General features: G+C 32.4%; 4 protein-coding genes, 1 long non-coding RNA gene and 1 pseudogene across 5 annotated transcripts; 5 read left to right on the top strand and 1 right to left on the bottom strand.

Annotated features, from left to right (window-relative positions):
• LOC133032673 (aspartate--tRNA ligase, chloroplastic/mitochondrial-like) overlaps positions 1 to 1,374 on the top strand; it is a 4,545-nt pseudogene extending 3,171 nt beyond the window's left edge.
• A 20,175-nt stretch (positions 1,375 to 21,549) lies between these two features.
• On the bottom strand, positions 21,550 to 24,544 carry LOC133032479 (uncharacterized). Its single transcript, XM_061106439.1, has 6 exons — positions 24,385 to 24,544; positions 23,049 to 23,316; positions 22,745 to 22,963; positions 22,560 to 22,652; positions 22,379 to 22,480; positions 21,550 to 22,289 (listed from the first exon to the last, which is right to left on the bottom strand). The coding sequence occupies exons 2-6, from the start codon at positions 23,313 to 23,315 to the stop codon at positions 21,786 to 21,788; spliced, it is 1,185 nt and encodes a 394-aa protein (XP_060962422.1). The 5' UTR covers position 23,316; positions 24,385 to 24,544; the 3' UTR covers positions 21,550 to 21,785.
• A 3,471-nt stretch (positions 24,545 to 28,015) lies between these two features.
• LOC133032055 (uncharacterized) lies at positions 28,016 to 29,507 on the top strand. The gene is made up of 3 exons (XR_009684982.1): positions 28,016 to 28,419; positions 28,593 to 28,666; positions 28,773 to 29,507. It is a non-coding gene; the product is annotated as an uncharacterized LOC133032055 (long non-coding RNA).
• A 1,863-nt stretch (positions 29,508 to 31,370) lies between these two features.
• On the top strand, positions 31,371 to 32,741 carry LOC115715566 (agamous-like MADS-box protein AGL90). Its single transcript, XM_030644208.1, has 2 exons — positions 31,371 to 32,423; positions 32,562 to 32,741. The coding sequence occupies exons 1-2, from the start codon at positions 31,371 to 31,373 to the stop codon at positions 32,739 to 32,741; spliced, it is 1,233 nt and encodes a 410-aa protein (XP_030500068.1).
• A 20,574-nt stretch (positions 32,742 to 53,315) lies between these two features.
• LOC133032016 (agamous-like MADS-box protein AGL65) lies at positions 53,316 to 55,506 on the top strand. Its single transcript, XM_061105826.1, has one exon. It carries the CDS (start codon positions 53,316 to 53,318, stop codon positions 54,891 to 54,893), a length of 1,578 nt encoding a protein of 525 aa, XP_060961809.1. The 3' UTR covers positions 54,894 to 55,506.
• Positions 55,507 to 56,889: 1,383 nt separating this feature from the next.
• Positions 56,890 to 58,013, top strand: LOC133032015 (uncharacterized). Its single transcript, XM_061105825.1, has 2 exons — positions 56,890 to 57,381; positions 57,522 to 58,013. Exons 1-2 carry the CDS (start codon positions 56,890 to 56,892, stop codon positions 58,011 to 58,013), a joined length of 984 nt encoding a protein of 327 aa, XP_060961808.1.
• The last annotated feature ends 14,076 nt before the right edge of the window (positions 58,014 to 72,089 follow it).

The following is a 72,089-nucleotide window of genomic DNA, read 5'->3' as shown; positions in this document are numbered from 1 at the left end:
CTTGATTTGATTGACAGTGTAAGTTCTGCAACCATTTGTTTAAGTGTCAGTTACATATTGTACTCCTAGTTTCCTGAAATTTGACTGTCACCATCTGTTGCTTTCGGATCTGATTCAGTCCAAGCATTCGATTCTATGGGTGACTGATTTTCCAATGTTTGAGTGGAATGACACGGAGCAAAGGCTTGAGGTCTGTCTTCTTGATTTAGTTTTGCATCCACTTTTACAACAGCCTGGTTGTTCCTTTTTGTGGTGGCTAAAGCTCTACCTATATGCCTAAAATGGTCATTTGCAGGCTTTGCATCATCCCTTCACAGCCCCAAACCCCGAAGACATGGAAGATCTTTCATCTGCTCGCGCTTTAGCTTATGACATGGTTTACAATGGAGTAGAGGTAAGTGAGTTATATTATTATTTGATCTTGACCCCATTTTAGCTGTGTAAATTTTATTAACCTTTAGCTCAGAAGCGCAATGTCATCATTCCTCACAATGATTGATATTTGTTAGATTGGTGGAGGAAGTTTAAGAATTTACAAACGGGAGGTTCAGCAAAAAGTTTTGGAAATTATTGGCATATCTGCTGAAGAGGTAAATATGGTTAGGCCTTGACACTACTAGCGTTTGGCTTAAAAGTTTCTTTTAGTTATCTCACTCTATACAAGTACTTGCATCTTTTGACCCTTAAGGCATAAAATTTTATGTTCTTCTAAACAAAAAATAATTATTGGGGGTGGTAATATGCTGTTTTATCTACAGGCTGAAGCTAAATTTGGCTATCTTCTTGAAGCATTGGACATGGGTGCTCCTCCTCATGGTATGGAAACCTCTCACTCTCTCTCTCTCTCTCTCTTTCTCTGGTCATTGGCTGATGATCACAGCAAATATGGTATAGTAATTGTACAATGTTCTGGTACAGGGGGCATAGCTTATGGATTGGATAGACTAGTGATGTTGTTGGCTGGTGCTAATTCCATCAGGGATGTTATAGCCTTCCCAAAGACGACAACTGCACAATGTGCTCTCACTCGTGCACCTTCGGAGGTGGATCCCCAGCAGCTTAGGGATCTTTTGTTGGTTCCACATTCTACGACAGAGGTGGATCCATTGGATCCACCTTCTGTGGAGGTCGATCCATTGTCGGAGTAGGAAGTGGGTTCTTAGAGCTTAGAGGTCTTCTTCTTGAGCTGGTTTATTTATCTTGGTTCTTAGTTGAGTTTGACCACATTGGAATTTGATGTTCCATTTCAAGATGATTATACCACAATTCTTATGCGGCTTGGAGTCTAGCAGCAGTGAAATTTGAGTTATTATTTTGATATTATACGCTAAACTTCTCATTCACAAGAAAATTTAACACTTGCGTTTAGGGCACCGTCTTGCGTTTGCAAATTCCTCACATTAATTAGCATACTTTGAAAGGCATGAGTAAATTGTTAAGAAATAATCAACTATGATTGGTAATGTAAATTATAAGCATTTTTGGCCCGCATTTGGTAAAAGGATTTACGTGAATTCGACAAGGGTATAATTATGGTAAGAGAGATGTTAAAGGTTACTTATGGTGTTTACTGCCTAGTACACTTTGAGAAACTTATTTTACTTTTAATAAAAATTATAGGGAATCGGTAGTTAATTACCTCAGTGGTGTTAGATCAAGAGCGGTGCCATATTATATGATTGGCTCTGGCTCCCTTAATTTTATCTATACAATGATTCTTTCATTATATAATATATATAATATTTTTTTTCATTAATGGCCTAGCATCTATGTTGCTTTTCAAAATCTAATCTATATATAGGAGGATTCTATAGTAGGATTTTTTTGTTTTGTCCACATAAGAAAATAAAATAGACCAATAAAAAATTAAAGTAGATTAATTGTAAATGAATTTTTGTTGATCAACTTGTAGAAGATTATATCATGCAAGTGGAGAGGCGCTGGAGACAAATGCTGCATCCGTGGGTCCTGCAGTGGGACAGGAAAAGGGACTCGCCACGTGGCTGCTGGAGACTTTGTGGACTGGTATGAGTTGCAGAAATACCAAATTTAATTCTCTTTGTTTGGTGTTTGGGTTGGCAGACAGGGCTTTTTGGGCTTAGGCCTATTTTTGGGCTTTTGATAGTAAATACAAATTTATTTCATTTTATAATTTGAGAAAAGTTGAGAAATATTTTTTTTATACTATATTTCATTAAAATATACTTTTGTGAGTAGATTGTTTAATATACCCTCACCCTCTACTTAAGTCTATCACATTAACTTTAGGGATATACTAGAAACATTATCTATATTAAGTTTCTCTAAAATAATATAAAAATAAATGTAAAAATTAACATGTAAAATAAAGTAGGTATACAATGCAATTTCCTTTATAATGACAAAAAATAGTTTTTTGTTTTTTGTTTTCAAAAAATTGTTTTTAGAAATGAGAACAAAAAATAGTTTTTGAAGTTTTTAAAAACAAATCATGTTTGGTTAGTATTTTTTAAAAACAATATTGACCAAAAGTGAATTGGTTTTTAAAACAGAAAACAACATTTTGTTGTTTTCAAAATTCTTGTTTTTTGTAACTTTGTTTTCTAAAAACTGTTTTAAAAAAACAAGGCCAAATAAGCCAAATTGTTTTTAAAAAAACAATTTTCTGTTTTTAAAAACAAAAAATAATTTTTTAGTTATGATGCCAAACATGCACTTAGATTTTTTACGCTTTTAGAGTACCTCTGCAATTTTTTATTCTATTATTACCAAAACTTAATGTTTTCTATTTTATCTCAAAATTTTTACATTACACCATATATTACCTTCTTTGAAATACATCACTAAAATTCTATTTTTTTTTTTTTTCAAATTTTAATATATTTTATTCATTTTAAACATATAATATTAATATTTACACATACCCCCATATGAAAAGTAAAACTAAAATCTACAACAATTAATAAAAAAATATTTAGAGCAATGAATAATATTCTATAAATGTAGAGCATGAATAGTAAATTTCAAAGAAGCTTTAAAATAGAGAAGGAGTTTAGAGCATCTAATATAGCGTGTTTTCAGTTTAATTCTTTAAATATTTTAAAAATTCTCTATTTAAAGTATCTATTGTAAGTGTTCTTAGGCCTCGTTTAGTAATTTTTTTTTTTTGTTTAATGGTCTATTTTTAGTAGTTCAATGTTATAAGAAAATTCTACAATACACCCCTAAAAGGGGTGTATCGACGCACTCCTATCTAAAATAATTTTACTACACATTTTTTAAAAATATTTATCACTCTTTTAATTAAAAAATAAATAAACTACTAATATTTGTTGCACAAACACATCCAAAGTTTTATTATTATCATTTTACAAAAATTTTGAATCAAAATTATTTTTATCTGACTGCAAAAAAAATTATTTTTATCATAAAAAATTATAAAGAATATATACATACATAGATCCAATATCTACATCACTGCAAGCATATAAAAGTAACAAATATAATGGGTAATTTTACTGTAAGACCCTTAGTTTGTACCTCATAGCATGGGGTAGTTTTTTGGTCAATAACTGTTATATATTTGTTATTTAACAAATATATAATGAAGATTAAAATGTGGCATATTATATATTAATATGAGATTGATATATATTATGTGTTGGAGGTTATATTATATCATTATAGTATAATAATACACATAAATTGTAACAAATGAGGAGTTACAAATCTGAAATAGATTGTAACCTAAGGATCAAAAATTAATAAATATGTAATTATGTGAGTTGTTATATATGGGAGTTATGGAATTAATGGGAAAAGTTTCTAGCTGTTAGAAACTGTTACAATACTCAATTATATCATTTAAATGGGTATTGGGACGTTGAGAAATGATTTAACTCGGAGAGGAGTTACATTTTGAGTTCTCAGGAAACAGTTGTTTAATAGTAGTTTGTATGTTATTTTATGGTTGTTTTCGAACATCTAGAACCAGATTTTTGAAAACGTTCATAAACGCATACAAATTAATTGAGCATGTTTCCAGCTCTCTTGTCCAACGTTTTCATCCCATCAAACACAAATTAATGTGTTGGTAACAGCCATGTGATGAAGGAATTTGATTTTCAAATGTGATCCTCAAAACACTATAAATAGAGGGCTTTGGTTCACTTGTAGACAACACAATTTTCTATCTTCTAAACACTAAGCTAGAAAATATTGAGAGGCTTGTTTATTTCCAAAAGCATTTCCATTCTATTCCCTAAGTGTATTCTATAGGGGGAAATAAACTTTTTGGACAAAGGTGTTTAAACCTTGTTCAAGCCTTTGGTGATCCCCCTTTACTTACTTGCATTCTTCTTCATCTTCTTTTTCCTATTTGTTTTTGCCTCTTCTTCTCTTTATTATATATATATATTATATCTCTTCTATATTCACTAATATATATATACTATATATCATTCATATATATATATATCTCTTTATTATATATATATATATATTCTCTTTTTGCTTTTACATTTATGTGTATATATTTACTTTGAGTTGTATCTTTGTCCTCATCTTTTCTTTCTCTTTATTTGTATTTTGTGCTTTGGGATTGTAACTTTTATTTAATCTATAGTCCTTGTAATTTTGTTGCATAAAGTTGTAATTTTCTTGGTCTCTTTATTCATCTTATTGTTATTCTTCTATTGATATCTCATATTTTCTTAACAATAACATTAAAGTCAAATAGAGATTACATAGTAGTGTGTACGTACACTTATGATTATATTTTTTTTTGGTTAAAAAAAAGCGGCTGCTGTATAAAAAAATTGTTAAAAAAAGTAGGAAAGATAATTGCTTTATATTTGTCGTGTGTATGTATCATTAATAGGCTTTATTTATTTGGCTTTAAGTTAATGGACTTTGTTATTTTAATTTTTTTTTGTTATTGAAAAAAAATATGTTTTTAAAAAATACATATATAATTTTAAAAATAAAAAAAATATTAGAATGTTTCATAAAAATTATATTATGTTCATAAGAATGTGTTAGCAGGTGCAATTTATGATATTTGGCTAAATTGAAATTTAAGTAAGAAAATAACATTGCTATTGGGCACCAGTGATGCTCAGTACCTGCTATAGGTGGCTCCCCACGATTGATTATCGATGTTCCCTAAAAGCTCTTCTCTAAGTTATATAGAACTTGATACTTAATTATACCAATAGCGCTGCAGCATGACACCGAGGAGGGTGCTAGACACCAATGATGCCTTTAGCAATTCTCATTAGAAAAAGTATATGAATCCGAGTTGTATAGAAGTAGCATTAAAGAGAGCCTCAAAAATAGATTTAATCTTGTATAGAAAAGAAAGTTGTCTAGTATAGATAAATTGTTCTTAAAAATGTGAAGGAGTTGTAAGTTTTTCTTTTGAAGGGGAATCCCTTTGTGGATGTAATGGACTTGGTTTGATTAATAAAAATTATCTTTCTTGATAAAAAATAATAATAAAATAAATTAATTTAAAAGATAATTATGGTCAAATTATGTATGTAAATAAATTAGTGGCGAAAGTATCTAAGTAATCAATTTTATTATAGTTAACTATTAGTATAAAAAAAATTAATAGAAAAATTCGTAAGTAAAATTATTATTTTTTAAAATAAATACCTATATAAAAATAATTCAAGTTAACTTAAAAAAATAATAATAATTCAAATTAAAAATTCATATTTTTTTAATTATAAATATTATTTTTTTTTAAATAAATATATAATTAAATATTATTATAATATGTATAAAGTTTTAATTGTATATAAGCAGTCCTATCGTAAGAGTATATACCTTATATCTTAATAACCACATGATTTAAAATCAATGGTCAAAAAAGTTTCCCTACCAGTAGGGAACTTATGCTAAGTCCTACCATAGTCTTGCCCTATATATATAAAGGAGAGATATGAGGCGGTGAAATGTCACTCTCAAATTACTCTAAATACTTCTATTTAATCTCTCTTTAATTTTCTCAATTTTTTATTTTTTATTTAATTTAATTTAAAAAATATTTATATATAAATACAATTGAAAAGGTAGGTGAATAGTTTGTTCAAAAAAAAAAAACAAAGAAAATCATACGTGACTAGTCATAGTAATGGGATATTTGGTTCCTGAAAACATCTCAGTCACATTGTAAAATAATTTCAATTTGTCACACATCAATTTTGCTAAAATCCAATCTCGATCACTAGGTGCTTGTTTATAGTTTTCTCAGTTTATACTAGGTGATTGATGACATCCTTATACACAGTGACACTCATAAGCATCAAATAAGTATAATTCCACCTAGTTTTACAATCGAGAACTAACTTTCTATTACTTGAAAACTTTAATCCATCGTTAGCCTCCTCAAATTTTTTTCACTCTTAGGTGTTGCGGTCCAATAAACTACACTCTCATGAATAGTTTCTATCCCATCTTGAATTGCACCTAAACCTTGTTGAACAATCAAATTCAAGATATGTGCACAACATTTTATATGAAGTAATTCCCCTTGTAACAGTAAATTATCATTTCTCAATTTTTCTTTCATCTTATCCATCATCGAAATATTAACACTACAGTTATCTAAAGTCAAAGTAAATAACTTTATAATCAATGGACCATGCAACCAAATACTCCATCAACTCTTTTGTTAGTATTTTCACATTATGTGGGGCGGACACATATATAAACCTATAATTATGATAAAAATAACTAATTAGTAATAGTTGTTGTTGAAAGAATTTCACAACACCAAAATAAATAATAACAATAATAATTATAATAATAATATGATGAATAAGTGCGAGTATTCAACCTAGAATGGCGAGTACTCGAACTGGGAACACAAATACTTAATGAAAACTGGAAATACAAAGAACACGAGGGAATATAGTGGTTCAGTCAGATCACGGTTTGCTTAGTCCACTGTTGCAAAGATTCTGTAGGTGTTCCATTTCACGGTGGATCACTCCTTTATATACAAAGCAAGTGTTCGATTATTTACACAACGGTTGCATTCATTGTCAATCCGTTTGTACATTGATTTACAATAATTAAGCTGAAAAACGTAAACATTTAAAAAATAAAGAATATTTTCTATTCACTAAATACAGCAACATATGCGACTTCTAATGTGCGAGTTAGCTGTTCATATTCTTGCATAAGCTCGTGGACTTAGAATACACCTAACACTTAGTTGAGTTTAAGATGTCTGCGTCCTTATATAGTCGCATTTACGAACATTGTATAACGAGCTGATAGAACCAAGACATGCAAGTCTATATTGGTTTATCGAGGTTGTTGGGTCATCGGGACCAGCTCGCTTTATAGAGGATCGATCTCTATGTTTTCGCAGGAGGATTGAGAGGATACTCGCATATATCGTGGTATATGCGAGTTAAATCCGTTCCTTGGTCCTACATAATGCAAGCCTTGCGAATGCGATTAGACTTGGTCATATTCGCATCATCTCGCTGAGTTTAGCTCAAGCGAGGTTTAAACTCGAGGAGTCTCTCATTGACATCTCAGCTTTCCTTGGGGAAATTGAGTACACGTGTCCTTCAAATAGGAGTCTGGTCTTGAGTTTCTAGGTGAGAAATATCTCACTATAACACATGCCCCTAGTTTCGCGACTGGACAGGTGCGGTCATGAGGGAAACTATACGCGAGAGACAGGTGAAAGGTTATCACGAGGTGGTGACCTTTGGTTGTCCCATCGAGGGTTTCGAAAAATGACGGCTGTAATTATTTCATTTTATCCTATTTATGGTGCCACGTCATGAAATTCTTCAGTTTTCATGTAGGTGTGCCCATGGCTGGCCGTTGGATGGGATGACCTTAGGCATTCCTGTTGCCACGTGTCACAATCCCAATTTATGAGGGGTATTGGTATTTAAGTCCTCTGATACGAAACAATTTTCTTACTTTCCCTCTCATTTTCATTTTCTCCATTCACCCGAAGCTTTTCAAAGGCAAGAAACCCCCTTTTTCAAACAAATTTCTGTTCTGCCCCTTTTGAATTGTCACAGCTTCTCAAAACGATCGAGACTATTTACAGAGGAGCATTGAATCCCAAGGTTAGTCTTTCGAATCTTCTTTTGAATTTTGTTTCTGGATTTGAGAAAAAGCCTTACACTTCTGAATGTTTTTGGAAAAAAGGTTGAAAATGCATGCTTAGTTGTAGGAAATACACATAGAGTCTTACCCCTTGTTAGAACTGGGTAATCCCTAGGAGAAAACAGACCTGTAATTGGCATAACCGCCAATTCAGGAAGAATATTTTGAATATTCACACCTTTTTGATTGCTTATCTCTGGAATACTCGCGGGTATTTGGATGAGCATCTTGAATACTCGCATATCTACTTCCTTTAAGAATTCTGAGGATTTTATCGCTTTTACCCTTTGTTTAGAACTTAGGGTTTTCTCTATATTCTCTGTATATTTTGTTGTGGGGATAATGGTTAAGTCTTTCAAATGGTGGGTGTGTCACCGTATTCCAATGCTCATGCGTGCGATCGCATTTTCCTTGAGGTACTGCGATACACCCAGCCATTTGCGACATACGCTAGCGTTCCCTGTTCCCATAGAATCGTATATTTCGACTAGTAGGTTTGCTTGAAACAGTGTGGTGTTTCCGTTAGCCCAAGGTTTATGCGAGAAAGGCATGCCCCTTAAGATATATGAGATTCCTCAGCTGTTTCTTGAGATATACCGCTAGTCGGATATGCGTGATATACTCACAGGTTGTGATTGGTTAGATTTCTCGAAACGGTGGGTGTTTCCCAGTATATAACTTCAGGGTCATGCTCGTAAATGCATGCCCTTTGGGTCACTGGGTAACTCCCAGCCGTTTTTTGAGATATTCTTTTAGTCGCACACTTGCGATTTTATGCCTTGGTGGGCTGATTAGGTTTTCGCGAGAATCCGAATTAGCCTTCCAGAGAAATTTTTTGAATTTCTTATGCGGGTGAGGTCACTTGTATTGTTTTTGCACATTCACCACACTGAAAAGATCTTCTATCTTTTAGATGAGCGACTTGTCGGTAAGCCAGATGTTTGGCTCTGGAGGCAATGCTTTCGATGGTGACCAAGACGAGGAGGATAGCTTCATCCCGACCTCGATCTCAGAAGTGGAGACTCCAGTTGCCGGAGATGCGGAGCTAGGCCCGTTGTCCTCCGTAGATATAGAAAGGATGGTTTAGGAGCTCACTGAACCAAGGACCATCGAGATTCGTGATAGCGAGTCTACGGTGTCAGCTCGTGAACACCTTGTTCATTCCAGGCATGCTCCTAATGCCAAAGTCGAGGAGATGGGCGAGGACTGGGAGGCTCCAGACCGCGAGTCAGAGGAAGAGGAGGACGCAGAAGGGAGCGGGGCTGACTCAGTGGACAACACTCAACTGGACGAGCCCTTCTCATGCGAGGATTCAGTTTTGCAAGTCACCAAGTCTGACCTAACCGCGTATACAAGGTTAAATCTGCTACGCCTCAGTACCATGCGTCCTCGTCCTACCCAGAGACCGCATCTACCTTTCACCAATCCTGCGATAATACCTGTAGAGAATGTGGTTGTTTCTATACCCATTCTCCGCTGTGGGGTATCGCTTCCTTTTCATCCATTCATCGCTGCTATTCTTAAGCGATATGATATATCCCCCTTTCAATTAACCCCAAATAGTTATCGCATAGCCCTCGGGTTTTATGCGATGTACATGGAATACGCACATAAGGAGCCTTCGATGGAGGACTTCAGCTACTTTTATGACATAAAAAGCGTGGGCCTTCACAACGACTTTTATTGCTTCAGTAAATGGGCTACTTCTGAAATCAACAGGATGGAAGACATGGTTTCCAATATGGGAGATTAGAAATCTAAGTAGTTTTACGTGTTTAAAGTACCAGGAATTAGGACTGATTTTAATCATCGACCTAGTACGTCACACACTTTAACACTTAGTTAATTTTCATGTTACCTTATGGTATGATCTAACACGCTCTTCCTTACTGTTTGCAGATAGATCGGCTTGACCCGTACTGGAATTGGTTAGTAGAGAAATTGCTGAAGTTCTCGGTTGCCTCCCTGTTCAAGATCACGACTGGCGATTACTGTGCACGACCTTGAAGCTACGGGAGCACAAGTTAATTCCAGAGAACGCCAGCCTTCATCGGGAGCCTGTATACAAGGAGCCGTCTGGGAAGCAAAAGGAGAAGATAGACAAACGTCTTTATAAACAGACCTCTCGACCAACATCAGGTAACACATCGCATATATGCGGTATATATATATATGAGTCACTGTTTATATTTTAACTTATCTTTTCTTGTCTTCGTAGAAATGACTTTCTTGAAGCAAGCTCCTGTTCTCAATCGCAAGCCGAAGACTGGAACAACGACGACTTCTCCTGTCGTTCCTCAGAAAAGGAAAAGTGACATCGTGATTACTCTAGCTACTGATACGTCGAAGAAGCTGGCGAGGCCCTCACAAGACAAGGGGAAGAAAGTCGTGATCGATCCAGCTGTTCGAGCTCGCGATTTTCTAGTTCTTCAGGAGAAGTTCGTGGGCGAGGAGTTCATGTCAAAGGTTAAGAGGACTCCCTCTGAGGAACTTATGCCTCGCTCTACAGAGTTGGCTTCGTAGTTTATGACTATGTTTTCGAAGGCTTTCGTTGCTGGTTCCAAGGAAGTCGATCTTTTAAAGAAGCAGAATGTCCAGCTTCAGGAGAACGTCAAGAAGTTGAAGCAGGAAGCGACTAACAAGGACAAAGAGCTCGAGGAATTCCGTAAGCAAGTCGAACTTGAAGCCACGAACTCTAAGGCGAAGATTGAGGAGATGTCTCGCGACTTGGAGGCCGAGAAGGAGAATGGGAAGAAACAGTATGACCTGGCGGTCTCTGACTACATATACACAACTCTTTCCAAGATTCCAGACTTCGACTTCTCGATCCTCGGGGCAGAGGCGGCTGAGATGGCTGAGGCTTTTCGAGCTATGTCACCTACGCAGACCCAAGGAGGTGGGGGAAATCTCTTTCCCGAGGACGCTGATGCAGCGAATACTGAAGAGGTTGCTGATGAGGCTGCCAGCAAAGTCACAGATGAATCCGCTACTCCAACTGCCTCTTTCGCTCCCAATGCTTAGTTTACTTACTTTATGAATATTTTGCCAAACTTTTTAAGCGGTACGCGGGTACTCGCGATTTGTACTTAGACAAATTTCTCTTTATGGTTTTTAATATTTCGAACAACATATATCCCTTCGGGGATATTTATTTATGTTATCATATTCGCAATACACGGGTACTCGCGTCTTTTGCTATTTTGATTGTGGTATTATTTAGAGCTTGGTGTAAAAAACGCTAAGGTAAAAATGAATTTTTTAAAACTCGAGAAAAATTTAACTTTTATAAAGAACAAGTTAATCAATAGTACAAAGTGGGCTATATATGTTGGAATTTATTTTACCAGGATCTTAGATCTACTCACAAGTATGTTGTTTAACACCCTAAATATGAACTTTCTAAAACGATAAATTAAACACATATAAAGTTAAGAAAACCTTACATTGATGCAGCGGAATTAATGTCTCCTTCCACTCTGATCTCTAACCCTTGTATCCTTTCTGTAGCAGAGTATAATCAAGACCTGAGCCCGAATGTCCTTCTTCTTCAAGTTTGATCCTTCACAGTCTTCCAATCTATGATTGAGTTACTGCTTGCTGTGTGTGGGCACTTACTCTTTCACTAGGGTCGAAATTTATGAAGAAGAAAAGTGAAAAGAGGTTTCGGCCAGGTATAGAAAGTAGGGAAGGCTCAGTTTTTCTGAAGAGAGAAATTTCTGTCAGAAAGGCTTATTGAAAACTTGTTATTTGACTGAGCCATCACTTTCTATTTATAGGCAACTACTAGGTTTAGGTTAGGAATTATTTGGCATTAAAATAATGAAAATATTTGAAATCCCCCAATAAGTGGCCGGCCATGGTGTAGTTTATGGGCCCCACTTAATTTTGCAGTTTTAACAAATTTTATCTCTATTTTCTCAAAAACGCCAATTTTCCAATTCTAACCTTTTAAATGCCAAAACTAATTATTTAATAACTAAAATAGATTATTAAATAATATTGTCATTTAATTTAATTATTAACTAGACACATAAAGTCCATTAATAAATAAATAAATCTAGAATCTCTTTTCTTTACAATTTCACCCCTGCTTAGTGAAAATTCATAAAATTAGACATAGTCTAACTTTAGAATTATAATTGATCAATCATGAATCAATTAATGAATCTTACAAGCAGAATGTTCTCAACTAGAATGGGGACCATGGATCTATATGCTGAGCTTCCAATAAGTGAACCAAATTTACCAAGTAAATTCCTACTTATTAATTCTTCGTTGAATCCACTCTTAGAACTTAGAATTGCACTCTCAGACTTATATAGAGCATATTATATGTTCCACGATATCAATATGCTATCTCATTTAACCATTGTTATAATCTTATTGTGATTTAAAGATCCTCTATATAGATGATCTACATCGAGATGGGATTTCTTTACCGTTCTCACCCCTCAATGTATTTTGCCCCTTAAAACACTTAGCTACTTGTAAATGGTGTTTAGTGATCTAATAATTAGTCCGTTAAACAAGAGCTCATCCATTTACTTCTATTTGCTAAGCTCGAAGGGAATCATCACTTGACTTCTATACACCAGTAGAAGCTATAGATTCCATATTTATGTTCAGCACTCCCATTCAATCATACTATCCTGTTCCCAAAATATACGTATCACCCTGACCTAAAAGTAGGCTTAACTAATAAATCAAAGAACATGAATAGTACTCCTGAGTTGAGCCTAAGCATATCAGGATTTAGATTCTTTTAATCTTAAGATCAACTACTGATATTGACTTGGAAAGATATATATAACAATAAGTTTGTAATATCTTAACTTAGTTGCAATATCGGTCCAGTCCAATGTATACTCCATACATTCGAAACTAGTATACTTTACTAATGCCCTGGAAAGAACATAACACTTACTCCAAGTGTAAGTATACATCATCGCTGATTATCACATTAGTGTAAATCCAATAACACTGATGAAACAGGGACCAAGTCTTTTGATTCATATGATCACAATCACATTCCACTGTGTTGACGATACTGTAATTGTGAATAAACATATGATCTGGATTTAACTGATTTTGTGTGTGTGAATGTAATAAACATATTAAACCATTAGCATGTAAAATTCATGCAAACATAAATCACTTCAAATTTCTTATATTGATAACTAATCAGATTGTAAAGAGTTTTATTTAGGGCATAAAACCCAACAATATACCCCCTATACTTAGAACATTTATAGATAAATTGACTAAGTATAAATACATAACGAGTACATATGATATACTGCGAGTACTATTGATAATAAAACTTCAAACTTTCGCCATTCCAGGCTATTTTAAGTGCAGTACCATTGAGTTCTGCAAGTCGATATGTTGCGTTACCAATCTTCTCAGCGATGAGGTATGGTCCTTCCCAATTGTCTCCGAAAACCCCATGCGCTGGGTTTTTCGTGTTTGGCATGACTTTTCGAAGAACCAAATCCCCTACTCGCAGAATTCTCTCCTTGACCTTAGAGTTGAAATACCGCGCAGTTCGCTGCTGATAAGCCGCATTTTTCAGGTGAGCCTGGTCGCGCTTTTCTTCTAAAAGGTCAAGGTGGAGCAATTGTTTTTCTTCATTCTGGACAATGTTGAAAACGTCTCTTCGCAGGGAACCTGCCCCAACCTCGACTGGTACCATAGCTTCGCATCCATAGGAGAGCGAGAAAGGAGTTTCACCAGTCGTGGATCGGGGGGTTGTGTTATATGATTATAAAACTTGCGAAAGTTCTTCTGGCCATACCCCCTTACGCTCTTCGAGTTTTCCTTTGATGGTATGTTTGATTATCTTGTTGATGGCTTCTGTCTGCCCATTGCTCTGTGGGTAGGCGACTGCTGAAAATACCTTTTTAATTCCCAACTCATCGCACAATTGTCGCATTTCCTTACAATCGAATTGCTTTGCGTTGTCCGAGATGAGTTTGTAAGGGATGCCAAATCGACAGATTATGGAGTTATAGACAAGCTCGCGTAGTTTGGCTACTGTAATAGTTGCAAGTGCCTTTGCCTTAGCCCACTTGGTGAAGTAGTCAACCGCGACCACGGCGCCAAATGTTATTGAAAGAATTTCACAACACCAAAATAAATAATAACAATAATAATTATAATAATAATATGATGAATAAGTGCGAGTATTCAACCTAGAATGGCGAGTACTCGAACTTGGAACACAAATACTTAATGAAAACTAGAAATACAAAGAACACGAGGGAATATAGTGGTTCAGTCAGATCACTGTCTGCTTAGTCCACTGTTGCAAAGATTCTGTAGGTGTCCCATTTCACGGTGGATCACTCCTTTATATACAAAGCAAGTGTCCGATTATTTACTCAACGATTGCATTCATTATCAATCCGTTTGTACATTGATTTACAATAATTAAGCTGAAAAACGTAAACATTTAATAAATAAAGAACAGTTTCTATTCACTAAATACAGCAACGTATGCGACTTCTAATGTGCGAGTTGGCTGTTCATATTCTTGCATAAGCTCGTGGACTTAGAATACACCTAACACTTAGTTGAGTTTAAGATGTCTGCGTCCTTGTATAGTCGCATTTATGGACATCGTATAACGAGCTGATAGAACCAAGACATGTGAGTCTATATTGGTTTATCAAGGCTGTTGGGTCATCGGGACCAACTCGCTTTATAGAGGATCGATCTCTATGTTTTTGCAGGAGGATCGAGAGGATACTCGCATATATCGTGGTATATGCGAGTTAAATCCGTTCCTTGGTCTTACATAATGCAAGCCTTGTGAATGCGATTAGACTTGGTTATATTCGCATCATCTCGCTGAGTTTAGCTCAGGCGAGGTTTAAACTCGAGGAGTCTCTCATTGACATCTCAGCTTTCCTTGGGGAAATTGAGTACACGTGTCCTTCAAACAGGAGTCTGGTCTCGAGTTTCTAGGTGAGAAAAATCTCACTATAACAATAGTATACAAGTAATCAATTGTAAGTTATCAATATACAAGGTGTACTAGTAAACTAACCTTATAATTTGATTGCGCAAAATCCATAAGTCATCGATGTAGTGTGTAGTTACCACCATGTAGCCTCTTTTTTGATTAGTGGTTGTCCATATCAATTGTGACTACAATTCTAATTGTTGCTCAATATATATATATATATATTTATATATTTTGGTCTTCTCACTCTCATATATATAAATATATATATATATATTTATGATATTACTCTTAATGGTAGGTCAAGATACATGCTTGAACAATGGTTGAATTGAGTTCACAAAATTTCTAAATCCAACATGCTCCACCATATTAAGTGAATATACTCATGTAAAATGATCATTTTGGCAAGCTCCTCTCTTGAAAATTCTTGGACAAATGTGTGAGCACCGAGTGTAGTAGTTCCATCTTTTCTCTTATTTGGATTCAAGATGGTTTGCTTTATGTCTCGATGTTTTCTAAGAGGACATCTCTTGGAATGTTCATGCAAATGTGCAGTTCTATTTTTTCTTGTTCCTCCTAATTGTTTTTCACAAGAGTTGCAATTAATAGTCTTTTCAATTCCATTGACTTCTTGCTTTTTAAAGTGATTCCAAACTATAGAAGTTAGTCTTTTATTTTTTTCTCCACAATCTCACCATCTATAATTAGTGGGATGCTGCCGTCGGAAGAGAAGAATTAAGTTTAGTAGGCGGAGCTGTTGTAGATTCATTATTATTTTCTTCAATTGTAAGTGGGAATTTTGTGTAGCATCTTGTGGAGAACTTTCAGTTTCAGTCATTGTTAGACTTGGACTACAAAGTACAAATAATTACACAAAATTAAATAAACTTACATCTACTAAAATTCTAATACCAGCCATCAAATATATAAAAAAATATTGAACAACTAATATTATATTTAAAATTTGAATCGATGGAAATAGTAGATGTAGAATTAATATAATATAACTATTCTATTTCTAGTCCACACGTATACAATACAATTAAGAGAAAGATTATAAAATAATAGTAAACTAGGCACGTACTGTCTCACTAAGTAGTAAGAACTAAGAAGAAATCTTATTCTATTAGAACAAATAAAACAGTAGAATAAAACATCTATTTATCACCTTTTTACAGCAATAAGTACTTTATCCTTATTGTTGTATTCACAAATCACATTCACAAAAGATATATATAAAACCAAGATAAGAAATATACATAAATTTATATATATATGTGGGGTTTATTTACTGGTGTAAGTATTAGTTAGGCAGTTAAATCAGTTGGTTAAATAACAGTTATTTCTGTTATTTTGTGTCAAGTCCTGTACTCTATTTTTCGACCTATATATAAAGGTCTTTTGTAATCATTTTAGATAGAGATGAGAGTGAAGAACAGAGAGAGAGAGTACATTTTGTAAAGAGCTTGAGGATTAAGAACTCAAGTCTCTCGAGTGCCTGAAGGTTTCTGGTGTAGGAGCAAGACTCCACTTAGTGTTGTTGCTGTCTGTTGTTGTTGATTCACTGAGCTACATTCATAATAATAAAGGCAAAGCCTCAAGGCAGTTCCTCCCAAGGATTAGATCCAAGTGTTATTCACTTGTGATTGAACCTTGTAAACCATGTGTTCTTATTGATTTTACTGCTGCATTACTATTGTTCTTGTTGCTGGTTTATTGTCAATTAACTTACTGGTTTATGTTAATTGTTTCTCTGGTTTATTTGATCTGTTTTAATGTTCTTGAATGGTGATTGAATCACCACAAATGGTATCAGAGCACAGGTTGCTTTTGAGGATTCAAGAACCGTGAAGATCAAGCTTGAAGAACATCAATGGCTACTGCAAGATTCGAAATTGACAAGTTCACTGGTGTGAATGATTTTGGCCTATGGCGCATCAAAATGAAGGCACTTCTTGTGCAGCAGGGTATTGTCAATGCCATTCTTGAACCTGCTTCCAAAGATGGAGAAGATGTAAAGAAAGTGTCTCAAGAAATCGAGATGAAGGCACACAGTGCAATATTACTCAGTTTGGGTGATGAGGTGCTTCGAGAAGTTGCTGAAGAGGAATCTGCCCTTGGTCTATGGAACAAACTTGGTACCATTTACATGAAAAAGTCTTTGGCCAACAAGCTATACTTAAAGAAAAGGCTTTACACCATGAAGATGGAAGAAACTAAAGAACTAAGGAGGCATCTTGATGACTTCAACAAACTAATCTTGGATTTGAACAACATTGGAGTCAAGATTGATGAGGAAGATCAAGCCATTCTATTACTCAGCTCATTGCCTAAGAACTATGAACATTTTGTGGACACAATACTTTATGGTAAGGATACGCTCACCATGTCTGAAGTTAAAGCTGCCCTTAACTCAAAAGAAATACAAAAGAAAGTTGATGACAGATCTGAAACTGGTGGGGAAGGTCTGTTTGTTCGAGGAAGGCCAGAAAGAAGAGATTTCAAGAAATCAAAGAATGGACACAAGTCCAATTCCAAGAACAGAAATGCAGTGGGAAAGAAGTGCTATTATTGTAAGAAAGAAGGTCACTTTAGGGATGATTGCTATCTATTAAAGAACAAGCTCAAAAGGGACAAAAGCAAGGAAAGGGGTGAAGCTGATGTTGCATCTGGATACGATTCAGCTGATGTTCTTGTTGCATCTAGTGAAGATTCTGGTGTGGAATGGATTCTTGATTCAGGTTGTTCATTCCACATGACACCAAACAAGAACTTGTTCACTGAATTTGAAGAAAATGCAGCAGGTACTGTTCTCTTGGGCAACAACAAAGCTTGTAAAATCATTGGAGTTGGCACGGTTAATATGAAAATGCATGATGGGATTATTAGATCAGTTCAGAAAGTTAGATATGTTCCTGATCTTAAGAGGAACTTGTTATCCATAGGCATGTTTGACAATCAAGGGTACACTGTCAAAATCGACCAAGGCACTCTCAACATCTCAAAAGGGTCACTTGTGGTAGTTAGAGGAAGACTCAAAAATGGTCTTTACTACATGGTTGGCTCTGCTGTAATAGGATCTGCAACACCAGCAATAAACAATGCAAATAATGATGTTCAACTATGGCATTTGAGGCTTGGACATGTTAGTGAAAGAGGGCTCAATGAACTCGACAAACAGGGGTTGTTTCAAGGTGGTTTAAATGGGAAACTTGGTTTCTGTGAGGAGTGTGTTTATGGGAAAAGCTGTAGGGTAAAATTTGCTACTAGTCAACACACAACCAAGGAGAAATTAGCCTACATTCACTCAGATTTGTGGGGGCCTTCTAGAGTTAAAACTCTTGGTGGAGCTAGCTATTTTATTAGCATCATAGATGACTTTTCTAGGAAATTTTGGGTGTTCCTATTGAAAAGTAAAGATGAGGCATTTAATGCCTTTGTCAATTGGAAAAGGCTAATTGAGAACCAAACAAAGTGCAAGATTAGAAAGCTGAGGACAGACAATGGATGGGAGTATTGCTCAAATCAATTTGATGAGTTTTGCAATGAACATGGAATTGCTAGACACCTCACTGTTAGAGATACACCTCAGCAAAATGGACTTGCTGAAAGAATGAATAGAACTCTCATTGAGAGAGTTAGGTGTATGTTGAAAGGTGCTGGTTTGGATAGACCTTTCTGGGGAGAAGCTGTTAAGACAGCTTGTTATCTAATAAATAGGTGCCCATCAGTTCCCTTGAAATTCAAAACTCCACAAGAACTTTGGACTGGTCATGTTCCAAAGCTTGACCACTTGAGGGTCTTTGGTTGCTCAGCTTATGCACACTACAGACAAGACAAGTTACAACCTAAAGCTCTAAAATGCATGTTCCTAGGCTATCCTGATGGAGTAAAGGGGTACAAATTATGGTGCCTAGAACCAGGGCATAAGAAATGTATCATTAGTAGAGATGTGGTGTTCAATGAGGAGGAAATGGCTATGAAAAAGAGTGTTACTGCTGCTGCACCAGAAACCAGCAATGTAGGTGATCAAATTGAGGTGGACACTACTCAATTTAATCCCACTGAAGCCTCTGAAACCACCAAGAATGACAATGTTGAGACTATCACTCAACCTAGTCTCAGCTCATATCAACTTGCTCGAGATAGAGAAAGGAGAACAACAAAGGCACCTGACAAATTTGGTTATGCTGAATTTACAGCTTATGCTTTTAGTGTTGCTGAAGAAGTGGAGAGTGATGAACCTTCAAGTTACATGAAAGCCATCTCTGGTAAAAATAAGGTTGCTTGGTTGCATGCTATAGAGGAGGAGAAACAGTCTTTAAGGAAAAACAAGACATGGACAGTGGTGAAAAGACTTGAAAATCAAAGGATAATCAAGTGCAAATGGCTATTCAAACAAAAGGATGGTGTACCTGGTAGTGAGGGACCAAGGTTTAAAGCAAGGTTGGTTGCTAAGGGATTTACTCAACAAGAAGGAGTTGATTACAATGACATATTCTCTCCAGTTGTCAAACAAACTACCATTAGAGTTGTCCTGTCCATGGCTGCTAGATTTGATCTTGAGGTGGATCAAATGGATGTTAGAACTGCATTTTTGCATGGGAACCTAGAGGAGAAAATCTACATGGAGATACCTGAAGGCTATGATGAGAAACCTGATCAGGTATGTCTCTTAAACAAATCTCTTTATGGTTTAAAACAGGCTCCAAGGCAATAGAACCTTAGATTTGATGAGTTTATGTTGAAAATTGGCTTTACCAAAAGCAAATATGATACTTGTGTTTATTTTCACAATGGGATCTATCTACTATTGTATGTTGATGATATACTAATAGTAGGAAAAGAAAGAAGTAAAATTGAAAGCTTGAAATCTCAACTTGGTGTTGAATTTGAAATGAAAGACTTGGGGCCAGCCAAGAAGATTCTAGGCATTGAAATAAAGAGAAATAGGCCTCATACTATAAGTCTATCTCAAGAACATTACCTCAAGAAGGTAATTGACAAGCTTGGCATGAAAGATGCTAAACCCGTGACAACTCCTCTTGCCCAACACTTCAAACTATCTCAAGCTCAATCACCTAAAACTGAAAATGAGAGAAAATACATGGAAAGCATACCCTATGCTACTGGTGTGGGTTGCCTTATGTATGCTATGGTGTGTACTAGACCCGATTTGGCTCATAGCATGAGTGTTGTGAGTAGGTTTATTAGTGACCCTGGTGAAGAACATTGGAAAGGATTAAAATGAATACTGAGGTATCTAAAGGGCACACTCAAAACTGGTTTACTGCTGGGAAATGACAGCAAGTATAATGACAATGTTACTGGTTTTGTAGATGCTGATTATGCAGGTAACTTGGATACAAGGAGGTCACTGTCAGGCTTTGTTTTCACTGTATTTGGGGGCTGTGTTAGTTGGAAAGCAAACCTACAAAAGGTTGTTGCTTTGTCCTCCACTGAAGCCGAGTATATGGCTGCAACAGAGGCTGTAAAAGAAGCTATCTGGTTAAAGGGCTTGACATCTGAACTGGGAATTGAATCTGACAACTTGTTATTACATTGTGACAATCAAAGTGCTATTCATCTCATGAAGAATCCCATGTACCATGAGAGGTCAAAACATATTGACATCAAACTACACTTCATTAGAGACATTATTGCTAGCAAATTGGTCAAAGTAAAGAAAATATGCACACATGAAAACCCTGCTGATATGTTCACCAAGGCTGTCACTAGTGAGAAATTCAGGCTATGCCTGAAATTGCTGAACATTGGAGATTGTTGATCCTTCACCTGTGAAGGAAAATCTTATTGATGGAACGGTTTTGCCTTTACCTTTAATCTGCTCTGTGTCCATACTTACTCAAGTAAACAAACCAGGTGGAATTTGTGGGGTGGTGTAAGTATTAGTTAGGCAGTTAAATCAGTTGGTTAAATAACAGTTATTTCTGTTATTTTGTGTCAAGTCCTGTACTCTATTTTTCGACCTATATATAAAGGTCTTTTGTAATCATTTTAGATAGAGATGAGAGTGAAGAACAGAGAGAGAGAGTACATTTTGTAAAGAGCTTGAGGATTAAGAACTCAAGTCTCACTACAAGAAAACCAACTTTTGCCGGCGCATTTTTGCGCCGGCAAAAGTACACTAACTGCGCCGGCAAAGCTTTGCCGGCGCAGTTGTGCGCCGGCAAAGCTTATCTGGGAAGCTTGGTCGGTAAAAGACTTTTTACCGGCGCGTAGAGTAAATGCGCCGGTAAAACTTCCTTTTACCGGCGAGAAATTACGCCGGTAAAAAATAAGCGCCGGTGTTAAAAAGTGCCCTTATCCGCTATGAACCTGCTTTGATAAAGTTTTGCCGGCGCAATAGTGCGCCGGCAAAACTATTGGCGCCAACCTGACGGTTGGCGCCAATAATTTTTGGCTACTTTTACCGGCGCAAAAATGCGCCAGCAAAAGTATTAATTTTTATTTTTTAAAAAAATTAATTAATTATATTTAATTAATTATAATATTAATTAATTAAATATAATTAATTAATTTTTTTAAAATAATTATAATATTATATTAACAAAAAAACCAACATAATTTACATTAAAAGATAAACGAACATTAATTATATTATGTTCTACTAAAATCAGTATATAAACAAAATGTTAAATGTTCGAACCGGATAATAAAAAAAAGTACAGTTCTATAGGCGGGTAATGTCGTCATCGTTGTTTCTCTGAGTCTCGGGAGGCTGCGATGACGATCCAGCACCAGGAGCAGCCGACGATCCAGCACCAGGAGTGGGCAATGGTGGAAGATCCATGGGAGGCAAGTTGAAACCCGGCACAGCTCGAGAAAGATACTCAAACTGATCTTGGAATCGTCTGAGGTAGAGTTGTTGTGTCTCATACTGTTGCCTCGTATGTTGAGTTGTCTGCTCCGCTTCCTCCACTTTTTTCTGTAAAGCCTCGTACTGTTCCATTGTAACAGTCGGTGGGGCTGAAGGATGCGTGGCAGGTGCTCTTTTGGCCCCAACTCCCTTCAGTCTGGGGAGATGGCCAAAGCCTCTAAGATGTCGAGATCGTTCCCCGAGTACTTGCGTCATAACAGGTAAGTCTCGGGGGTACTGTGTAGGATCGACAGCAGGCTCATCGGGCTCATCTTCAGTGGGCGCTGGTTGAGTTGCCGCTATTTCAACCATTTGCTCCTAAAACAAACAAATAAGTTAAATGGTTAATTTTAATACAAAATAAATTGAAAGAAATAAATAAAAATTGAATTAAAATGTAAACTTACGTAAGCTTGTTGTGCGTACTCGTTGCGCCAATTGTTGCCTTTATGGTGAAACTTTTGAAAAGTTTCCACCGCAGTTGGCAGTTCTCCTGTGTCGGGGTTAGCCTATTTTCAAGAGAAAATATATTAGTATTGTTATTTTACTAGAAAAATTTAAATGAATGATAGTTAAATATAAACTTACCCCCTCGACAACATGTGAAACAATAGGCTTGGAGCCCCAGCCTCCTAGAAATTTCATCTTACCCCGACTTTCTTTATTTTTCGCTGCTCTCGCCTGAAATTAATAATTTTTCTAACAATTAATTATTTATTATTGACTATATAAATTAAACATTACTAAAATTAGAAATTTTAAAAAAAATGTACCTTTTGTTTGTCTGTGCTCCAATAAGCGATGCAGTCACTCCACACCTCTTGAGTTACTCCCTCAGGAGGTGACATGTCGGCCCTCTCCTGTCCAAGCTCCTCAATATTTTGTATCCACTTTTTCTTGCAGTCTGCCCTCCAGTCACGTAAACCCTTTGACATCTCGTACTCACCGTAGTCTACGAATGTAGGGTTATCTCGTGGGAGGACAAACTTGGTCTGCAAAAAGTTACACATTAATACATTAATTACAATTTAATAAGAGTATAGTAATTTAGAAATTAAAAAAATTATTAAGACATACCTCAAGTCTATCCCAGAGGGCATTGATGTCAGCTCTACTGACATCTTCCCATTTGAATTTATTAATGGGGATAGACATCCGAGTCATCCATTTCGCCATATTGTTGAATTTTTTTCCGTTTTTGCCGACGGGGGTGCCAGTCTCTGCGTGCAGCTCAATCTGTAACTTGGCAGATTGTGTTTTGGAGAGCTCCTCCTCAACATTCTTGCCTTTGTATTTACCTCTGACCCCTTTCTTTTTCGAACTGCTGCCACCTGGTGTAGACATACTACATATACAACACTTTATTATAATTTGGAGAAGCGTATTTAAGAGTCCTTACTGACTCCGCCTCTCTAAACGGGTCTAAGGTATTTCGTGCATGTGTAAAATTTTAAAAAAAATTATCACTATGTGATAATACAAATACATTTGTTAAATCCTATCTTTGGTGTATAACCAAAGAGATCAAGAAAAGATAATACAAATTTAATTTTATGCTATTTTACAATATCTTATCATATACTTTACAATATCTTATGCTCATTTATACTTATTATAACATCATTTTATTACATTTTCACTTTTATTATTTAAATTAAAATTACAAACTTTTTTAAATTTATAATATCACTTTATTATATTTTAAATTGTATATTACATTTTTCACTTTTATTATTTGTTTAATGCTATATTATTTAAATTAAAATTACAAACTTCTTAAAATTTATAATATCACTTTATTATATTTTAAATTATATATTACATTTTTCACTTTTATTATTTTTTTAATAATTTATTATTAAATTAAAATTACTAACTTTTTCAAATTTATAATATCACTTTATCATATTTTAAATTATATATTACATTCTTTAATTTTTTTTCAATCATTTATTAATTTTTAATCATTTTTTATTTAAATTAAAATTACTAACTTATTAAAACTAATAATATCATTTTATTATATTTAAAATTATATATTACATTTCATAATTAAATATTTTCCTAATTATTTATTATTTAAATTGAAAATGTTTTTTTTAATACCTAAAAAAATTATTATTTTACTAACTTTTTAATTACATATTTTCAATTTCAATTTCAACATTCAATTAATTTTACATTTTTTCTACTAAAATTTCGGCAGCATAACGGCTTAAAAAGTGTAAACCCAAAATTTTTAATACCTATAAATAACACAAACAAATATTTCCATACAATATATACACAAACAAATAATCCACCCATCCAACAGCAGTCAATTTTATCACAGAACCTACTTCTCTAACATGCATATACATATTAACTAATAACAAACACTGCTACGCATACTAAGCGAAAGCAAAAAAAATACCTGAATCGAGTGCAAAAATGACAACTGCAGGCAGCTAGCGGTAATCCCGAGCGGTCGAACACGGACCTAATTCCATAAAAAAGTAAAACCAAATTAAAAATTTAAAAATTTTATCACATATCCATTACCCTACACTAACTTACACATACACACACACATACACATACACATACACACACATACACATACACATACACATACACATACACATACACATACACATACACATACACTCACACACACACTCACATACACTTATACACACACATATACATATATATTTACATACATATATACATACATACACACACATATATATATGCATACTTCTTTACATACATACATATATATATACATACACCAATATACACATACAAATACATGCATACTTATATATACACACCCACACCCACATACACATACACATACACATACACATAAATACATACACACATACATACATACATACATATACACATATATATATACACACCCACATACACATACATACACATATATATATACATAATCCCACATACACATACATATACATACATACATGTATTTATACACATACATACATTTATACCCACATAAATATACATACACATACATACAGAAATACATACATATACACATACATATACTAATACACACATACATACACAAATCTATACATATAAACATTAAAAAAAAATTAAAATTAGAAAAATTAAAAATACCTTAAATAAATTGGAGGAGGTGGGGCTTGGTGGTCTGCGGTGGTGGCTGGCGTAGCTCGGCCGCCGTCGATGGTGGTGGTGGCCGACGGTGGTGGTGTTGTTGGAGGTGGTGGTGGTGGTTTTTTTGAAGAGAAAAAGAGAGGGATTGAGAGGGATTGAGAGGGGGGGTTAGAAATTGAGAGAGATTGATAGAGAATGAGAGAGAATCAAAGAGAGATTGAGAGAGGGGGGCTGAGAGGTTTTCAGAGAAAACCTAGGCAAAAAAATGAAAAATGGAGGAGAAGAAGGGGGCTTCGTGCTCCTGATTCATATATATACTTTTACCGGCGCATCCAATTGCGCCGGTAAAAGTGTTTTTAAAATCTGACCAAAGTAGCCAAAAACGAGCGTTTAAGTAAATACTTTTACCGGCGCAATATATACTTTTACCGGCGCACAATTGCGCCGCTAAAAGTATTCTCACTTATCACATCAAAATCCACACGTTTCCTTTAACACTTTTACCGGCGCAATGGTGCGCCGGTAAAAGTATTCCCACCTACCAGGAAATCCACGCGGGAAGTTTCCCTCTCTTTTTTTGAGACTTTTACCGGCGCAATTATGCGCCGGTAAAAGTAAACAAGCGCCACAATAAATGAAATGAAAGGCGGCAAACTTCTCGCGCCTGTTGGCGCTTCATTTGGTAACTTTTACCGGCGCATATTCAGTATTGCGCCGGTAAAACCAGACTTTTACCGGCGCAATAATGCGCCGGTAAAAGTAAAGCCTAAATGGAAGTGAGAATTCAGATTTTGTTTTATCTCGACAACCTTTACCGGCGCATTTGACGAACTGCGCCGGTAAAAATGCCTTTTCTTGTAGTGTCTCTCGAGTGCCTGAAGGTTTCTGGTGTAGGAGCAAGACTCCACTTAGTGTTGTTGCTGTCTGTTGTTGTTGATTCACTGAGCTACATTCATAATAATAAAGGCAAAGCCTCAAGGCAGTTTCTCCCAAGGATTAGATCCAAGTGTTATTCACTTGTGATTGAACCTTGTAAACCATGTTTTCTTATTGATTTTACTGCTGCATTACTATTGTTCTTGTTGCTGGTTTATTGTCATGTTAACTTACTGGTTTATGTTAATTGTTTCTCTGGTTTATTTGATCTGTTTTAATGTTCTTGAATGGTGATTGAATCACCACAATATATATATATATCTATTCTATATAAAGTGTGCCTATATAACATAATTCTTGATTTATTAGAAATTTATGGATGATTTTTTATTTATATTAAAAATAAAATGGTTTATGAGAAATTCATGATCACTTTTTATTTATATACAATAAAATAAATCTCATTAAATCCAAAAAAATACGATTGTGTTTTTGCTGTTGTACATCTACGATTTGTTTTTTTTTTAATTATTTATTGTATTCCTTTTCCTATTACAATTTAGACATTCCCATGTCATCACACATAATATTCCAATCCGCACTTCTCTTTTTTTCTTTTTCACAACTTAATAATAAAATATATAAGTAATAATAATAATAAAAAAAAGAAGCGTGACTTTTATCAAAGTTCACAAAACCAAGCATCAATGGCGAAAAAAACCAACAAAGTTTACAGCTAACAAATGATTCTAAGTGCTCGACATATGCATTAGTTTCCAGGAGCAAAGTTTTTTAAAGTTAAGTAATAATTTACATATATGCTGAAAACACAATATACAAAAAATAAAGAAGAATATGGAAAAAAGAAGAGACCATTATTCACATATAGAAATACAGTAGAGATAATAATAGAAACTTTTTATTTTTTTATCAATTTTTTTTTCTTTTTGAATAAAGATAAATATGAAATTTTAATCGTATATATAGAGTTTTATTTTAATAAAATATAGTATTTTAAAATAATTTAAATTCAAATAATCAATAGTATTTTGTTATAGAATACTATCACTTTTTGTTAAACATGGTTTTCACTTTTTGTCGACACTACCATATTCAATTTATCAACGAAAAAATGGACAATCCAGATATATGCAGATCGGCTAGAATGAAAAGTGCAAAATACAAAAATTACACTATTGTCTCTATCGAAACAAATGAAGATTGAAATCCACCAATGACTATCAATAGTTTTCTTATCTACATTTTTTGACAAATGCTATCTTCAATTATCAACAATTTAGAGATTGATTTTTAATTTTCTTTTTATCTTACACCCATTTAAGTAATGTTTCTTTAAGTATTGGAACATCAATTTTTAATTTATTTTTAGATTAACTTAAGAACATATTTAAATCATCAAGCTTTCTTAAACACTAATATATTGCATTCAGTATTCACTTTTAATTGACAACATTATAAAGTATAATATTTGGATACACATAATAATAATAATCTCACCTAATAACTAATAATATTTTTTCTTTAATTTTTAATTGTATTACTTTCAAATAATATAAAAAAAAAATTAGCATAAAATTTAGTATACGTGCCTCGCATGTAGTTTTTTGCTAGTATATATATAAGCGTGGAGAGTATATAAAGACTTGCAAAGACAAAAAAAATGTGAACGTTAATGTTCTTTGAGAAGACTTGGATTGGAAGAGATGAAAATCTATTTTACACATATATAGTTAATTTTTTAAAATAAGAAAACCATAAGATTAAATTACTTTGCCAAGAAGAAAAACAATTAAGGAAACCATAAGATATGAAAATGAAATTGATATATAAATTAGACAGTAGATCATATTATATATTAAAATGCTTTTATTACAATAATAAATTAGGCAAAATTAGTAGTCAACCTTATATTTATAGCAATTAATTTTAATATGTAATAAATAATAAGTAAAAAACTATATGGGATGTTTAGAAAGTATAAATCTAGGTTAAATATGGGGGGTAGTATCACTCCCAACCCTGTCCTGAATCCGTTTTGGGTATATAAAATTGCACTCCACCCCCGTCCCGTTACCCATCATTATCCATCAAGGCGGGTAATCTCAACCCCATTTGGGGTGGGTACTTGTGGGTATCCATCTCTGCAGGTTAAGTTTTTGTCTCTAGTCTTCGAGTGAAACACTTTACCAAACACAAAAATTATCAAGGGTTTCTCAAGGCATTCATGCATGAAAGAAATCAACAGAAAATTAAATCAAGAATAGAGAGGGAATCAAAGAAGAACATGTAGATTGTAGAGGTTCGCCCAAATTGTTTGGGGTACATCCTCTATCGAGCTCGCCACAATAGATTGCTCAGTCAATCATATTACTCAGGCCAAGATTACAATTCATCGATTCCAGCCAAATCTCTGAAGGTAATCGATAAAACTTTCTTTCTCTTAAAGTTTTCTCTGTTTTTCTCAACTCTGATGTATCTTGTTTTACTCTTAATTCTTCTTCTCTCTCTCTCTCTCTCTCTCTCTCTCTCTCTCTCTCTCTCTCTCTCTCTCTCTAACTTTCTGTGTTTCTCTCTTTTTCTCTCAACAAGGTGAAACGGCTTCGAATCACCTAGATCTAAAAAGGGAAGCGTCTTTAAATACTATTGTTGTTAAGAGAAGAAAGGTAATAACTTCTAACTGATTTGTCTGAGCTGGCAGTGAAATTAGTTGAGTAGTTCATTAGTTGTTGATTGACCGTTATTAAGTATTTGTTTAAACTATTTCGACAGGTTGGCACATAGTGGATTTATCAACACTCCTCATGATCTTCACATCTCTGACTATTTACATGAGTTATGGTTTGGAGATCACATTGCGATTCAGTGGGAAGAAATAAAGAGTTTCCTTATAGTTAATCTCTGTTTTTACCAGCCCTGACCTTTCATCAGGAATAACACTATAGCCGATGGCGCAAAATCATCGGCAATAACACTAATTCTGGTGGTGCAAAAGTCTTGGCAATTCTTCTTTTATTGTCGAAGATTTTGAAGTGTTGGTAAACTTCGTTACTAACTATTTTCCACTGATGTCTATTCCGCCCAGTTTTGCATTGGTTGAATAGGTGCCAGTCATAGAGACGGACAACAATACAATACCTAGCATTTTAAACTATTGATAAATTCTCTTTTTTTCGCAGTGTAATTAATTACTAATGTGAAAAATATTTAAAAGTTAATAACTTAATGTATGAACAAATTTTTGCAACTTGGAATATATATAAAAATGTTTTGTTTAAAATAGTATTTTTTAATAGTTAGTCCCCTAGTAATTCATTTTTCGCTTGGCCTGTATTATATATTACAGTTTTTTTATTTTAATGAAGAAAAGCGTGCAAATATATTAGAATAAAATTAGTTAGACCTATCGGTCGTTACAAATATATTACAGTTATTAATACACACTTTAACTTATATCTTTTCAATAATTAATTTTTATTAAATTATTTATTTTTTTATAACAACTAATCGTGTCATTATTTTTTTAATTGATAATTAGTGTATAAGATTTAAATTTATAGTTCCCTGATCTGACATAATATTAACGATTATTACAGTAACGTCATTTTAAAAGTAACAATAATTATCGACAAAATAATTGTCTATTTCTTTTATCGTTCATATATTATAATTTAAAATTTTACTAACTTAATAATTTTTATGTCACAATATTTTTACTTTCAATTGTGACTTTAAGATTTTTTGTAGTTGAACAATGTTGATCATATTTAGAAAGTAATCTATAATTATGAAAAAAAAATCCATAATTTATTTAAGTGGATGTGTTTTCTCCTTAAATAAAAAGTACATTTTTTTACAAATAATTGAAAATTATTTTTATTGTGTATTTGTTGTCTTAGATAGATTTATTTAAGTGTGTTACACTGTCTAATTAATGGCATTTCATGCAAACAAAATCTAACCTTTATTTATTTTCTTTTAAAAAAATCTAATCTATTTATTACCAACCAATTTTTTTTCATCCATTTACATCTTATATATTATGGTGATAATATAATTTAGTAAAAAAAAAAAAAACATCTTAGCTTCATCAAATTTATTGTCGAGATATGTATTAATTCTCTTCTTTTTAGTTTCTTCAATTAGCTCGTAGTTAATAATACGTAAATTAAGTTTAAAACAGTTTTTTATACATCAATTCATCATCATATAACCAAACTATATGAATTTATTAAAATGTAAAATTCTGGTAAATAAAAGTAAATATTAGTTGCCTGGTAAATATTTTCTCCCTTTAAAAAGTCGTTTCATATATATGGAACATATTATTTACATATAAGTAAAACATATGTGACATATATATAGTATATTAGACTTAAGAAGTACACTAAATCCTTTATAAAAGAAGAAAAAGTGAATATGTTTCCTATTAGCATTACAATATATGTCACAATAAGAATAATACTTCATATATTTGGAACAAAGACAAATATATATAACAATTTCTTATTACCAAAACACTAGTAAATGTGACAGTATTATTTCACATTAGGGCACAATATTCTTTTAAAAAACCAATTAAGTTGACTAAATTTAATTTGTTCCCCCGTAGTGACATTTTTTCAGTGATATAATTAAATATACAATGTACCATGGTTTTAAAAATTATAGTTAGATTAATTTATTTTTTACTTCCCATTTAAGACCTCTACTTGTACTTTTTATTATCAAATAAGATCAAAATTCTATAGGAACATATGTTATAAAACATATAGTACATTAATCCTTAATTATTTATTAGAACGAAACTATAAATTGTCTGAATTTGTGTTGTTCAATATATGCTTTTCTTTTTTGTTATATATATACATGACTGGAAATTTTTAACTTCTAAATAAGTGAACGATGTCCATTTCAAATAAATAAATAAGTGAACGGTGTCGTATGTTACATATAACAATTATACGATATATATTCTATCAAAAATCTATTCACAGGCCTAGAAATGCAATAACAAGCAAGTGGAGAAAGTAATTTTGTAATACAATAAATACACAAAGAAAGAGAATTTAATATTTACTTAAAACATTTGTTTCATACATGTCAAAAACTGAAAAAAAAAAATCCATCAAAAAAAGGAATATAACAGCAAATCAGAGCCTGTAAATCACAAAATAAATTCATGCTTATCAAAATAATAAAATAATATTGAAAAAACTTAAGCAAAACGCCTGAACCCTTCCTATAAATACCACCCTAAATACTACACTAACACATCCACAACCACCTCTCTCTCTCTATAGTAATATTACATATCATTATAATTATTCCTTTTTGCCATTCTTGTTTTTGTTTCACTTCCTTTAAGCAATGGAAATGAACAACAGCAATGAGAACATTGTAAACAATGACAACAGAAACACTCAAAGCAGGAGGATCAACAGGGGAAGGCGTAGGGTATCAATGACGAGGATGACGAACGAGAGCAATCTCCAAGTGACATTCTCGAAGAGGCGCTCTGGTCTCTTCAAGAAAGCTAGTGAGCTTTGCACCCTTTGCGGTGTACAGATAGCCATAATAGTTTTCTCTCCCGGAAATAAGGTTTACTCGTTTGGTCATTCCAGCGTGAATGTGGTCATAGATCGATATATGAACCCTGAACATTACGCTATGCTGATGGCTTCTCAGGCCAACTCAGGGACCTTTCAACTCATCGAGGCTCATAGGAACGCCACTCTCCGTGAGCTTAACCAGCAGCTCACCCATATTACTGAGCAGATGGAATCCTTGAAGAAGCGCGCTAAGGAGCTGAAGGGTATTCCGTGTAACTTCAGAGATGCCCTTAACTTGTTGGATGGTCCTGTTAGGAATAATGTCCATGAAATGTCCCAGTTGGGAAATCTCAAGAATGCCATGGAGATGTTGCGAAATGTCACCACTGAACAGTCTGCTGTTAATACTAATATGAATATGATGAACACATTGTCCTCCTTCTATGGAGCCGGAGACGGAGAGGGATCCGTTGGAGGAGGAAGAGGACTGCCTCAGCTGCCAAGTTCTCCTGCGCCTGTGCCTGTGCCTGCACCTGCTTCTGCTTTTGCTGCTTCGTCTTCCTCTAATTTTCCCAACCAAGGAGGAGCAGTAACCAATATGCTGCAGCAACAACAACCACAACAACAGCTTCCAACTTTTGATAACTATCATTATTATAATCATAATAATAATGTTAATACTTCTCCTGCTGTTGTGACTGATATACCTGATTTGCAGGCTATAATGAATTTTGGTGTTGGCCATGACAATGTGAACCATGTGAATATGGGTCATAATAATATGCAGGGTATGATGATGACTACTCCTGGCGGTGGTAGTACTGTGAACCATCTTCTTTCTCATCATAATCAGATGCAGCACCAGCAGCAAGTTAATAATAATAATAATAATAATAATAATAATAATAATAATAATAATAATAATAATAATAATAATAATAATAATAATAATAATAATAATAATAGTCATTTTGATTTCTCCTCTTATTGGGCTGGTGATCATCATCAGCTGCCTGCTGCTATGGCCTCGTTGCCTTTGCGATCACCTCTTGAACTGCCATTGCAGCTGCAGCAGCCTAATCCTCATCAACAGTATCAGGGGAATAGTAGTACTTATGGGGATCATCTCTTCAACAACAACCCCAATAACGACGACACCAATGCTGGCTATGACCATCCCTTTTTCTAAATGATAGTCACAAGAGTCTGATCAAGTTATCCCAGCCACTCACACAAAACCCTTTTAATGTTATTGTTTCTTAGTGGTCATTTAAATTGTTGTAAGGGATTGGGGAATGGGTTTATTATAGTTGTAGGAAAAGTGGCTTGGGGGGTTTAAATTTAATAATCAATATTTGTCGTGTCGTGTCTTTTGTAACAATATAATGAATCGATATATGAGAATTATATTGTTTTTATCTTATTCAATTTAAAGAGTTTCAAATCATATTCAAGAATTTTCTTAATCTTCTTTCAACAATGCATATAGGTAATATAGTTACAATGCAAACTCACCATTTGTTTAACAAAGTTATATATTTTTAAAATGATGATCAAACCCATTCATCATAATCTCCATCCATGGCCTGTATATGTGATTCAAGAAAAAAGGCCTGGTTGGTGCATATAATACTACAATAAAAGATTGACAAGTGTTAACACTTATTGCATGTATATTCTGATTTGACGTAATATTAACACGTGCGTACATGATCTTACAAAATATAAACACTTATTGCATGTATATTCTGATTTGACGTAATATTATAACGGTTGTTCCATATATTTTAATTTGACATAATATTATTAACGGTTTGGCATGTAACATTATCCTAGAAGTGATTAATAGTTCTGATTAATTATTGTAATAACAATTGTTGCAAATAGGGTAACAAGTATCACATTTTTATTATTCATAGTACTTTAATAAAAAATTTAACTGCCACATAGTATATGAGTTTAAGGGCCCGTTTGGCACAACTTTTAAAAAAGCTAAAAGCTGATTTTTGAAAAAACTGTGAAAAAAAATGTGTTTGGCAAAAAATCAAAAAACAAAAAAAATAGCTTTTTGAAGAATTTTTGGAGAAGCTACAGCTAAAAGCTGAAGCTGCTCCAACCTAACTTTTAGAAAAAGTTGTTTTGATTAAAAGACTATAATAGTTTTTTTTGTACTAAAATCATATTTACTTATTTATTACATATTAAAAGAATAAATAAATAAAAAAAAAACTAATTATAATAAAATAAATAATTATTATCTCTTATTTTTTTTTTAAAAAAATAATTTATATTTTATTTTAATATTAACAAACAACATCAACCTAGAATTTTTCTTATATACTTGAGTTTTTAATTTTTTTTACATTTGATAAAACATAATAAACAAATACTATAAATTATTTTTATCAAATGCATATAAATTTATATTTGAAAAAAAAAATTAAAAATATATAAAAAATAAAATATTATATAAAATAAATTTTTATATATTTGTGATTATAATAAACTAGATTATAACATTATTATTATCATTATAATAGATCTTAACAACTCACAGTACTTTAAAATTTATAATTTACCAAACACTCAACTCAGCTTTTTTCCACAGTTTTGCTACAGCTGCTTTTTCTCACAACACAGCTACAACTGCTTTTTCCCACAGCACAGCTGTGCCAAACTGGCCCTTAGCTTGTAAAAAAAATTTACTTAATTTTTTTAATTTAAATATTAATGATCACCAAAATAATTATTTTGTTATTTGAGAAGTACAAAGTACAAATAATATCCAAAACAATGAAATACTAATTAAAATAAAACATTAAGCAGTATATAGTATTAATTTATGTAAAATTGTTATGTGGAAATGGAAATGAAAATTACAAGAGTTTTATAATGCAATCTCACCATTTGTTTAACAAAGTTATATATTTTTACAATCCCATTCATCATAATCTCCATCCATGGCCTGTATATGTGATTCAAGAAAAAGGGCCTGGTTGGTGCATATAACTACAATAAAAGATTTCCATAATCAATTTATTATATATCTTTGAATAATATATTGCAATGGATGATGTAACTTCATCATTTCTAAGCGCATTTTCTTTTAGATTTTCATTTCAGAGCAGATTGATTTTAAGAATTAGTTAATTGAAGCTTCGGTTACCAAATGGCGGCCAACTGTAGTAACTAGTGTATGTTAGGGTTTAAAATCATATATTATTATTTCATTTTTTTCTTTTGATAATGCAAGAATCATATATCACACTTTGCCAATTTTTTTATTATTTTTTTATAATTGTAAATAATAAATTTTATTTTATTGACAAGTGAAAAATTATGTCCATATTTAAATATATATATATATTATAACGAAATTTAAAAGCATCATAATAGCATATAAAATTTCAATATTTTAGTTAAAGTATTTACGTGATCTCACAAAATATTAACAGTTGTTGCATGTATTCTTCTTTAATATAATATATTAATGGTTGTTGCATGTATCAAAGTACGTGCGTGCATGATCTTACAAAATATTAACACTTATTGCATGCATATTCTGATTTGACATAATATTATAACAGTTGTTGCATGTATTTTAATTTGACGTAATATTATTAACGGTTTTGCATTAACATTATTCTAGAAGTGATTAATAGTTATGATTAATTATTGTAATAACAGTTGTTGCAAATAGGGTAACAATCACATTTTTATTATTCATAGTACTTTAATAAAAAATTTAACTGCCACATAGTATATGAGTTTAAAGCTTGTAAAAAAAATTTACTTAATTTTTTTTTAATTTGAATATTAATGATCACCAAAATAATTATTTTGTTATTTGAGAAGTACAAAGTACGAATAATATCCAAAACAATAAAAATACTAATTAAAGATAAAAAAAATTAAGCAGTATATAGTGTTAATTTATGTAAAAAAATTAACTCATTGATTAAATATTAAATATTAATTAATAATTAATATTTTTGTTACTTATGTTTTACGAAACCAAATCCTCTGTCCCTAGTTTTTCTTGTCTCTCTGTCCCAAGCTAATTAAAATTCACCACTGCAATTAAATTGTCATACCATCATTTAACACATTGAACAGAATTAAAGGACTATTTATTCTAGTTTTCTTGTCATAACTTTTTTTTTCTTTGAAACGTTCTTTCTATAGTTTTTTTATTTATTTTTTATTTTTAGAATAATAGTAAACACGGCCCAGATCACAATTCTTCCAAGGAAGTTGCTAAAAGATGTAGAAAGCATTTGCAAAGTCTTTCTTTGGAAAAGGTTGACAGTCACTACTGGTCCTGGTTTAGTAGCTTGGCATTAGGTCTCTTCACCAAAAAGAGCTAGATGTTTAGGATTCTGAAAGATCCTTGAGTGGAACACTGCAGCAATGAGGAAATACGTATGGGCAATTGCCATTGAAAAAGATAACTTATTTTTTAAATGGATCAATGAAGTTTACTTGATGGAGAAGAGTTGGTGGGAACCAGCTACCAACTGACTGTAGCTGGTACTGGAAGAGGATCGTGGCTATCAAAAATGCTCTCAAGACCAAGATCGATCAAGCTTCATTTGTAGCCTTGAGGTATGACATCAAAACTGGTTTTGATTTATTCTTTACTCAAACTACCGAGATGAGTTGGAGTAGAATAGTTTGGAATAGATTGAATGTCCCAAAGCACAGGATTATTCTTTGGTTGATACTGCTCCGGAAACTCAGATTTAAAGATCAAGTCCAAAAGTTTAATCCACTAGTGGATAAAACATGCTTGTTATGTGGAAATGGAAATGAAAATTACAAGAGTTTTATAATGCAATCTCACCATTTGTTTAACAAAGTTATATATTTTTACAATGATGATCAGACCCATTCATCATAATCTCCATCCATGGCCTGTATATGTGATTCAAGAAAAGGGGCCTGGTTGGTGCATATAACTACAATAAAAGATTTCATTAATCAATTTATTATATATCTTTGAATAATATATTGCAATGGATGATGTAACTTCATCATATCTAAGCGCATTTTCTTTTAGATTTTCATTTCAGAGCAGATTGATTTTAAGAATTAGTTAATTGAAGCTTCGGTTACCAAATGGCGGCCAACCGTAGTAACTAGTGTATGTTAGGGTTTAAAATCATATATTATTATTTCATTTTTTCTTTTGATAATGCAAGAATCATATATCACACTTTGCCAATTTTTTTATTATTTTTTTTATAATTGTAAATAATAAATTTTATTTTATTGACAAGTGAAAAATTATGTACATATTTAAATATATATATATATTATAACGAAATTTAAAAGCATCATAATAGCATATGAAATTTCAATAGTTTAGTTAAAGTATTTACGTGATCTCACAAAATATTAACAGTTGTTGCATGTATTCTTCTTTGATATAATATATTAATGGTTGTTGCATGTATCAAAGTACGTGCGTGCATGATCTTACAAAATATTAACACTTATTGCATGCATATTCTGATTTGACATAATATTATAACAGTTGTTGCATGTATTTTAATTTGACATAATATTATTAACGGTTTTGCATTAACATTATTCTAGAAGTGATTAATAGTTATGATTAATTATTGTAATAACAGTTGTTGCAAATAGGGTAACAATCACATTTTTATTATTCATAGTACTTTAATAAAAAATTTAACTGCCACATAGTATATGAGTTTAAAGCTTGTAAAAAAAATTTACTTAATTTTTTTTAATTTGAATATTAATGATCACCAAAATAATTATTTTGTTATTTGAGAAGTACAAAGTACGAATAATATCCAAAACAATAAAAATACTAATTAAAGATAAAAAAAAATTAAGCAGTATATAGTATTAATTTATGTAAAAAAATTAACTCATTGATTAAATATTTATTATTAATTAAGAATTAATATTTTTGTTACTTATGTTTTACGAAACCAAATCCTCTCTCCCTAGTTTTTCTTGTCTCTCTGTCCCAAGCTAATTAAAATGCACCACTGCAATTAAATTGTCATACCATCATTTAACACATTGAACAGAATTAAAGGACTATTTATTCTAGTTTTCTTGTCATAACTTTTTTTTTTCTTTGAAACGTTCTTTCTATATTTTTTTTTATTTATTTTTTATTTTTAGAATAATAGTAAACACGACCCAGATCACAATTCTTCCAAGGAAGTTGCTAAAAGATGTAGAAAGCATTTGCAAAGTCTTTCTTTGGAAAAGGTTGACAGTCACTACTGGTCCTGGTTTAGTAGTTTGGCATCAGGTCTATTCACCAAAAAGAGCTAGATGTTTAGGATTCTGAAAGATCCTTGAGTGGAACACTGCAGTAATGAGGAAATACGTATGGGCAATTGCCACTGAAAAAGATAACTTATTTTTTAAATGGATCAATGAAGTTTACTTGATGGAGAAGAGTTGGTGGGAGTACCAGCTACCAACTGACTGTAGCTGGTACTGGAAGAGGATCGTGGCTATCAAAAATGCTCTCAAGACCAAGATCGATCAAGCTTCATTTGTAGCCTTGAGGTATGACATCAAAACTGGTCTTGATTTATTCTTTACTCAAACTACCGAGATGAGTTGGAGTAGAATAGTTTGGAATAGATTGAATGTCCCAAAGCACAGGATTATTCTTTGGTTGATATTGATGCAGAAACTCAGAACTAAAGATCAAGTCTAAAAGTTTAATCCACTAGTGGATAAAATATGCTTGTTATGTGGAAATAGAGATGAAAATTTAAGCCATTTATTTTTTAGCTATCATTTACAGCAGGATGTGCCTACAGGGGATCAAAGGATGGCTAGATTGGAGAGCAAAATCATGGGATCTGCTGCAATTAGTAAGGTGGATTGACAAATCAAAAAAATCGTCTTCTACTAGGAAGAGTATCATCCATGCTGCTCTTGTAGCCTTAGTCATGTACCTCATATGGAGAGTCTGAAATGATGTATATTGGAATTAAAATTTATGGTATATCCAGAATACTGTACAGAAAATTGAAAAAGAAATACAACTTAGAATTAACCTTGTAATGCCAGAAAAGGCTAAAGCTATAGATAGAGATTGGTTTATGGAAAGATGTAAAAAATAAGAAGTAGTATGAGAGGTATGTGGAGCTTGATTTTGTTAGGAATTTTGTCTGGTTTGTAATTGGAGAATGTAATTTGGTTATTGAGCAATACAATGATCCTTATTCATAAAAAAATAATAATAAACACACTTAAGTAAAATTAGATTTTATCCCAAATATATTACTAATATTAATGTAAATAATAGTATTAAAAAATTAATATTTAAAAAATATTAAACATAACAATAAAGTCTATTTTTTTCTTGAAATAAGGCGTCATCAAAAAAAATATAATATATTATAATATACACAATCCAATTAAGTAATAATATAATAACTTCCAAAAAAAAAGTAATAATAAAATATAATGCAAATAATTTTTTCAGTTAAATAATAATATAATTCTATAAAAAAAATATAATAATACGATAATATTAGAGTTTATTTTTTTTTTCTTTAAGAAAAAAAGTTTTGAAATAAGGAGACAAATAATAAAAAAAAAAGGTTATTAACATGATTAATATAAATATTCTTTTAATTAATATTACGTGTAATGCATGTATACTTAATTATATTCTTAATTTTTATCTTGATTATGTATATTTTTTTTATTGTATAGTTAGTTTTTTTAGATGTTATTCAATAAACAGCATTATTTTTTATTAAAAAAATAGTTAATTTGAGTGATATTTTTATATATAAATATAATAATATTCAAAAAAATTTATTAATTATAATTTTAGTTTAGCTATAATCCTTTAAAATTTATTTTTCTTTTTCATTTTTTTTAGAAATATCATACACTTTATTTATTTTTTATTTTGTTATAATAGTATAAAAATAAATTTTTGGTAATTACAAAATGTAACAGCGTTACAACAGTAATTTTTTATGAAACATAATCATTTTTTCTATTTTACTATTTAGAAAGAAAACAATATAATAGAAATATATATTTTTTTAGATATGTGGATTGGATAAAAAATTAATAATAAAAAGATATTTTTTTAGATATGTTGGGTTTAAATTTGAAATGCAATGTTAAAAAAGACACAATAAATATAATAGATAAAAGAGATATTTAGAATTTAAATTTGAATTGTATGTTCTGAAAAGTAACAACAATTTTTGTAATATAGCCACGTTCAATATAACATAGAAATAAAACAATATAACTCTATAAAAAAAAATAAATAATAAAATATAATCACATTTCAAAAAAAAAATATCATAAAACAGGAAAATTGGAATAAATAATCCTTAACTTTGATAAATGTGTTAAATGAGGGGATGACAATTTAATTGAGGTGGCGCATTTTAATTGGCTTGGGACGGGGAAATAGGAAAAACTAGGACATAGGATTTGACTCCATGTTTATACGGTCTCGACAACAACTTAAGTATTAATTATTGTTGACTCAAAAATATGAACTAGAATTCTAAGCCACACCCGCTCACTAGATTGACGAGAATGAATAAGTAGTGAAGTAATTATAAGAAATAGACAATAAATTTATAGTAGTTCACTCGCTATATCGCTATAGTAATAGAGCTACGTCTACTTCGAGTTCTTATTTCTCACAGATGGTAATTGCAGCAATACACTAAGTGTCAGAAGCTCCAAATTTTAGAGAGAGAAAATGTAGAGAGAGAAGCTCTCACCTTGTGGGTAGTTTTCTGAATGTGTAAAATGAATTAAGGGAGCTCTCCTTTTTATAAGTGAAGGAGGCCAATAAAAATAGGAAAATATTAAATAAGATGTTTTTGACCGTTGATGATGATCTAACAGTAAAAATTAGCTCTTGGTGGTGATGGCTATTTTTCAAAGCCCGACGGGTCCCGCTGCAAGTAACTCGAAGCTTATTTTCATAACTCATTTTGGGGTGAAATTTGACAAAGATAGCTTTAGAATTACGTCTAGAGTGTGAAATAGGACTTGATAGAGAATTGAATTAGCTTCAAAATGCAAGTTGAATGGTATCAATTAGATCAAACATGACTCAGTTATGACTGTTTTACTAAAAGCAGTCCATGACCCAACACCCAGCTTGACATCCAGCGCCCAGGTTGACATATGACGTCAACTTGGACGCTGGGTAAGTGTAAAAACGTCCAAGGATGTACTTTGAGATGCGTAAGTTATATTTTTACAACACTTAGTCTATTTATATGTTCTGGCAAAGCTAGTCATCGATTCTCGGAGATGTTGCTGTATTCCAAGAATGAGAGACTCAAAGCTCTTCATTTCCGAGTGAGCTAGAAATGAGAAATGAAAAGTTGTCAATTTGACTTCTCCGTCTTCATAAATCTTTGTCATTGTGGAAGACCAGATGGATGGTTAAAATAGCGTCAAATTCGGATAAGCAAAACCCAGCGCACTAGGTCTTTTGTCAACCTGGGCGCTAGGTACTTACTCGCGAGCTCCCGGGATTTCATTTTAGATACTTCCAAGGCTTCTGAACTTGAGGATGAGGTCTCGTACTCTATTATTGACCATTCCGAATTCAATGGTTGCATTGGATTTGGCATTTGAGCGATTGAAAGTAGCATTCCAGGTTGATTGTTAGCCTGGGCGTTGGGCCCAACACTAGGTCAACCTGGGTGCTTGACCCCATTTCTAGGGTCCCAGGATTGTGATTTTCTCTCCAAGTTTGCTTGAATCTTCATTATTTTTGATGACGAAAAAAAATTCCTAGAATACTTTTTGCTAAACTTGATCGAAAACAACCCAGGTTGACAATACGTCAACTTGGGCGCTGGGTCCCCATTTCTCCCCTTTCGAAATTCTATTTTGTCCCTAGAAATAGTTTAATCTCTGTATTTTCTAAAAACAGAGAAGATGCTCGAAAAACTTCCTGAAAAACTCTATTTAAAATGGCCTAGGTTGACAAAATGTCAACCCGCGCCCCAGGCCCTATTTCCCCATTTTTAATGAAGATGAAGAAGATGAAAAAGTTGGATCGCTGATCTGATAATGGGAAGGTTTCCAAATTGACAGCTTGTCAACCTGGGTGCTGGGTGCTCGGGGGCCTGGGGGCCCGGGGACCCAGGTGCTCCAAAATCAACTTGCTCTAATTTTAATTTTGATGCCTTAAATATGTCTGTGGTATGTCTATTTGATGTACCAATGTAGGTTTTGACCCTTTTTAACTCAGATGGACCCAAAAACTGAAACTCTAGTTGAGAATGTCAATTTGGGCGTCGGGTGAAACCCTAAGAGCCCATGTTGGCTTCCAGGTTGCAGGTTTGTGCAATTTCAACTCATGGGGCTTGGATTAGGTTTCTCCATGTCTTCATGGTACAAAATACTAAAACATATTGGGTTGGATTCAAGTTATTGAAGCCCGAACTTCTATCCCAGAGATCCCAAAGTCAACTTAGGCGCAGGGCTAGGGTCCCCTCTCAGGTCGACTGCTCTTACTCGGGTCTACTCAACTCCGTGAAATCATCCTTCATGTCACGTGTCAAACATTGATGTTTACATCACCAAGAAAAGTTTTCAAGTTAACAATTATTTTTTATTAATTAATGTTGATTAATTTTGTTCTTTTATATTATTTTGAATGAAATAATTATTGGAATTTATTTTACAAGGATCTTAAATCTACTCACAAGTATGTTTATTAACATCCTAAATATGAACTTTCTAAAACGATGAAATAAACACGTATAAAGTTTAAGAAACCTTACATTGGGTGCAGCGGAATTAAATGACTCCTTCCGTTCAGATCTCTAACCCTTGTATCCTTTCTGTAGCAGAGTATTATCAAGATCTGAACCTAGATCTCTTTCTCTGAATCCTTGATGCTGAAACTCCTTTGCTGATGATCTTTCTTCACGATCTTCCTCACTATGATTGAGGTATTGCTTGCTGTGTGTGGGCACTACTCTAATCACTAAGGTAATTTTGAAATATGAAGGAAGAAGAGAGAGAGAGAGTGGCGGCCAAGGAAGAGAGAGAAGGCTCAGGTTTTTCTGATTCAGAAGTGTAATTTTCCTGAAGCCTTCACTATCTATTTATAGCATTCCACTAGGGTTAAGTTTGAATTATTTGGCATTAAAATAATGAAAATATCAGTTTAAAATGCCTACAAAAGTGGCCGGCCATGGCTTGATGGATTTGGGCCTTGCTTTTTGTAATTTTGCAATTTTAACACTTTTGTATCTGAATTTCTCAAAAATGCCAATTTTCTAATTCAACCATTTAAATGCCAATTCTAACTATTTAATAACTATAAATAATTATTAAATAATATTGTCATTTATCATATTTATTAATTGAACCATACAAAGTATCATAATTAGCAAATATGCCCCTATTAACTCTTTCTTTACAATTTCGCCCTTACTTAGTGAAAATTTCACAAATAGACATAGTCTAATTTGTGAATTATAATTGATTAATCAAAACTAATTACATGAGTCTTACAAACAATATTATCTCAACTAGTGCGAGGACCATGGGTCTATATAACCGAGCTTCCAATAAGTAGATCAAGAATTTAGCACTAAAATTCACTAACTTATTAATTCTTCGTTGAATCCACGCATAGAACTTAGAATTGCACTCTCAGTATATAGAATGCTCTATATGTTCCACCATATAGACGCATCATTAGTTATCCATTGTTATAATCCTAATTTGATCAATGATCCTCTATATGAATGATCTACACTGTAAAGGGATTAGATTACCGTAACACCCTACTATGTATTTTATCCTTAAAACACTTGACCCCGTATAAATGATATTTCAGCTTATGTGAAATGAGTACTCCACCATTTATGTTCGTTTGTTCAAGCTCGAAGGAGATCATCCTTTGCTTACTATTCGCCAGATAGAAGCTATAGATTCCATGTTTATGCTAGCGCTCCCACTCAATTGCACTACCGTGTTGCCAAAATGTACGTATCACCCTGACCTAAAAGTAGGCTTAACTAACAAATCAAAGAACACGAATAGCCTTTCAAGATTGAGCCTAATCATAACAGGATTAAGAACATTTGATCTAGGATCAACTAGGCGATATTGACTTGAATAGATTTTACGGTAAGTTTAATTAAATCTAAGTCAAAGTTCATTATCGGTCCCTTCCGATGCATACTCCATGCATCCAACCTGAGCTTTTCTTTAACCAATGTTCTGGAAAGAACATAGCATTTCTCCAAATGCAAGTAAACTCTTGTTGTAGATTATCATATCAGTAAAACCCTGTGTCTGATAAATCTAGGAAACTTTATTCACATAGTCATGTTTACTTTCCAATGTGATGACAACACAATAAACAGGATCAAGTATGTGAAAATGGTTTAAGATGAATTTATAAATCAAATAGACAAGTAATTGATAAAGTGAACCAAAACATACACATATGAATGAAAAATACTTCTGTTTCTTTATTGTTGAATAAAATAGATTACATTGAAATGGAGTTTTATTTAGGGCATAAAACCTAACAATAATATGTTGTATAATATATTGATAATTATAAATTTCATATATGTATTCTTGACTCTAAAATATGGACTAAGATTTCTAAGCCACACCCGCTTGCTAGATTAGTGAGAATAAAATAATAGTTAAGTAATTATAAGAGAGATACATCAAATTTATAGTAGATCACTCCCTGTATCACGACAGTAATGGAGCTACGTCTACTTCATATTTTTATTTCTCACGAGATGATATTATAGGAAAAGGCTAAGTGTCAAAGCTCCAATTTTTAGAGAGAGAAACTATCGAGAGAAGCTCTAATCTTATGGTAATTTTTCTAAATGTGTAAAATGAGCTAAGGGAGCTATCCTTTTATAGGTGAAGGAGGCCTACAAAAATAGGAAAAAAAATACAAGTTTGCTGTTTTAGACCGTAGATGATCATCTCACAGTGAAATTTAACTTCTAGAGTTAATCGTCAATTTTCGAAATCTGGGTCGTGATGGCGAGACTCGCTCCGAGTAAGCTAGAGCTTCTTTAATTTTGTAACTCTCTTTGAGTGAAATGTGGGGCAGTAGCTTTAAAATTACAATTGAAGTGTGCAACATGACTTAATACAGCATTGAAATAGCTTTGAAACGCAAGTTGAATCACATCAATCGGATCAATGTTGAGTGAGTTATGGTCGTTTTAGTGAAGGTTGCTCATGACCCAATACCCAAGTTCACATTTAGTGCCCAGGTTGACATATGATGCCAACCTGGACGCTGAGCAAGTGAAAAAACATCCAAGAGATATACTTTATGATTCCTAAGTGATATTTTTGCATCACTTATTCTGGTTATGTGTTCTGACGAAGCTGGTCACTAGTTTCCAGAGTTGTTGTTTAGTAGAAATGAGTGACTCAAAACTCTTCATTCTAAGCAAGTTTTCCATGTTGGAAATGAGAAATGCAAAGTTGAGAATTTTACTTCTCTGGCTTCATGGATCATAGTTATTGTGAAAAACTAGATAGACGGTCAAAATGGAATCAGAATCAGATAAGTAGAACCCAACACACCAGACCATTTGACAACTTGGGTGTTGGGTACTCATTTCTGAGCTCTCGGTTGTCGTTTTGATACTTCCAAGGTTCATGAACTTGAAATTGGGGTCTCTTACCCCATTTTTAATCATTCTAGATTCGATGGTCAAATCAAATTTGACATTTGAATGATCGAAACTAGAGCACCAGGTTGATGATTAACTTAGGTGCTGGGCCCAGCACTAGGTTAACTTGCGCGCTGGGCCCTATTTACAAGGTTTCAGGATTGTGGTTTTCTCCTCAAGTTTGCTTGAATCTTCATTGTTTTAGTAGATGTTGAGGAAAAATATATGCATGTTACAAATAATGTGAACCAAGATTTTTTTTATTTTAGTAGAGGACACTTACACACTTGTACACACTTGTCAGACATAAGTGTGTGCAGTGACAATAGGATCATTGTCCTTGGCAAGATTTTTCATTTTTGCCTTTTTCAATTTGATCCCGCAACTGGATGCTATCACACCATATTGAAGATAGCCGTTTTCTATGGTAGTGCATCTTCTTCATAATTCTTAATTACAAAGTTTGAGCTTACTCAAAAGATGGCTTTCACACCTCAGTATGTGTAGCTCTATTCCAGAAAGGGGCCTGACAAGTAACTGAAACAAGACACGCTCAACTTTGTATAAGAATATTATATAATCCCAATCACACATAAAAAGTAACATGAATCTTTGAACTCAACCTCTAAAGTATGATAAGAATGAGATCCTAACTAATTATAATCCAAAAGCATATACATGATTTGTCAAATTAGAATGAAAGAAGATTAGATGCAAGCAAAGAATAACTCAATAATATTATACAAAAACAAGAACAAGAGAGATTAGACAATGCAAACTCCCAAAGATTTTCTGAGGGAGTCAAAGAGACTTGAGTCTATGGCCTAGGTGAAAATATCGGCTAATTGTTTCTCAGTATCAACATATTCTAATTGCAAAGATTTACTTTCCACAAGTTCTCTGATAAAGTGATGCCTTATATCAATGTATTTTGTTCTAGAATGTTGAACAAGATTTTTGAAAATATTTATGGCACTAGTATTATCACAAAAAATAGTTAAAGCACCCAATTCAAATCCATAGTCAATCAACATTTGTTTTAACCATAACCATTGAGTGCAACAACTACCAGCAGCAATGTACTCAGCCTCGGCTGTGGACAAGGAAATAGAATTTTGTTTCTTACTGTGCCAAGAAACCAGATTATTTCCAAGAAAGAAATAACCTCCACTTGTACTCTTTCGATCATCAGCATTGCCTGCCCAATCTGCATCACTAAAACAAGCCATGTTAGAATTAGTATCTTTTGAATACCAAATTCCAAAGTCAAGAGTACTATTAACATAACGAATAATCTTTTTTAAAGCAGATACATGAGATTCCATAAGATTACTTTGATATCTAACACAAACTCCCATACTATAACTAATATCAGGACAACTAGCAGTCAAATACAATAGACTACCAATCATACTACAATAAAAAGTAGTGTCAACCTTCACTCTATTTTCATCTTTTGTTAATTTCAAAGTGGTGCTCATAGGAGTACTTACCTGTTTAGCCGACTCAAGGCCAAACTTTTTGACAAGGTTCTTGGCATACTTACTTTGTTATACAAAAGTAACTCTTTCCTTTTGTCTAACTTGAAGACCCAAAAAGAAAGTAAGCTCACAACCCATGCTCATTTCAAACTCATTTTTCATTTGATCAACAAACACATGCACTTCATTGTTAGATGTAGATCCAAAAACCATATCATCAACATAGATTTGAGCAATGATAAAATCAAATTTTTATATGCTCGATGAAAAGAGTTTTATCCACACTACCTCTTTGATAATCATGACAAATTAAAAATTGAGTTAACCTTTCATACCAGGCACGAGGAGCTTGTTTCAGACCATACAAAGCCTTTTCAAGTTTGTACACATGGTCTGGAAACTGAGGATCTTCAAATCCTTTTGGTTGCCCAACATAAACTTTCTCACTCAGAATACCATTCAAGAAGGCAGATTTCACATCCATTTGGAACAATTTAATATCAAGAATACAAACAATGCACAAGAGTAAACGAATAGATTTTAATCTTGCAATAGGAGCAAAAGTTTCATCAAAATCAATACTTTCTACCTGTGTGTACCCTTGTGCCACCAATAGAGCCTTGTTCCTCACAATTGTACCAAATTCATCACTTTTATTTTTAAAAATCCATTTTGTTCCGATCACATTGATACATTTTGGTCTTCGAACCAAAATCCAAACCTTGTTGCGAACAAATTGATTGAGTTTTTCTTGCATTGCATTGAGCAATTCTTCAAAAGTCATGGCTTCCTTCACATTTTTCGGTTCAAATTGTGAGACAAAACAAAGAAAGCTAATCAAATTAACATACCTTCTTCGGGTTACCATGATTTCTTCAAGATTTCCAAGAATGAGATCTTTGGGATGGTTCAATTTAACTCTAGTGCTTGGTTCCTTCTAAATAGAATCTATGATGATGTTTGGATGAGTTGAGATAGGCTGTTCATGTTATCCTATATCAGTTGCAGCGGTAGATTCGTAATTTGCTTCGTCAGAATTGAGTTTTACTGCATCAGAATCTACTTTTGCTGCTTCTGGTGGAGTATCCATAAAGCTATCTATCTCGGCTTCTATAGAATATTCTGAAAAGTCTTTAAAATCATCAACAACCACATTAGCTGATTCCAATTTGAGTTCTCATGTTGTAAACATGATAAGCTCTACTGTTTAAGGAATATCCAATAAAAACACCAACATCACTTTTAGCATCAAATTTACCAAAATGCTCACAATCTCTAGAAACATAACAAACACATCGAAAAACATGAAAATGACTTACATTGGGACGTTTACCTTTTCAAATTTCATAAGATGTTTTTGAAGTACCTGGACGAATAAACACTCTGTTTATTATATAGCAAGCTGTGTTAATAGAAACTGCCCATAATCGCTTTGTGAGCTTCTTGCTATTTAACATCACTCTTGCCATCTCCCGCAATGTTCGATTCTTCCTCTCAACAACTCCATTTGGTTGAGAAGTTTTGGGAGCAGAGAATTCATGAGCTATATCTGTAGACTTACAAAAATTATCATAAACTGAGTTTTCAAACTCCTTACCATGATCACTCCGAATTCGAACAATTTTTCCAATATTACATCCTTTTTCAACTCTTAATCTCAAACAAAAAGTTTTAAAAGCATCAAAAGTGTCAGATTTTTCTCTTAAAAAAATCTACCCTAGTGAAACGAGAGAAATCATCAACACACACAAAAATATATCGCTTTCCATTTAGACTTTCAACTTGAATTGGATCCATAAGATCCATGTGAAGCAATTCTAATACTTTTGAGGTATTGATATCAGACACACGTTTGTGAGTGATTTTTAATTGTTTACAGATTCACAAGATGATATAAGTTTAATATAACCTTCACCTACACTATTTAATATAGCATGGAACGCTTTGCTATTTAGGCAGAAAGTTTATCATCTTCAATAGACCATTCCAGTTCAGATTTTAATTTAGAATTACCTTCGGAATCTGTCTCAACTGGAGAAGACCAACCTGATAGAACCATCCTCCCAGCTTTCTCATCTTGAGATTTGATGAAGGCCCTCATTCTAACTTTCTGATAAGGATAATTAGAATCATTAAGTAAAGGTGGTCTAGATATAGAACTTCCTTCTGCAAAAAATAACATTTTACACAAAAACGTTAAAAGGACCACACTAAGAGTTTAGTGTCCCGCTCTAATACCAATTGAAAAACCTAGTTTTTGCAAATATCAATAATATATATGAAAATATAAAACTGTATATGTCTGCAGAAGCAGAATGTAATTCTGTTACTGCAGAAACCAGGTTTGCAACGACAAAACAGAACAGACAGAATATAAAAATAATTGCAGAAAATTAAATCACTTGACATAAGAGATTTGTACGTGGTATCAGTGTTCTTTCGAACACTCCTAGTCCACGGGGCCACGCCTAGAGAATGAAATCAATTAATAAAGTATCAACAATTACAAAGACAATTGACTTAAATAAGTCTAGCTCCCTCTAAATTATTGTCGCACTCCTTTGTAATGCACTTTATGAATCTGACTCCTGAAACACCTCCAAAGAGCGAACTCCCTTCGTCTTTGAAGTGTGCATGCTTACTTCCTCCCGAAGTAAGGCTTGAACAAGTCTTCTCCCGAAGACCACTCTCTTGTTCAGCCAAGTCGTTCTAATAAACTCTAAGACAGAGTAAGAACTGATATGAAAAACACTAGAACCTAGATGAACAACTAGGTTCTCACAAAACAAAAACTCTCTTCTCACAAATAAGAAAAATGCAAATAATGAATACTAGAAGCGCTGATTCGAATGACTGCTCTCTAGGTTCTATTTGTAGAATATAAAAACCCTAGAGACAGCCATAAGGTCGAATCTACAGCTTTACAAAACTTTCCTAAGATAAACTTGATCTGCAGCATCAAAAACGGATTCTGACGCAGCAAATCAAACCAGAAAAGGAAACTTGTCATAAACGAGTCCGATCTTGTATTGGGTCTTGATTCCTGCCATAAACAGTCTGTATAATCTGATTGTATCAAGACATAATCAAATTTAATAAGGAATATAGCAATAGTCAAAGTTTCCTTTAAAAACTAACTTTCCATAAGAGAATTGCTTCTCTTACAAGAAGTTTCCATACAAGAAAAGTCCAGCTGAAAAAGCAATCTTTCCTAACATAGAAAAGAGCAATAAAACAGAATAATAAAGGTGAGAAAATTGAATTGGAAACACAAAGCAATCTCACCATAAATAAAACATATTTTGGCATCTAACTTGCCAAAAAAATGACTTTACATATGTATTTATAGAGTTAGGGAAGAGATTTAGCTACATAACCTTAGTTAGATTGACCCTGCTCATCAAAGGTTTCAGCTAACTAGAAAAGCTCACAATTCTGCTTTAACTAGACTTTATATATAAGCTCATTAACTATTGATCATCAACATTATGGACTAACATAATAAAGAATTATCTAATCAACCTAAGTTTTAATAAAACTAATAAAAGTTAATGTAAACCCAAATAAAAGTCTAACAAGATTGTTAAGGTTTCTAAATTTTTGGATGGAGTTTATCCTTTTGCTGTCTTTTCAGTTATTACTCTCATATGGTCTTCCTATAATGTTTTGTTTATGTACTTTTCCCCTAAAAAAATAATAAAAAATAGATATAATACATATTATATAATTCAGTAATAAGTATATATAAAATATATTTATTTTTTTATTTTTTTAATCACAAAAATAAAAGTAAAATTCGTGTTTTTAAAATTTCGTTTTAAAAAATAAAAATATGTTCTATAACCACTTTTATTTTTTAATTTTAAAAACAGAAAATAAAAATGTGTTCTATAACTTTTATTTTCATTTTTATTTTTTGATTCTATATAAGTCGGGTCCATGTCGGGGTCGTGGTCCGAGTCAGAGACTAGGGCCAGGATCGGAGTCCGAGCCCTTAAGGTCCAAGTTGGGGTCGGAGTCCAAAATATTAGTTAAGAAAAAAAAAATTGTGATAGTGATTTTTTTTTTAAATTTTTTTTTTTAAGTTTTTTATTTTTAATTAAAAAATTTAAAAAGTAAAAACAATTTTATAGAATATGTTTTTGAAAAATATTTTTACTTTTTCTATTAAAAAAATAGAAAATTGATTAAATAAATATTATCAAACACGCCCATAATTTATATTATTCACATTCCATTTTAAAAGAAGGGAGCATAACATGATTTTTTTTAGTCGGGAACATGAGATTTACTATCAAATAGAAACAAAATCCTCAAATTTGAATATATTGTTGCATTAATTTAATTAATTAGAATGAAAGTATAATTTATCTAAAGTTGTCTTTTAATTACATGTTTTTATATCTATATATATAAAAAGAATTACCACATATACTGTTTTTTTAACTTTTTTTTTTCAAATTTACGGTTTGGGTTTCTAAAGTGGTTTCTCCGGTGGTTTCTATGTGGGTTGCTATATAATTTTTTGTTGCGATTTAGATTGCAGCGCTAGTTGTAATAGTAGTTTTTATATAGAATTTCGTAAAAATGCAAAAAAAAAAAAATATTTTAAAGTGTAATAATAAAAAAATAAAAAAAAAACCCTAAAAAAATACCAACAATACAATTTTTTTATTTGTTTTTATTAAAACTAAAGATTATATAGATTTTCAACTCCTAAATAACTAGAGATGACTATGTCTTATTCATCTTACATACATATAATATATGAAATATTATATAACAGAACATTATATGTTCCATAATTTTTATTAATCATTATTACAGGCCTAATTATTTCATTAAAAAAATTATCTAAACATATAATTAATAGGAATAATTACATAAGGCATCATTTTTGTAAAATATTTATATTTTTACGTTCAAAGAATGTTTTTTTACATTTTTACGGTTTTCCAAAAAATAACACGAAAACAACATAAAATCAACAAGAAAACAACATAAAAGTAACATGAAAATAACATCAAAATAACAACAAAAAAACAACAAAAAATAATATACATATAACAAAAAATTAACAACAAATGAACAAAATTTCAACATAAAAAGACCGTATTTTATGTAAATAAAATCAAAAAAATCGTAAAAATGTTTAAAATTCCGTGAAACCGTATTTTTGTTGTTTTTTTGTTATTTTTGTGCATTTGTGAAATTAACCCTTATTAATATCATATATGTATTCTTGACTCTAAAATATGGACTAAGACTTCTAAGTCACACCCTCTTGCTAGATTGGTGAGAATAAAATAATGGTTAAGTAATTATAAGAGAGACACATCAAATTTATAGTAGATAACTCCCTGTATCACGACAGTAATGGAGTTACGTCTACTTCCCCTATAAAAGTGAATTTTTTTTGTTTTTAAATTTTTTAAGTTTTTAATTTTTAATTAAAAAAATTAAAAAGTAAAAAACAATTTTATAGAACATATTTTTACTTTTTTTATTAAAAAAAATAAAAAAATGATTAAAAAAATATTATCGCCCATAATTTATATTATTCACATTCCATTTCAAAAGACGGGAGCATAACATGAACATGAGATTTACTATCAAATAGAAACAAAATCCTCAAATTTGAATATATTGTTGCATTAATTTAATTAATTAGAATGAAACTATAATTTATCTAAAATTGTCTTCTAATTACATGTTTTTATATCTCTATATATATATAAAAGAATTATATAGATATAAAAAAAAGAATTACCACATATACTGTTTTCTTAACTTTTTTTTTTTTTTTAAATTTACGGTTTGGGTTTCTAAAGTGGTTTCTCTTGTGGTTTTTATGTGGGTTGCTATACAATTTTTTGTTGCGATTTAGGTTCCCGCGCTAGTTGTAATAAGGAATTCTATATAGAATTTTGTAAAAATATTAAAAAAAAAAAAACTATTTTAAAGTCTAAAAATAAAAAAAAAACCCTTAAAAAAAATATCGGTAATACAATTTTTTTTATTTGTTTTTATTAAAACTAGAGATTATACAGATTTTCAACTCCTAAATAACTAGAGATGACTATGTCTTATATTCATCTTACATACATATAATATATGAAATATTATATAACAGAACATTAATTTTTATTAATCATTATTACAAGCCTAATTATTTCATTAAAAAAATTATCTAAACATATAATTAATATCATACACAGCTATATATTAGCCTACATTGAGCTGGAAATTTTCTATAACTGATTATTACAAAGAGCATTTAATTTTTGCTAAAACAATTCTTCCCCATAAACTAAACACCTAAAAAAGAAATAGAAAAATCCATCAAAAAATAGAGGAAAAAAAAAAGCTGAATTGTAAACCTATAGTAGGTAAGTAGTAACTATAAAAAATTAGTTCATGTTTATCAGCATAATGAAGTAAGGAAAAAATATAAACAAAACATCAACATCCAACACTCTTCCCTTCCTATAAATACCACCCAATGGTACTACCACACTCACCATAACATAAACATAAGCCTCTGTATAGTAATACACATTATTATTATCATTTATACTAATCTGGTTTTAGCTAACCATGGAGATGATTAACAACAGCAACAACAATATTATTCCACCAATTAGGAGGGTTTGTAGGGGAAGGCAGAAGGTGCCAATGAGGAGGATAGAGAACGAGAGCAATCTTCAAGTCACATTCTCTAAGAGGCGTTATGGTATTTTCAAGAAAGCTAGTGAGCTTTGCACCCTTTGTGGTGTAGAGTTGGCTATAATTGTTTTCTCACCGGGAAACAATGTTTTCTCGTTTGGACATCCCAACGTTCGTTTGATTATAGATCGGTATATGAACCCAGAAAACTACAGTCGTATGACTGCCCAAGCAAATTTGTCTGGGACATTTCAGCTGATCGAAGCTCATCGAAACGCCAATATCCGAGTTATGAACCAGCATTTGAACCTTCTAACGGACCAGTGGGATGTGGTGAGGAAGCAGAGTTTTGAGCTAAAGCAAGATTATAATCGTCACTGGTGGGAGTTTCCTATCGAGTCTTTCTATGATATGTCTCGTTTGGAGCAACTTAAGTTGGCGATGGAGATGTTGAGAGGGGATACTACTAAACTGGCTGATTGGATATTGATTCAGTCTACACCTACTAGAGCAAACTCTCTCCTGCTACCACCTCCTTTTAATAATATGAATAAAGGAGGATTGCTGCAACTGCCTAGTTTTGCTTCTTTATTTCCCAACCAAGAAGCACGACCGCATAACAATAACAATAATAATGATGATGATGAAGAAATTGGTTTTGTTGGTGGTATGCCAATTGGTAGTACTTGTACTGATATACCTCAATTGCAGCAGGCTATAACATCTGACAGTAACCGTATGAGCAATATGCCTCAAATGCAGTTGGAAATAACTAGTTCTGATGGTACTGTTAATAATCATGAAGATCTCAATTTACAGTCTCTTATGCAAGATTTAACTTCCAGTGATAGCTTTGTCAACCATGCCAATCAGCCTCCTCCTCATACTCAAGTTAATGCTTCTGATCATAGTACTCTCAGCAATGTCAATCAGCAGCTTTTCTCTCCTGAAATACAAAATATTATGCAGGCTAGTACCAACTACAACAATAAGATGTCTACTATGCCTCATATGATGGAGCCAAAAAGTACTTTTCCAGCGCAAGCTGGCAGTGTCAACAACAATTTTAACATCTCTGTTCTACCCCATATGATGCAGCAACCAAACAATTCTTCTACCTCTAGTACTTTCAACAACCATTTCAATATGTCTCCTATGCCCAATTCTTCTGCCTCTGCTACTGTGAGCAACCACTTCAATATATCTCCTATGCCACCTCATCATCATCATACGATGCAACCAAACACTACTACTAATTCTTCAACACCTGGAGCAAGTGCAGACAAACATTTCAATATGACTACTATGCCATCTCACGGTCATCATATGCAGCAGCCTAACACTACTACTTCTGCTTCTGCCATTAATGTCAATCATCAGCTGCAGTTGCCTATGCTACATGAAACTCTATCACCATCTTCCCAATTGCTTTTACAGCAACCCAACGATTCCCAGGAGACTGATCAATTGTTTGACTACAATGTTGGATATGACCATGAATTTTTCTGATTTAATTGATAGTCTTCGAGTACCAGCCACTCACACAAAACCCCTCCCCTTTATGAGTCATGTTGTTTTGCATTAGTAGTGTAGTTGACATTTCTCTATTGTTTTTGGTCTGTTTTAATTTTGTTGTTCTTTTAATTAGTGATTTAAATTGTTGTAAGAAGAGACTGGGGATATGGGTGTATAATTATAGGAAAGTGATTTGATTTAATTATGAGTACTCGTGTCATGTGCTTTTATTATAACAATATAATGAATCAATATAGGATTAGATTGATTTTGTTTCTCTCAAAAAACAAAAAAAAAGATTGATTTTGTTTAATTAGATTTATAATATTAAATAAGGAATGGCTGGTTGAGCTTTTGAAAGCTATTTTAGGCTTTTGAAGGTTCGAAAGCACTTTTGCTGCTACTTAGTAACTAGTTTTAATTCTGAAAAACTTTTTCAAAATAAGCTAATTTAGTAATTTTCTTTTGAGGAATAGCAACTTGAGAAGCTAAAAGCAGAAAGCAAAACATCAACTAAACAAGGCCATAATAGTTCATCATCAAATCTTTACAATTTTTTATTTCTTTCAGATATGGTGTTTCTGTTTTTTCTTTTTTTTTTTTTCTTTTTTTTTTTCTATATTGGGGAGAGATAATTCGAACTAGGGACCTTTCTTTATGAGGAAAAGTATGAAATTACTAGACTAAACCACGGTACTTTTGCCTTTTCATTTACGAATAGTATTTTTTTTTTTTTTTGAATCTCGCATAATGGTATTTTACAATCAATTAATAATTTAATAGTTTAAAGGTCTTGAGTTCGAACTCATGACCTCTCTCTTTTTCCCATCCCTCCCTCACCAGTCACCACTAATATTTCATTGTTCTCTCTTTTTCTTTTTGTAAAATAAGTGCATTATCTATGTGGTGAATCCTCACCCTCAAAACAAGTTGTTACAGCAGTAACAATGTTCAAGAAATACAAATCAAAACTAAAACCAATCACAAAATTAAAACTTGAACTTAATTAAAATAAGACAAAGAAAACTTAACTCAATAATGGATGAATAGTGGATCTTTATTGAATAGGAATAGTCACTAGTACACAATAGAATGAGCCCAAGATTACAACTCAACACACTAAGTAATTACAAAGACGTGCCTCACATTGAGGGAAATCACTTCAAGAGTGATACTCCCATTTACATTCCTCCACACACACTCACTATGATATTGGACTCTCTCTCACTAAACTGAATCTAAAGTATGAGCTTTGGAGATTAGAACTCAGAACTCTCTCAACTCAGAACTTCCTTCGTGATTAGAGGAACTCCTATATATAGTTGCTGGTGGGTCCTCTTTAAGTTGGTATTAAAGCCAACTGTTATAAATTGCAGCAGCTTTCTTTAGATTCATCTGATGAGCAAATAGATGGACATACTGACTTGACAGGTTAAGTGAGTTTAATTCCAACAATTTTACATGAAATTTAAAAATATAAATACACACAAAAATTCTAATAGATCCATAGTTGCATGCTTTTACATAATATTAACAGTTATTACATGTATGATTTATTAGTTATTGGTAATTTTTTTTTTTTTATGAATCAGAAGTTTCATTGCATTAAAATTGAATTTTTACAACCTATAGCTCTCCTTCTTTTGAAGGACGCATGGATTAATCTATACCTAAAATATTTACAATTGGTCAAACCAAGTTTTGTCTCCTTGTTCAACTTGCCTAGGCATTATACAAATAATCCTAGTCTTGATATGCCACTTGAGCTCTTGTAAAGAGAGATTACCTGAACCAGAGCTTGGTTGCCAAATCTTGATCTTCATGAGCTACCAAATGTGACACACCAACCTGCTAAGGCATCAGCATACACCATTCTCCTAAACTTGCTTTTTTAGATCTATCTATCCACCTGATGAGGATATGAAGATTAGTAACTTGCACATTCCAATTTAACCAGTTTGTAATTTGTTGTAGACAATTTCTAGTTACCATGCAGGAAAAAGTGGCTTATTGTGGTGAAATTTTAGCTAAGTGGGGGAATACAATTACAGGGGACTTTAAAGGTAGAATAGCTCAATCAAAATCTACCTTGAAAAGACTCAAAAAGTTAAGAGATGCCCACTCACGTTCTTTATTCTCTGAGGAAAAAAAGAAGCTGGCAAATATTTTCCATCAAAAGGAGGTGTATTGGAGACAGAGATCGAAGCAACTTTGGCTAAAAGATGGTGACCGTAACAGCAAGTATTTCCAAGCTTTTGCAATAAAAAGAAGGAATAGCAACACAATTCAAAAACTTAAAGATGATCAGGGGAACTGGACTGATTGGAATAACGGCTTGCATCAGGTTATTTTTTATTATTACTCTAATATTTTCCAAGCTTCTTTGTTGGATTGGCATGAGATTGTTGATTGTATAACACCCTTTATTGCTCAACTTCAAAACATTTCCTTAATGGAACCTGTTACTATGGATGAAGTGAAGGTAGCTCTTTTCGATATGCATCCCGATAAAGCTCCTGGACCCGATGGTATGACGCCTACTTTTTACCAAAATTTTGGTCAGTTGTTGGATCGGATGTAGTTGTTGTTCAACATTTTTTCAACTCTAATTCCATTCCTCAGGGGCTTAATGATACTAACCTTGTCCTCATCCCAAAGAAAAAAAATCCAGTGGGTATGGGAGATCTTAGGCCAATTTCTCTCTGTAACGTTCTTTATAAGGTTATCTCCAAGATGTTGGCTAATAGATTAAAAGGTCTCCTCGACCATGTTATCTCCCCTTTCCAGAGTACTTTCATTCCTGGGAGGGTGATCTCGGATAATGTTTTGGTATCCTTTGAAGTTTTTGACTACTTAAAAAGAAAGATTAAAGGGAAAAAAGGATTTATGGTTCTTAATTTAGACATGAGCAAAGCGTATGATTGCATTGAGTGGGCCTTTCTTGAAGCTATGCGTTTAAAGATGGGATTCAATATTAGTTGGGTCGCTTTGATCGTGACCAGTGTGTCTTCTGTTAAATACAATGTTGTTCATGGTGGACAGAGAATCGAGCCAATTATTCCCTTGTGTGGCATAAGACAAGGGGATCCATTATTTGTTCATTCTGTGTGTTGAAGGACTTTCTACTCTTATTCAAAGATTTGAACAAAGACAATGGATTTATGGTTGTAAGATCGCCCGTGGTGCGCCATCAGTCTCACATATGCTTTTTGCCGACGATAGCTATCTATATTGTCAAGCCTCGGAGGAAGAAGCTTCTCGTGTGATGTCTCTGCTACATAAATTTGAGGTTGCCTCGGGGCAAAAGGTGAACTTGGCAAAATCATTGATTTTTTTTCAACAACAATATTGATGCCTCTGTGCGGCAACGAATTATGGCTGTTACGGGAATGGTCCAAGCTGATGAACATAGCAAGTACTTAGGCCTTCCAAGTACTATGGGTCGAAATAAGAATGATGTTTTAGGTTTTCTTAAAGAAAAGGTGAGGAAAAGAGTGGAAGGTTGGGATGGTAAATTGCTTTCTAGAGCGGGAAAAGAAATTTTTATTAAAACCGTGGCCCAAGCACTCCCAAGTTACGCTATGAGTGTGTTCCTTTTATTACCTATCAAGCTTTGTCGTGAAATGGAAAGAATTCTTGTTAAATATTGGTGGAATTCCTCTTCGGGTCAAGGAAGGAGTATTATTAGGGAAAGTTGGGATCATATGGTGGCTCACGAACATGTTGGGGGCATGGGTTCTAGGAAAACAAGCATGGAGACTCTTGACTAATGAAAACTCCTTGGTTGGTAGGATCTTCAAGGCAAAATATTATCCCAATGGCTCGTATGTTACTGCTTCTCTTGGACAGAACCCGAGCTTTGTGTGGCACAATCTCTTTAAAGCTCAGACTTTGATCAAAACTGGGTGTCGTTGGTGCATTGCAGATGGCAGGTCTGATACTGTTCTTGATCAAGCTTGGCTCCCCCATTCGAAAAATCCTTTTATTACTTCAGACCATCCTGAATTTGAGGGAATTAATGTTCAACAGCTGATGGTTACTGGAAGGTAAGCTTGGGACAATGATATCCTGGAAGAATCGCTAAATACTCGAGATAAAGATCTGGTTCAAGCTATTATCTTAAGTGATTCTATGGACAATGATTCTAGGTATTGGTCCTTTGAAGCGTCAGGCCATTACACTGTTAAAAGTGCTTACAAAGATATACAAAATACCAATGGCCATCTTGCTGGAGTGATAATTCAGGTTTGTGGAGGAATTTATAGAATTTAAAAATACCAGCAAAAGTATGGAATATAGTATGGCGTGCTTGTCGTGGCAGTCTTCCAACACATGCAAAGTTACTGGAGAAAAGAGTTGAGGTTCCTATATATTGTCCCTTTTTTCAACTTGCTCCTGAAACAATTACTCACTTGATGGTGAATTGTGCTTTTGCAAAGCAGTGTTGGTCTATTGCTGCCCAGGAAATTAAAGATGTTGCTGGTTTGCATTTTGCCGACTGGTTTACTTCGATGTTGCAAGCTTTTCCTTCGGCTGCAATGTGTAACCTTACAATGATTTGTTCAGGTATTTGGAGGGCAAATAATGATCTGGTTTGGAACAATAAGGATCATGTTGCTGCTGTTGTGGTGTCTTCGACTTATGCTTATTTTAATCAATAGAAATTAGCTAACGTTCGTTCACAAGGTAATAACTCTGATGTCAATGGAGTAATTGAAGAGCGGTGAAGCATACCAGATGAAGATACGATTAAAATCAATGTCAATGCATTCGTTTTCACTTTAGCAAGCTTCTTTGGTATTGGTTGGATTGCAAGAGATCACTCAGGCTCTCTCTTATATGCTGCTGCTATTCGTAAGCAGGGGCAGATTGAACTTATGTGTGTCGAGGCTGTGGGGTTGAAGGAAGTTTTGAATTGGATCAAAACTCAAAATTTTCAAAAGCTGGTTGTGGAGTCCGATTGTCAAACTGTTATTAATTCTCTCCATAGCACCTCAAATATGCCTACCCCTTTGGTTTTATTATGGCAGATTGCAAGCTTCTTTGTCAAGACTTGCTTTCAATTTCTTGTGTTTTTGTTAAACAATCTGCAAACAAGGCGGTCAATTATTTAGCTCGTTCTGCTTGTTTCTCCTCAAGTCGTAGTTATAGTAAGGGGATTGTCCCTACTGATTTGTTAGCTATTCTTTTAACTGTTTTGCATGAATAAAAGTTACAAACTTTAATTAAAAAAAAAAAGAATAATTTAACGGACAACATCCTAGATGTATCATAATTTCGGGGTAAAAATTCTACTTATTCAATCCAAAACAAAAGTAATATCCAAGTGACCTTCTCGAAACGAGGATCATGGTGTGTTCAAGAAAGCTGGTAAGCTTTGCAACTATACTACTAGTACTACTTATAAAACTAATAACAAAATTCGAATGATAATAATGTTACTATTGGTCGCCATGATAAACAACAGTTCAAGGACCACCTTTCATGACTTCTCACCCAATCGGAAGAGGAGAAAAAGAAGGAAAGAGACCTTGATGAGGAAATCAGAAAATATTGTTATAATAATGAAGACCATGACGATTATGATTTTGATGTGGTGGTGGTGGTAGGAATTCGTAGTTGATGATGAAAGCGTTGGCGAGGTTCGGCAGTTGAAAGCTTCAATGGAAATCTTCAAGTCAAGGATAATGTGGCTCTAGCTAGAGAAGCACACAATTATGCTATTAGAAATGATGATATTTTTCTAGAAGATCTAAATCGCATTTTTATAAATTTTGTCCATTTTTTGTGTTCCTTTGTCTTAAATTGGTTGTGTGCTGATTAACTGGATAAGTTTTGGGCTTTTTAGTTGGAATATGTGGGCTTTCTAGAAACTCATTATACTGGCCCATTATGGGCATAGTGACGTTGTGATGAAAAAATAAATAATAATTGAGTTTGTTGGCATATTTTGAGTGCGTTGATTTATTTATTAATTTATATTATGATTTGTTTGCTTCTACATGAAGATCTGTACCACTGGCACAGACTGAAATTGCTGTCACGAAAAATGTGATCATGAATTGAAGTCCTCAAATTGCCTATTCAACTAAATTATTCTATGTAGTTCCACTGTTACAGCAAAAAATAAATAAATAAATAAACACTAAATTATTTTATCTATACAAAATTTCTAGCTTTTCACTCATTATTTATATTATAAGCGTTATTTTTGTTATAAGTAACTAATTGTACTTCATTCACTCTTTTCTTATAATAGCAACGATATTTCATGACTTTATTCTAAACCAAAAAAAAAAATGAAAGTACAACTTATCACATTTGTTCATTATTAATTATATAATAATGTTTATTTCTTTAATTATGTAACCAACAAAACGAATCGTATGATCCATTCAAAATAAAAAAAAAATAAAATAAAAAACCAAGCAAATCGTATGATGATAAGTTTTTTATTTAGTTTTTGAAATATTAACAAGAGAAGAGTGTAGTAGGTAATAATTAACAACAGTATATTTACTAAAAACACTAGCTTTAATTTAGTGTAGTAGGTTACCAAATAATATAATTTTTTTTCTTTATAACAAAATATAACTTAAAACATTGGGATTCCTCATTCAATTGTTATGAATTCGATCATATAATAAAATAATGTATGTTATATTTTAAAGTTGGATCAAAATGTAAGAACATACACGTGCAACAAAAGCATCAATTTTTTTTATCTTTGATGGAAAGTGACAAAAAAGCTAAGATGTCATTCTCGTCGTTAAGCGAAGCCAAACAAACGGCTGTGATGAATTGGTGGCTCATGTTGTTACTATGTTAGTTATAGTGTGGTGGGCCCCATTGTTTCTCATCTTGGCTAAGTAAATCAACCAATTGGATTAGGAACACTGAGAGTGGGACCCACGTGACGTGGTTTAATGAGAACAACACCAACTGGTTTTGTTAAGCTAAACACAGCTGGAGCTCCAACAAGTTATCGGGTGGATCAACCTGTTTTGTGGCTGTGACCCAATCCGTACGTGCATTCACCGCACAAAACGACAACGTATTAGGATATATATCATATATTTTTTTATAACCCAATCTCATTTTGTTTTAAATTATTTTTTAAAATTTAATAATTGTACTTTTTAAAGGACTCGGATGCTGATTTGCTGGCAACGACAGTACGTGCGCAATGTGATCCAGCTCAAACCAAACTTCCGTTATTTTCAATGGAGAATGGATTGTATGCGGTCGGACTCATCGTAAGCTCATTTTACAAATCCAATCATGACCCCTGCCAACTATTTGGGGCCCCCACTTGACTGGTATTTCGTGCGTTTCATTGGGGTCTTAATACTGCTGTGCCAATTGTCATATTAAATAATTGATGAATTATTTTGGAAATAAATCATATGAGTTGTTGTATGAGGAATTTTAATTTTTTATATAAGCAAAATAAAGATAAAGATGAGACAGTTTTTTCTTTCTTTTTGATATGTACTTATTCAATGTCATGACTTAACTACCATACAAAGAAACTATGACCAAATTCATTGCCATTGTATTTTTTTTATTTTTATTTTTTTGTTAAAGGAAGAATGAAACAATTTATGATTGCCATTGTATTAATTAACTTATTTTTAAAAAAGGATTAAAATATTTTATATATAAATGTTTAAATTATTAAGTTAATTATCATTATAAATGTTTTATTGTATTTTTTATTTTATTATTTAGTTTCTTGTTATTTTAGTTATATTTTTATATAAATAAGAATTCAGCCTATATTAAAATAAATTAGTGACAAAAAATTCATTCACTCTTTTTGTTTTCTCTTTTTTTTTTCTATTTCTTTATCTAATATATTATTTTATAACACGTTATTAGCACGAATTTTTGCCCAAGTCCTAAAATAAATATGGCTTATTTATATCGTAGGTCCTTAAACTATATATATTTTGAAAAGTTAGTCCTCAAACTTTATTTTTTGGCAAATTAATTTCCAAACTATATAAGTTTTGGCAAGTTGGTCTTCAAATTTTATATTTTGATAAATTAATCGCCAAACTTTTATTTCTTTAGCAACATCAAGTTCCCACTATTAATTCTCAAAAGAAAAAGTTTCCACTATTAGATATTGATATTTTTATAATTTATTTTACTTACTTTAATTTATGTTTTTGTGTTAAATTCAAATAATTTTATTTTTTTAATTTTAATACTTTGAGAAAAATAATCATATTAATATTTTTTTTATTTATTATATTAATATAAATATTTCAATACTTTAATTTATTATATTCATATACATTAATAATAAGAAAAAATAAATAAATACTAGCAGACACATATAATAGCTAGAACATAAACGTGCAACAAAAGCATCAATTTTAACCCCTCACATTTTTATATTTTAGCATTTATAGTATATTTTATTGCTGAGTTATGAATATGTGGTATTATAATTTTAATAAGAAAAAGAACAATTGAAAATGCTTAAATAATAATATTATTTTTTTATAAACTACAAAAGTAAATTATATTTTAAATTTTATTTTTAGCTTATGTTTCGCGACGAACCTATGAAAAATTACCATCGTTGATGCAAAATTTAAATAATTAATAAATATATATAATTATTAAAATTATAATACCACATATTCATAAATGAATAATAAAATATACTATAAATGCTAAAATATAAAAAAGTGAGGAGCTAAAATTCTCTTTAGCTATTATATGTGTCCGTTAGTATTTATCTTTCTTTCTTATTATTAATGTATATGAATATAATAAATTAAAGTATTAAAATATTAGTATTAATATAAAAAAAATTAATATAATTATTTTTCTCAAAGTATTAAAATTAAAAAAAAAAATAGTTGAATTAAACATGTTAACGCAGATTTACGTTAACCAAATTTGAGCCTAGTGGTGACAATCTCACACAGAGAAAATAAAAGCTGTAAAATAAAAAATATGAACACAATGATTCTTTTCGTGATTTTGCAGTTAAAATTCTACATAGTCCACGAGTCAATCTTATTCAGATTTTTGATAGTTTTTCAGGGCCTCTCTTGTATCATTTTTTCGTCTCCCCATTTTTGTCTTACATGCCACTATTTATAATCACATAGAAGGCAGTTAATTACAAAGTTGATTGTAATCTGTACAATAATTATCCCCTCAAATCATGGGATCTTATTACATATCACATTAAGTAATTGCAGTTTTTATTTGAAATTCACAGAGTTGTGAATATCCCGCTTTTACTGGGCCAAAATGAACGTGTATTAAAGATATATGGTAAGCCTTATCGTATTAGAATGTCTCGCTGGGAATGGGGTCGAGTTAACCTTGATGGCGAACTGGAGCTCGTCATATGTCTTCCCAAGGTTGATAATGTTTTTACTTTAATTCTGATAACTACAGTTTCTGGTGACAAGAGGATCTTTTTCGCGTGCACGCCCTCCTACAGTGAGGTGAATGCCTCGCTATCTCTCGCTTTGGTTCACCCATCTGTTATACTTAGTTTGTATACCGTGCACTACACGCTAAGTATTTCCATTATCACTATATCTCCTTCAAGTGACGAGGTTAGTGCCTCGTGTTGTACACCTGAAGTTACATGGTTTCTCATCGAGGCACAAGGCAACAGTTAGTACATTTTTATCTTGCATAAGACTATTCAGTCAGCCGAGTTGTAAACATACACTTCTAATTATGCTTCTAACGAGTTATTCCATTTCAAGTGTAATTATGATTACGTGTTTGAGTTCTTTATTCTTCCCAACTTGGCACGTGTCTTCCTCTGATGTGCTCGCCGAATTTTGGGTATAACAATTGCCCCTTGAAAAGTTCTTTTTTAATAAAAAGTGCTTTTTAATGATTACAAAGGGTATTTTTGTCATGATCCCTTTTGAAAAGACGCATGTCCTCTAATTTTGGAGATTGTGTGGTTTCAAGGTACATCAGCATTAAATGACCATCTTTTCTACTTTCACTTTGAATTCTATCCGTAGGATCAAATATTTTCCTGATCTGATGAAGCCGATATCATGAGTATAAAGTAAGAAAAAAAAACCACCTTTCAATTATTTCCTCCATTCTCAAAAGTCTGAGAAATTTTTAAGCTTCTTCGTTAAGAATCACCATCAAGTTTGCCTGAGTGCCATCCCTGTCCTTGACATTTTTTCCACAAGTTTCCTCCGACTTCATCTTCTCAAAGCGATCCTTGCTACACTTGCAGATTTGCAGACCGAATAACCATTCACTGCCCCAAGCCCTAACTTCAAACAGTAAGTTGCTTTCCTCCTTTACATGCTTATTGCATTGTGTTTAATTGCTGCTTAATTTGTTTGTATTGTTGCCATCTCATTTGGTTTTGATAGTTTTTTAGGGTTAAACTGTATATAGGTTGATACTAGGGTTCAAGCAATACGTAGGTTTTTTCAGAATCTCCAACTCATCACCTTCGGGTTTGATAAAATTCTCTCCAGGGATTGGGACCACTTTCTGCTTGCAGCAATGTCCCACTCTGGTTTAGGAATTTATCGTCCAAAAGATTTAGAACTTGAGTTTCCTACGGAATCAGCCATCCCATATAAACCCACCCCTTTAAAATCCACCTCCAAATTAGAGTTGAACGATGCTAGGGTTAGGGAATATGTAGTGAGAACTCACCAGGAAGATAATGCTAGTCGTTATAAGCATTTCTTGTAAGAAATCTCCCAAGGCAAACGCCAATTCTTACGAGATGCGGCCTGGCCAGTACCTCCCAGCTTATCTTTTATTCTTTTGGCAAAGCCTTTGTTTTTACCCGAAGTCATGATTGTTTTTGAACCAGGTGACTTGGATTTTGAAATAATGCCTCCCAAGCCACGTACATCAAAGACTTCTCAGGACCCCAAAGTCACCTTTGAAGTTGAGTTAATAGAATCAAAGGTGCGATCTATCTCAGGCTACACATGCGATATACTGTAGGTCAGTACGAAAGGGTGAGTTCAGTTGCTTCCTCCTGCACGCTTTTCAAGCAGTACCCCAAGGACTAGTGGTGAGACTAGTATCAGTGGCTCGACTAGCATGGGCGCTTGGAGCCTGGAGCATATTAGTGCAGTGGCCATACTCCCTCTTCGAGACTACTTCAAGGATTACATAAATCACCTTGGGATTTCCCCATTCCAACTGAATCCTATCTCTTACAGGATTCTCGCTAGTTTGAAGGTTTTGTATAAAATTCTTAACTAGGAATGCCCCACACCAGTAGAAATCGAGTATCTCTATTCGGTCAAGGTCATTCCAACAAGGAAGAATGCCGCATGGGGCTTCTATTATTGGGATTTTATGCCCTAAATAAAACCCATTTCAATATTATCTGATTTGTTATTAATAGAAGATTAGAAGTCATTTATGTTTACATGTAGTTTTCATGTTTATGATTTAATGGGTACAAAATCTGTTAAATCGAAACATATAGTTATTCACAATTACAGTGATGTCAACACAGTGGAAGGTAATTGTGATTATATGCTTCAGAAGATAATGTCCCTTTATTTATTAGTGAACTGGATTTACACTGATGTGATAGTCAACGATAAAGTATACTTACACCTTGGATAAGTGTTATGTTCTTTCCAGAACATTGGCAAAGTATGCTAGTTTCGGATGTATGGAGTATACATTGGACTGGGAGCGATATTGATCTTGGTAAAGATATTATAGTCTTACCGTCGTATCTTTCTAAGTCAATATCACTGGTTGATCTTAGATCAAAAGATCTCAATCCTGACATGGTTAGGTTCGATCTCAAGATTATTATTTGTGTTCTTTGATTCGGTAGTTAAAGCCTACCATTTGGTTCGGGTCGAACGTACATTTTGGAAACATGATATGATAGTACAATTGAGTGGGAGCGCTAAACATAGATATGGAATCTATAGCTTCTATCTGGACATAGAAGTGAAATGTTGATTTCCTTCGAGCTTGGCTTAATAAAGATAAATGGAAGAGCTCTTATTTCAGTGATTATATTAGTTTACTTAAATATCATTTATAGGAAGCTAAGTGTTTTAAGGATAAAATACATTAAGGGGTGAAATGGTAAATTTGTCCCTACTCGGTGTAAATCATCTATAGAGGATCTTTGATTATTAGGATTAAAACGTTGGTTAAATTTATAGTGTATCTATATCGTGGAACACATAGAGCGTTCTATATAACTGAGAGTGAAATTCCAAGTTCTATAGTGGTGCAATGAGGAATTAATAAGTTAGGGAATTTACTTAGTAAATTCTAGATCTGCTTATTGCAAGCTCGGTTATATAGGCACATGGTCCCCATACTAGTTGAGACAATACTGCTTGTAAGACTCAGTTAATTGATTTTAATTAATCAATTATAATTCTAAAATTAGACTATGTCTTATTTATAAATTTTCACTAAGCTAGGGTATAATTGTGAAGAAAAGAGATTCTATGGTTTATTTGTTAATTAAGAGACTTTGTTAAGTCTAATCAATAAATATATTAAATTAAAATTTTATTTGATAATTAATTTTAATTATTAAATAAATAGTTTTGACATTTAAGTGGTTAAATTGGAAAATATGGTATTTTTGAGAAAAATAAGATAAATAGTTAAAAAATGGTAAAATTCCAAGTGGTGGGCCCACATCCTATGGTCGGCCACTTAAGCATGATTTTACTATTTATTTTATCAATTTTTTAATGCCAAATAATTCAAACCTATACCTAGATGGATTCCTATAAATAGATAGTGATGGTCTCAAATTATATGATGATGTACTCAACCCTTTTAATCAAATTTTGAGCCTTCACTCTTCTCTCTCATATTCGAATCCTTCCTCTCTCTTTCTCTCTTCAATTTTCGAACCCTATAGTGATAGAGTACGTGCCCACACATAGCAAGTTGGTACTCAATCATAGTGTGTAAAACTGTGAAGAATCCAAATCAACTGAAGGAGAATTGGACTCAGATCTTGGTGATACTCTACTACAGAAAGGATACAAGGGTTAGAGATCTGAGCGGAAGGATTCATTTAATTCTCCTGCAACCAATGTAAGGTTTCTTAAACTTTATATGTGTTTAAATTACATTATTTTAGAAATTCATATTTAGGATGTTAAATAACATACATGATAGTAAATCTAGATCCTGGTAAATTATCACCAACAACTGGCCTCAGAGCCATGGTAATGATTTACTTTCATGAAATAAGGATTTAAAATGATGTTTGTGTTGATTTGGATGGTTTCATGTTGGTTTATGTGCATGTTTGATGATTGTATGGAAATCGCAATTTACGTCGATAAATTTTTTTTGTTTCATTCTGAAAATATTTTTCTTGGAAAGTAGACAAAAAAATTAATAAATTTAGGCTTTTACAGAACTCAATTTGGATTTTTTATGAATTAGTTATAATTTTTTGAATTTGGATGAAAATATCTGAAACCGAGCAACACACGTGCGCGCGCGAATGGGAGACTCACTCAGACAAGAGGCCTTCAGACAAGGCCCTGTCCGAATTTTTCCCCTCCTGACTGAGGTTTGCCCCCCAAACAGGCTGCTTGCAGCCCTTCTTTCGCCCAAGTGCAACCTTGTGCAATCTTGTTTTTGTGATATCTTTTGATTCAAAAATCATTTTCATTGAAACAAAATTCAAATTTTGGTAGAATTTTGTGCAGAATATGAGTTTTCAATTACAAATCTAATTATCAGGATAAAATTAATTTTTATCAATTTTTTAATTAATTAAAATTAGTTTTAAATATTAGTAGCCTTTGAATTTTAAAATTTAATTTTTCTACAAACTAGCCTTATGATTAGTTTTGAAATTTTTGATTATTTTAATAATAAAATCAGATATTATTCATTTTATTATTAAAATTTGAAATGATCTTATTTTTATATTAAAATATTAATAAAATTTAGAAATAATCTAATTAAAGTTTCAAATTTGCTAACCATACAAGATTTTCAAAATTTGTTATTTTTCAAATATATATTTTATTAAATTAAATTATAAGATTAGAAAAATGTTAGTTTTGACATTTTATCTTATTAGATATTTATTTTAATTAAAATTTAAATTTTTGGCAAAATAGCATGAAATTTTGAGAAGTTTTTTAATATTGGTTTGAATAGAAATTTTAGGTTTTTTAACCATAAAATTTTCAAACTTAGGATATTTTGTTTTATTTAATTATTAAATAAAATTGATAATACCCTAACCATCAAAATATCTTATTTTTCAATTTGTTTATTTTTGTTATATTTAATTTATTAAATTATAAGATTAGAAATATCTAAATTTCAAATTAAGATATTATATTATATTATCTTATTAGATATTTAATTAATTTAAATTTTTTAAATAAACTTAGATATTTGAATTTCAGTCAGAATTTAAGATATTTAGGAGATTTGTTAGGTTTTAAATATTTTTAAATATTCTTAAACAACCTAAATTTTAATTTCTAGTTAAGATATATTTTAAATATTTTATTTTTAAAATAAAAATATATTAACCTACTTTCTAGTTATCTGTTACATATTTATAATGTTTGTTTATTTATTTATTTGTTTATTTAATTTTTTTTTACAAACCTATTATTTATTTGATCTAAATTGCTATGATTAACTTGTTGACAGATCCAATGATCTGCTTTTAATCATAGTCCAATTGTCAATAGATCTTATAAATAATTTATAACAGGTAGATTTTGTAATTTCTTTCATCTGTGTAAACCTAGTAACATGATAGGGCCCATCCAAATCATTTAACGTGTGTGAGCCTATGTGTTTACTTTTGGGCTTAGATGCATACAGGAAGTCATTTAAGTTTTAATTAATTAAATGGACTAGGTTGCTAAAATAAAATTTCACATAAGATAATTTTATTTAGGCCCAAGTAGTATTGGGCTTATTCAATGAATAACAATTATTTATTTAATGGTTAAATTCCTCTAATTTGGGCCTTGTGTGAGAGTTAGGGGGTCATTAGTAGTGGGTACGATATACTGAGCCCAGCCCTCCCTCACACGAACCACCCCAATTGTAAAGGCCTATTTGTTTTATTTAAATAATTGTATTATGTTAATTATATTAGTCTAACCTAATTAAAATTGAATTAACAACATAATTAGTTTTAAAATATATGAAATTTACTTTTCATTTGATTATTTTAAAATTAATTTTAGAAAAACACTTAGTTAATGAGATATATTCTAAATAGTTATTTTTAGTAACTAATTATATTTTTTAATATTTAATTAATTAGAAAATATATTTAAGTTGAAAATATGACAGAATTATGTTTGCCCACTTTTTATGGGCTTAAGTATTTTTCTTATTATTTTTTGGTTTATTATGCCATATTTTTGTTAGTACTAATTTTATTTCTCTCTCTCTCTCTCTCTCTCTAAGCTCTCTTTTTTCTAGAGATGTTGCTGGCCTGATCACTTCTAGCCAAGCAACGTTGGGCGTTTTGATTCAATAATTGCTAAATCGGCAGTGAGTGGTGGATTATTGTCGGGGTACGATTCCAGTTCGACTGCGTAGGGGTGAGCAACAGTCGGTTTGGTTGGTTTTTTACACAAAAAAATATGAAATTCGATTTTCAATTTTCATAGTTATAATCCGAAAACCGACCGACCATTATATATATGTAAAAAAACCAACCGTTTTAATCCACAGTTTGGTCAGTTTAAAGCCCGACCAAACCGTCGGCTTTCTTTTTTTAAAAAAAATAAGTTTTTAAATTTGCTATAATTATTTAGAAACTAAAAAAATTAAAGTATTGTATCAAATATCATATAATTTAAGAACAAAACTTTTTTAGTTGAATAAATAATGTAAAATAATTTTCTTTAAATTTGCTCAAATTATTTGTGCTACTAATTGGTAATGAGTTATATTAAAAACTTGTACTATTTTATGAATGTGTGTATATAATACGTAAATACATCAAATTATAATAAAATAAATTAATGAATAATTGAGATTTCAAATAAAAAAAATAAAAAGTAAAACTAGTTTAATAGAACTGTATATTAAATATGTACAAAAATAATTATATTATATATGTATAGTGTATAATATATATGTTTGGTTAGTTCTCGGTTTAATCGGTCGGTTTGCCACTAACACTAAAATTGACCGTGCAAAGGCAGTTTCAATCGAAGGCAGTTTTTTCAGTTTTCAATTTTTTTGGTGTTAGTTTTTTCGGTGTTCGGACGGTCGGTGTACTCAGTTTGGTTAGTTTCTTAGATTTTTTGCTCACCCCTACAACTGTGGTGGAAGAGGAGTTTGTCGAGGTTACACTTGATCTTCAAGATGAAGATACCATTTTACTTTAGAGTGTCGAACCAGCGACGATGATTAACATCAATGATGCATTCTCCGTCATTGGTGGTGCCGGAAGTGAAACTCCAACTTTGGTGTCGAGATCTTCGTCTATGTTCAAACAGAGCTCGTCGAGTCAGTTTTGTGAGTTTTCTCATGAGCTTAAAGTAGAAGCCGTCACTAAGGTGAAGTAATTTTTGCAAGAACTAAGAGCCAAGCTAAAGCGATTTCCGTGGAGCCACCACAGTCACAACTCGCATGTGCTCTCAGCGGCAATGTCCACATCAAATTCTCCTCAAAATGGTTGTCGAACTTGGAGTTGGATTCAACTCGACTTTAGTAGCTAGAGCTTCAAGGAAACAGTGAGCTCAACTTGATCAGACTCGTTCTGGAGCTCATAAGGCTCTTCGTGGATTGAAATTTATCAAAAACTGTAAGACTAATAGAGTTGATGCATGGAACTAATCTGAGGAAAATTTCAAAAAGCTCTCCAAAGACGGTTTTCTCTATCGCTTCAATTTTGCCAAATGCATTGGTAATAATTATTTTTAATTGTTATTTTTATTATTTTCTTAATTATATTTGTCTTATATATATAAATTTATTAATTATTTTCATCCATATAATAACAAGAAATCAGTTTTATAAATCAATAAAAATTACATAATAACACATAAAAACTAATTTCTTCAATAAAAAACTATATATGTTATTATGTAGAAATCAATTTCATTGATTTATGGAACTGATTTCTTTGTCTTATTATGTCGTTTTAATTTGTATATGACTTTCATTATATTTGTTAATTATTTTCATCCATATAATAACAACCAG

The sequence above is a fragment of the Cannabis sativa genome, chromosome X (assembly GCF_029168945.1).
Source record: "Cannabis sativa cultivar Pink pepper isolate KNU-18-1 chromosome X, ASM2916894v1, whole genome shotgun sequence".
Lineage (NCBI taxonomy): Eukaryota > Viridiplantae > Streptophyta > Magnoliopsida > Rosales > Cannabaceae > Cannabis > Cannabis sativa.
Note: the sequence above shows the minus strand (reverse complement) of the source record. Positions and strands in the feature narration are given on the sequence as shown.

Excerpts from the sequence above, each read along its gene's own strand:
- LOC133032479 (XM_061106439.1), bottom strand. The coding sequence starts at position 23,315 with ATGTCTACACCAGGTGGCAGCAGTTCGAAAAAGAAAGGGGTCAGAGGT. Across the intron at positions 22,964-23,048 it reads CCCTCTGGGATAGACTTGAG|ACCAAGTTTGTCCTCCCACG; the intron begins GTATGTCTTAAT and ends AACTTTTTGCAG. Across the intron at positions 22,290-22,378 it reads AGTACGCACAACAAGCTTAC|GAGCAAATGGTTGAAATAGC; the intron begins GTAAGTTTACAT and ends TGTTTGTTTTAG.
- LOC115715566 (XM_030644208.1), top strand. The coding sequence starts at position 31,371 with ATGGAAATGAACAACAGCAATGAGAACATTGTAAACAATGACAACAGA. Across the intron at positions 32,424-32,561 it reads AGATGCAGCACCAGCAGCAA|CTGCCTGCTGCTATGGCCTC; the intron begins GTTAATAATAAT and ends GATCATCATCAG.
- LOC133032016 (XM_061105826.1), top strand. The coding sequence starts at position 53,316 with ATGGAGATGATTAACAACAGCAACAACAATATTATTCCACCAATTAGG.
- LOC133032015 (XM_061105825.1), top strand. The coding sequence starts at position 56,890 with ATGCAGGAAAAAGTGGCTTATTGTGGTGAAATTTTAGCTAAGTGGGGG. Across the intron at positions 57,382-57,521 it reads TTACTATGGATGAAGTGAAG|GGGCTTAATGATACTAACCT; the intron begins GTAGCTCTTTTC and ends TCCATTCCTCAG.